The 66,374-nt window shown below is 37.3% G+C and overlaps 2 protein-coding genes across 7 annotated transcripts in view; one reads left to right on the plus strand and one right to left on the minus strand.

The window, feature by feature from the left end:
• LOC137630082 (dorsal-ventral patterning protein tolloid-like) overlaps positions 1 to 5,460 on the plus strand; it is a 21,059-nt gene extending 15,599 nt beyond the window's left edge. The window contains exon 7 of the mRNA XM_068361564.1: positions 4,157 to 5,460. Coding sequence (XP_068217665.1) covers positions 4,157 to 4,286 — 130 coding nt within the window. The 3' untranslated portion in view covers positions 4,287 to 5,460. The remainder of the gene's footprint in view (positions 1 to 4,156) is intronic.
• A 20,723-nt stretch (positions 5,461 to 26,183) lies between these two features.
• On the minus strand, positions 26,184 to 60,567 carry LOC137630414 (homeobox protein extradenticle-like). 6 transcript variants are annotated; one of them, XM_068361868.1, is made up of 6 exons: positions 60,360 to 60,547; positions 55,689 to 55,785; positions 54,365 to 54,463; positions 31,998 to 32,110; positions 30,462 to 30,555; positions 26,184 to 29,692 (listed from the first exon to the last, which is right to left on the minus strand). In XM_068361868.1, the coding sequence occupies exons 1-5, from the start codon at positions 60,507 to 60,509 to the stop codon at positions 30,514 to 30,516; spliced, it is 501 nt and encodes a 166-aa protein (XP_068217969.1). In that variant the 5' UTR covers positions 60,510 to 60,547; the 3' UTR covers positions 26,184 to 29,692; positions 30,462 to 30,513. The 6 variants fall into 6 exon arrangements, with proteins under 6 accessions (XP_068217969.1, XP_068217968.1, XP_068217967.1 ...); XM_068361867.1 differs by having other exon boundaries at positions 26,184 to 29,695; positions 31,998 to 32,125; positions 60,360 to 60,544; XM_068361866.1 differs by having other exon boundaries at positions 31,998 to 32,125; positions 60,360 to 60,538.
• Between the last annotated feature and the right edge of the window lie 5,807 nt (positions 60,568 to 66,374).

The following is a 66,374-nucleotide window of genomic DNA, read 5'->3' on the forward strand; positions in this document are numbered from 1 at the left end:
ATAAAAATGTTGAGCAGTCATGGAGGCCCAACATATATTCATCCCAGACCGCCTTTCATGCCAGACCAGTCGCATTCCAGCTAACACACTTCCCTTCCATTATAAAAAAAAAAACTTTTAATTGCCCTCAACAACCTATCCTCTATATACATTCTCAATCACTTCGCATTGCCCTCTCTGTTGACTCTATCATGAGTTTTTAAGTCCATCTATGCTACATAAAACAATTTTCTTCAACTTTAAAACTTCTCACATTCTGTTTCATACTTATCATTGATTTCCACACCATCATAATTGCCTAATCCCACAATGTTCTTCCCTTATCAGCTCTTTTGCCACCTACATGATTCTCTTAATCAAAACGTACCACACACATAACAATATATCAGGAAATGTTATACCTTCCATAACTCTTGCAGTTGCCTTTATCACGTTTTCTTTTATAAAATGGAACAATATTTCACTCACAGGGCCTTTCCCTACGCCAAACATACATTAAAGTCAATCACTCAATCACCTCATCTCCAGAAAACTGCATCTTACTTGTAATCCAGTCAAGTCTTGGTCTCGTTTTTTCATCATCTTAATTGCCTTTTACAACTTCAACGGTCACATCCAGACTTCCCCAGCCTTTCAATAACCTTTTCAGGTCTTGTTTCACTCAACATTCAACGAACCTGGAAAATACTCACACTACCGACTTAAGACAAACCTCTTAAGAAACAAGAAACTAGCATTGGCTAGAAATGTGCAAGATACTGACACTTACAAAGAAAGAAAGTCAAAGTCTGAAAGGATTGTTAGAGGAAGCTTTAATTCCAAAAGTAAATTCTAGTTCAAACATTTCAGTCACTGTTCAACATTAAGCAGTTATTATTGGGACATAAACCCAAACCAGTCACTTTTGGATCAGACAAAGACCATCCCTGTACTAATACATTGCAGGATATGGAACTAGAGAGATAGGAAATGGGTATAAGCTCTATTACAGAGGGTTGCGAGAGGGAAGAAATGGAGTGGGGGTCATAATAGAAAATAACTGGAAGGAAAAAGTAGTAGAAGTAAAGAGAATAAATTATTTTTTTAAACTTTCAAATTACAATAGGGGTTCAGATACTAAATATAATTACAGCATATGCCCCTCAGATGGGTTGCCAAGAAAAAAAAAATTGTCCAGACAAGAGTTTGAGGCAGCTATTAAAACAGTGAAAGAGGATGAGAAGCTAATCATAAGAGCAGACATGAAAGGCAGAGTAGGGAAGAGAAGGGAAGGATATGAGGAGGTACGTACATGGAGACCTTAGGTTTGGAATTAGAAATGGGGAGTATATATTATGATGACTGAGTTTTGAACTGACATGTATGAAGACCAGGTTTAGAAGTTGGATAAGTACCTGATAGCCTATGAAAGTGGAGGAGTGGAAAGACAAATAGATTACATCCTGGTTAGAGGAACTGACAAAAACAATGTGATGAACTTTAAAGTGAGTGTGATGAACTGGAAAGTGATTTTGCGGGAAGCATATGTTAAACAACATAGACTGTATTGATGGATTTTAAAATGAGAGGTAAAAAAACTTAGAAGAGAAAGAGGAAATCTAGAATTAAGGTTTGTGATCCTAAAGGAGAAAAGGATGCAATTTAGGAATATTGTGAGAGAGAGAGAGAGAGAGAGAGAGAGAGAGAGAGAGAGAGAGAGAGAGAGAGAGAGAGAGAGAGAGAGAGAGAGAGAGAGAGAGTTTAATGGGTTAAACAGAGAGTGAACAGGGTAACAATGGGAATATCTGGGTAGGTATCAAAGAAATATGTGTAGGGGAAACGTATGAATTAGTGGGATCAACCAGAGGACATGGTGTGTCAAAAGGAGGAAACTGGTGTTGGAACAGAGGTGCAAGAGTCAGTTAAAAGAAAATCAAAGACATTTAAGGACTGGAAATTAAGGCATTCAACATGGTGCGAGGAATGATACAGAGAAGAAGAAAAGGATTCTAGAAGGAAAGTAGGTAGAGCTATTGGAAGAGGAGTAGAGCAATTGAGCGAAAGGCTAAGAACAGGGGAAGGAGGAAAGGCTATCTATAAGATTTCAAACTTGAGGAAAAGGCAAAGACAGGATTTGGGGTAACTGGGAGTTATCAAGGATAGAGATGCAAATATAATGTACAGGAATAAAGACATCAAGAGGAGACGGAGACAATATTTTGAAACACTATTGAATACAAAAAAATGGGGAGGTGCAGCTGGGAGAAGCACAAAGGGTGGAGGAGCCAGTGATGGAGATATGGAATACAGAAGTGAGGCGGGCATAGAAAACAATGAAAAATAGTAAAGCAAAGTTTCAAATTGAAATAGTCATGATTCTCGCTACAGAGGGGAAGAATGTATGTTGAATTTATTAAGAGAAATATGGGAAGAGGATATAATGACAAACGACTTGCTTTCTTGCTTGCTTTAGATTGCCCGGAGCTTTTCTCCGGATAGTTTTTAATAGGGTACTAGATGAGAGATTGGGAGATACTGTAAAGATTACTTAACAGCCGTAGGGATTCATGAGGGAGAGAGGGACTGAGGATGCCATCTTTATAGTAAGGAAGCTATGGGAAAAGAGGCTAGAGGGAAACCAGAAGCTCTTCTGTGCCTTTGTAGGTCTAGAGAAGGTTAATGATAGAATGACAAGAGAAGTGATGACTTGGTACTTGATGAAAAGGAAAGTCCCGAAGAAGTTGGTTAAAATGGTATAGATGATGTACAAAAGAACAAGGACAAAAGTAATAACAGTTGTTGGGGAAACAGAAACCTTTGAAGTAAGTGTTAGATTACACCTGGGGTCAGCATTAAGCCGTTTTTATTTGGGGTAGTCATCTATGTGTTCAGTAAAGAGATCAGAAATGAAGATTCATCGGAATTGCTATATGGAGATGATTTGGTGATTACTGCGGAAAATGAGGAAGGCTACAGAGAAGGGTTGCACAGTGGCAAGAGACTTTGGAGAGGGGTGGCTTGAGAGTAAATGTGGATAAGACTGAAGCTATGCCGAACAGTAAGGAAGATCGGGACAGAATAGTCATATATAAACGTAGAGGCTCGGTATAAAACAGGTGGAACCATTTAGATACTTCGGATCTACTACAAGGCCGGAGGGAGGATGTGAATCTGAAGTTAAAAATATGATAAAAGTAGTCTAGAGGATGAGGAGGAAGGTAGCAGGTGTGGTATGTGATGAGAAAATGCTAATCAAACCAAAATTTAAGATCTATAGCATAGTAATGCAACCAGTGTTACTGTATGGATTGGAAATGTGGGCTATAAAACGAAAAGAAGAAGCAAAGCTTAAGAGAAAAGATATGAGAATGCTGAGGTGGATTATGGGAATATAATTGCTTAAAAGATTGGAAAATTATGAAATAAAAAAAATGATAGGCATAATAAAGTTTAGAGAAGTGATAAAGAATGTCACGACTGAGACATTGTGGAGGCATTTATTGAGGTGGGGAGAGAGTGAGAAGGGCTTGGAAGGAACCTATTAGGGGAAGAAGATCGAGAGGGATATTATAACAGAAAATAATTTTAAGTACAACTGCATGACTAAAAGGAAGAAGTTAGAATTCTAGAATAAAAAATACTCAATTAATTTTTCAGGAAAAATATGAATAAGACCATACATAAGTAAAATATTTTGTGGAAAGAAACAAATGCAGTTACAAAGTTTGATTACACAATGGGTTTTAACATACATTAAACCTTGTGCAGTGTACTGTAATTGTCAATAATGGTTCTTGAGAATATCCCATCAATATCCAAGCAGTTTTGCTTTCTGCTATTTACTTTCATTTTACTTTGGTCTCTTCCCATCTAGCTTTTTTTAACCATCTTGATTTAATTTTCCCTTTCAGGGATAAGACCTTTATGCAATATGTATGAGTTTAAAAACATAAATCATTGACCTACGTAAACCATTTTAAATCATACGGCACCTTTTGACTACCATAAATTGTCTATGCTAGAGTACTTGTGAACTAAACTTTTTTCTACCTCTAAATTAATTTTTTTTAATTGGCCCTGTGTTTTTAGTCTTTATGTATATTTACTGACAAAGATATTATTTTCATTTCCATGAATCATGAGAATGTCTTAGTATTCCCTTTTCTTTTTCTTGCAGGATTCCTAGCAACACCGCATTTTTAGACTTCAGAACAAATGACGTTGTGAACGTACACACTGGAATGAACTGCAGTATAAAGTTTGTACAAAAGACCAAAGATCTTCTCTTGGCAAAATTTTTCAAGTAGATAACCTACCAGACAACTTACTTCTAACTCCAATCTTTGTCTTCCTTTTTCTTTATTGCCCTTCTTCCAATAACCCCAGAGATCCAATTGGTATAAAAGCTATCATCATTAAATTCTGTAATACTAATGGGCTGAGAATTATATGAGATGCAGATTGAAATTTTCATCATAAAAAATATTTTCAAGTTTACAACTAAAATTGATCAAGAAATTTGTAGTGCATTCAGCAAACTATTAAATACTAATAAATGCTAATTCTGTATATTTCATTATGTTTCTGTACCTTGGAAATGATAAAATATTTTTATTGAGAAAATCAATTAAGGCACAACCACAATAAAATACAATTCTGTAGTCATAAGAGCCACAAGTAATATCTTTCAAAAGGAAATGCACTTAATACAAAAAATCTTATAATCTACAAATGTACTGGTGTGAAAATTATTTTGGGTATACTGAACAGTATATGTTCTTGGATAAAGATGTTATCTGACTAAAAGTTTAACACTTTTTGAAAAAAAGAGAGAATTTATCCTTTACAGTTTTTAATGCAAAAGTTAAAAACAGTAACTATGAGATCGATATGTTATACCCAATGAGTTACGCTTGTTAGTCAAAAAGCTTTAAAAAGAAAATAATCACAAAAAAGGTTGAATATTCAATGTCTTTACTGCCAAATTCTTATACCATTTTGTTAATCAAATACTACCCAGAGTTAATTTAAAATTGTTACCTTCCTACTGAATTAGCACAACTAAACGGCAGGGCATTTTCTAGACTGCCCTAGACTGGAAATACATGCAGGCTTCAAGTGATGTAATTACTTCATCAATGCAATTATGAACTTTGCTGACTAGTACTCCACAGAAAGTACAGATTATAGAGAGTATCCTTGTGTTCCAACACTGGACATACAAAATAATAATCTATTCTTTTACCTACGATGACTAATATTAAAAATGACAATCGAAGAACACCCGAGTTATATGACAGTAACTTAACTTGAAAGTATTAATATTATTATTTTTATCAAAAGGGAGGAGATTAACCAGACTAATGAAAAATATTAAGACATATCAATATTTTCACTCATGTCTAATAAACAGATAACTTGAAAAAATACTGTATGAATACTATACCACCCTACTGAACTTGGAAATATAAGTTGGCATCAGCTATAAGTCTCTAATTGAATCCTTAAAAAAGTAGGAATGCATAGAAAGAAAATCTCCAAGGTAAACACAATATAGCCTTTTTATCTCAAATAAGGAAATCTGATAGAAAAAATGAAAATGTGGGTCATCTGTTATTTTCATAATCAATTAGATTCCCTCTAAATGTCACAGAGATAAAAAATTTGCATAATAATCTGAGTGGGTTTTAGTAAAATGTATATATATATATATATATATATATATATATATATATATATATATATATACATATATATATATATATATATATATATATATATATATATATATATATATATAAAGTATATACATTATATATATATATATATATATATATATATATATATATATATACTGTATATATATATATATAATATATATATATATATATCTATATAAAGTATATACACACACACACACACACATATATATATATATATATATATATATATATATATATATATATATATATATATATATATATAAGTGTGTGTGTGTGTGTGTGTGTGTGTGTGTGGAAACGAGAGAGACTAGAGGGCACATGGAATTGGAGAGAGGGAAGACATTTACAATAGTAATGGGGCTGAGAAAAGACAGCAAAGAAATACAGTTAAAAGAAAATATTTTATAAAATATGAAAATTGATAAACTATCACTAAAAAGTAGATACTGGAATGATGGGGCCAGTATTTTGATAATTTTCTTGAACTAAGAGAAGAAACATGAACTGCAGGATTATAGCATAATAGAGAGAATTATATCATTGTATATTATTACTTGCTAAGCTACAACCCTAGTTGAAAAAGCAGGATGCTATAAGGAAATATTACAAGAGAAGTTCAAGAGCAATAATTTTCATATATAAACTATAAAAACTTGAAAACAACAAGAGGATAAAACTTCAAAATAACAAGAGGAAGAGAAACAAGATAGAATAGTGTGCCCGAGTGTAACTTCAAGCAAGAGATCTCTAACCCAAGACAGTGGAAGACTATGGTACAGAGGCTATGGCACTACCATAGACTAGAGAACAACGGTTTGATTTTGGAGTGGCCTTCTCCTAGAAGAGCTGCTTACTGTAGCTAAAGAGTTGCTTCTACCCTTACCAAGAGAAAAGTAGCCACTAAACAATTACAGTGCAGTAGTTAACCTCTTGAGAGAAGAAGAATTGCTAGATAATTTCAGTGTTGTCAAGTGTATGAAAAAAGAGGAGAATGTGTAAAGAATAGGCCAGACTATTTTGTGTATATGTCAGGAAAGATGAGACATGCTGTAACCAGAGAGAGGGATCCAATGAAGTACTGTCTGGGCAGTCAAAGGACCCAATAACTCTCTAGCGATAGTATCTCAGCTTAAAAAGTTGAAAGTGCCATAGGAAGGAGGAAAAATGAAACAAGACTTATTATACCACACTCAATAACAAATGATCTGATAAAAGCAACAGAAAAATCAGTCATTCACAAGTTTACAGGGTTATATGAAAAACTGATAAGGAAGAGATAGGACTAGAAGAGTGGGAAAAGAGCACTACACTAATGGTATGCAAAGGTTACAGGGATACACTGAAATGTGGAGATTTTGGAGAATACGATTACTTGCACACAATATGAAAATATCAGAAAAGGTTGAAAAATAGCCCAAATTAAAAATTTTCAGTTTGACATCATTACAATTATTATTACTAGTTAAGCTATAGCCATGTCTGAAAAGGGAAAGGCAGTCTGTTATGAGCCCTAGGGCATCTACAGGGAAAAATATTCCAGTAAGGAAAGGAAATGAATAACCTATATACAGTATGAAAAGTAAAGAATATAGAACATGAAATATCTTAAGATCAGTAACAACGTTAAAACATATGTGTCATGTATAAAATATGAAGACAGACTCAAATCAGCCTGTTCAACATAAAAAAAACACTTGCTACAAGTTTGAGCTTCTGAAGTTCCTGATTAGGATCATTTCACAATCTGGCAACACCTGGAATAAAATTTCTAGAATATTGTGTAGTACTGAGACTTATGATGGAGAAGGTAACACTGTTAGAACTAACTGCATACCTAATACTACTACATACAGGATGGTACAGTCTGAGAAGATCTGAATGCAAAGACAGAAATCAATAAAAGTACTGTAGCATGAAAAGTACTGTGCAAAGAGGAAGATATTATATAATTCTTTTGCTGATCTAGAAAAAACACTTGACAGTGCAGAGACAAATAATCAAATAGGCAAAGGGTACCAGAAAGTCTTATTAGGTTAGTAATTTTCTTTAATACAATATTGGATTTATAAGCAAAAGGGAGTGGCAGGATAAGAGAAAAGTTCAAGATACAAATGATGCTACATATCAAGGATCAGTGCTGAGCCATTTGTAGTAGTAGCTCAACATCAGAATCCGAGGAGAATATGGTGGAAACAATGTTATTTTCATTAGTAAAATAAATTTTTGAATATACTTACCCGGTGATCATGTAGCTGCAGCTCTGCTGCCCGACAGAAAAAACCTACGGGCGGAATACGCCAGCGATCGCTATACAGGTGGGGGTGTACATCAACAGCGCCATCTGTCGAGTAGGTACTCAAGTACTTCTTGTCAACACAGAACCAATTTTCTCCTCGGTCCACTGGGTCTCTATTGGGGAGGAAGGGTGGGTCCTTTAATTCATGATCACCGGGTAAGTATATTCAAAAATTTATTTTACTAATGAAAATAACATTTTTCAATATTAATCTTACCCGGTGATCATGTAGCTGATTCACACCCAGGGGGGTGGGTGGAGACCAGCATACATGTTAACATTAGAAGCTAAGTATTCCGTATTTCATTTTAGCAGTTATTCAAAATAACAAACATAAAATTAATAAGTACCTGGTAAGGAAGTCGACTTGAACAATTACTCTGCCTTTTTAAGTACGTCTTCCTTACTGAGCCTCGCGATCCTCTTAGGATGCTGAGCGACTCCTAGGTGCTGAAGTATGAAGGGCTGCAACCCATACTAAAGGACCTCATCACAACCTCTAATCTAGGCGCTTCTCAAGAAAAGAATTTGACCACCCGCCAAATCAACCAGGATGCGAAAGGCTTCTTAGCCTTCCGTACAACCCAAAAACAACAATAAAAACATTTCAAGAGAAAGATTAAAAAAGGTTATGGGATTATGGGAATGTAGTGGTTGAGCCCTCACCTACTACTGCACTCGCTGCTACGAATGGTCCCAGGGTGTAGCAGTTCTCGTAAAGAGACTGGACATCTTTAAGGTAAAATGATGCGAACACTGACTTGCTTCTCCAATAGGTTGCATCCATTACACTCTGCAGAGATCTGTTTTGTTTGAAGGCCACTGAAGTTGTGACAGCTCTAACTTCATGTGTCCTTACCTTCAGCAAAGCATGGTCTTCCTCATTCAGATGAGAATGAGCTTCTCTAATCAAAAGTCTGATGTAATAAGAAACTGCGTTCTTCGACATCGGTAAAGCAGGTTTCTTAATAGAGCACCATAAAGCTTCTGATTGTCCTCGTAATGGCTTCGTACGTCTTAAATAGTACTTAAGAGCTCTTACTGGGCATAGTACTCTCTCTTGTTCGTTTCCAACCAAACTGGACAGACTTGGAATCTCGAACGATTTGGGCCAAGGACGAGAAGGGAGTTCGTTTTTAGCTAAAAAACCAAGCTGTAAGGAACATGTAGCCGTTTCAGATGTAAATCCTATGTTCCTGCTGAAGGCGTGTATCTCACTGACTCTTTTAGCTGTTGCTAAGCAGACGAGGAAAAGAGTCTTCAAAGTGAGATCTTTAAAAGAGGCTGATTGAAGCGGTTCGAACCTTGCTGACATCAGAAACCTTAAAACCACGTCTAAGTTCCAACCTGGTGTGGCCAACCGACGCTCCTTCGAGGTCTCAAAAGACTTAAGGAGGTCCTGTAGATCTTTGTTGTTGGAAAGATCTAAGCCTCTGTGGCGGAAGACTGCTGCCAACATGCTTCTGTAACCTTTGATCGTAGGAGCTGAAAGGGATCTTACCTTCCTTAGGTGTAAAAGGAAGTCAGCTATCTGAGTTACAGAAGTACTGGTTGAGGATACTGAATTCGCCTTGCACCAGCTTCGGAAGACTTCCCATTTTGACTGGTAGACCTTGAGAGTGGATGTCCTCCTTGCTCTGGCAATCGCTCTGGCTGCCTCCTTCGAAAAGCCTCTAGCTCTTGAGAGTCTTTCGATAGTCTGAAGGCAGTCAGACGAAGAGCGTGGAGGCTTGGGTGTACCTTCTTTACATGCGGCTGACGCAGAAGGTCCACTCTTAGAGGAAGAGTCCTGGGAACGTCTACTAGCCATTGCAGTACCTCGGTGAACCATTCTCTCGCGGGCCAGAGGGGAGCAACCAACGTCAACCTTGTCCCTTCGTGAGAGGCGAACTTCTGCAGTACCTTGTTGACAATCTTGAACGGGGGGAACGCATAAAGGTCTAGATGGGACCAATCCAGAAGAAAGGCATCTATGTGAACTGCTGCTGGGTCCGGAATCGGTGAGCAATAATTTGGGAGCCTCTTGGTCATCGAGGTAGCGAACAGATCTATGGTGGGCTGACCCCACAAGGCCCATAGTCTGTTGCAAACATTCTTGTGAAGGGTCCATTCTGTTGGGATGATCTGACCCTTCCGGCTGAGGCGGTCTGCCATGACATTCATGTCGCCTTGAATGAACCTCATTACTAGAGATATGTTGCGATCTCTTGACCAGGTGAGGAGGTCCCTTGCGATCTCGAACAACGTCATCGAATGAGTCCCTCCTTGCTTGGAGATGTACTCCAAGGCTGTGGTGTTGTCGGAGTTCACTTCCACCACCTTGCCTAGAAGGAGGGACTTGAAGCTTCTCAAGGCCAGATGAACTGCCAGTAGCTCCTTGCAGTTGATGTGCAGTGCTCTTTGATCCGAATTCCACGTGCCCGAGCATTCCCGACCGTCCAGCGTCGCACCCCAGCCCGTGTCCGATGCGTCCGAGAAGAGAAGGTGGTCGGGGGTCTGAACAGCCAGTGGTAGACCTTCCCTGAGCAGAATGTTGTTCTTCCACCAAGTCAGTGCAGACTTCATCTTCTCGGAGATAGGAACTGAGACCGCTTCTAGCGTCATGTCCTTTCTCCAGTGAGCAGCTAGGTGATACTGAAGGGGTCGGAGGTGGAGTCTCCCTAACGCGATGAACTGGTCCAGCGATGAAAGTGTCCCTATAAGACTCATCCACTGTCTGACTGAACATCGGTTCTTCTTCAGCATGCTCTGGATGCATTCTTGGGCTTGACTGATTCTGGGGGCCGACGGAAAAGCCCGAAAAGCTTGACTCTGAATCTCCATACCTAGATATACTATAGTTTGGGATGGGACGAGTTGGGACTTTTCCATATTGACCAGGAGACCCAATTCCTTGGTCAGATCCAGAGTCCATTTTAGATTCTCCAGACAGCGACGACTTGACGCAGCTCTTAAAAGCCAGTCGTCCAAATAGAGGGAGGCTCTGATGTCTGCTAAATGCAGGAATTTGGCAATATTCCTCATCAGTTTGGTAAACACTAGAGGTGCCGTGCTTAGGCCAAAGCACAGGGCTTGGAACTGGTATACCACCTTCCCAAAAACGAACCTTAGAAAAGGTTGGGAATCTGGGTGGATGGGGACGTGAAAGTACGCGTCCTTTAGGTCTAACGAGACCATCCAGTCTTCCTTCCTGACCGATGCTAGAACCGACTTCGTCGTCTCCATGGTGAACGTCTGCTTGGTGACAAAGACATTTAGAGCACTGACGTCTAGCACCGGTCTCCACCCTGTCTTCTTCGCCACTAAGAAGAGACGGTTGTAGAAGCCCGGGGATTGATGGTCCCGGACTATGACTACCGCTCCCTTTTGTAGCAAGAGAGACACCTCTTGCTGTAAAGCTAGCCTCTTGTCCTCCTCTCTGTACCTGGGAGAGAGGTCGATGGGAGTTGTTGCTAGAGGGGGCTTGCGCAAGAATGGAATCCTGTACCCCTCTCTGAGTAACTTCACAGACTGTGCGTCTGCACCCCTGTTCTCCCAGGCCTGCCAGTAGTTCTTGAGCCTGGCTCCCACTGCTGTCTGAAGAAGGTGGCAGTCAGACTCTGCCTTTTGAGGACTTGGAACCCTTCTTCTTGTTGCCACGTTGACTAACGGCACGAGTACCTCCTCTGCTGGAGGTTCTGCCACGAAAGGGCGGAATGAACCTAGACGCTGGTGTGTCCATCCTAGGTCTAGGCACGGAAGGTAAAGCTGTGACTTTACGTGCGGATGACGCCACCAGGTCATGAGTGTCTTTCTGGATCAACGAGGTGGCAATCCCCTTGATCAACTCTTCAGGAAAGAGACACTTCGATAGCGGAGCAAACATCAGTTCTGACTTCTGACATGGGGTGACTCCCGCCGACAAGAAGGAGCAAAGGTGATCCCGCTTCTTGATAACTCCAGACACGAAAGAAGCCGCAAGCTCGCCAGACCCATCCCGTATGGCTTTGTCCATGCAGGACATGATGAGCATGGCAGATTCCTTATCCGAAGGGGAGGTCTTCCTGCTCAACGCTCCCAAACACCAGTCCAGGAAGTTAAAGATCTCGAACGCTCGGAAAACTCCCTTCAAAAGATGGTCCATGTCCGAAGAAGTCCAGAAAATCTTGGAGCGTCTCATAGCCAGTCTGCGGGGAGAGTCTACCAGACTTGAGAAGTCGCCCTGGGCAGAGGCAGGAACTCCCAAGCCGAGAACCTCTCCCGTGGCATACCAGACGCTAGATCTGGAAGCAAGCTTGGCCGGGGGAAACATGAAGGATGTCTTCCCAAGTTGCTTCTTGGCCTGCAGCCACTCTCCCAGTACCCTTAAAGCTCTCTTGGACGAGCGAGCGAGTACGAGCTTCGTAAAGGCAGGAGCTGCTGACTGCATGCCTAGAGCGAACTCAGAGGGAGGTGAGCGTGGAGCTGCAGACACAAACTGGTCCGGATACAACTCCTTAAACAGGGCAAGGACTTTCCTAAAGTCTAAGGAGGGAGGCGTAGTCTTGGGTTCATCTATGTCGGAGTGTTGGTCGTCCAAATGCGCAGCTTCGTCGTCATCAGAGATTCCTTCATCCGAATGCTGAGGAGGAAGCGGCAAAGGAGGAGATAAAAGCTGAACGGCTGAATCCGGCAGCACGGGTGCATGCGTAGCTGCACTGGATCCAACATCATGCCGCTGTTGGTCAGTCTGAGAGCTGGCAACAACCAAAGCGGAGTGGTGGTGCGTGGTGGGGACCACCGTGGGTTGCGGAGACTGACGCACCGCGTCAAAACACGGCAGCTTGACTCCACTTTCCTGCTGATGCGGTAGCTCACGCACGTCAACGGAGGGTGCCGCACGTCGGCTAACGTCAACATGCGTCTGGCAGGGTCGACTGCGCATAGGTGGTGGAGCTCTCACAGCCGGAGTGTGGGAGCAGGCAGCCGCAGTGTCAGCTGGGCGCACAACCGTGGCAGGTTGTAAGCTAACCGGTGCAGCGTCAACCTTCTCAGCACGATACTCCTGCATGAAGGAAGCTAGCTGAGTCTGCATAGACTGCAGCAAAGACCACTTAGGGTCTACAGCGGCTGGTGCGGCAACAGACGGAGTGATTGCCTGCTGCGGAACCACTCTACCTCTCTTGGGAGGTGTGCAGTCTTCGGAGGACTGCGGCGAGTCCGAACTGACCCAGTGGCTACACCTGGGCCGTTGGACTCGCTCGGAAGGGACCTTGCGCTTGAGAGGTCGTGAGACCTTGGTCCAGCGTCTCTGTCGAGAAACTTCTTCCGCAGACGAGGAATGAATGGGCTCACTCGTCTGTTTGTGGGTGGGACGATCTCGGCAAGATACGTCCTCAACCACGGAGGGAACGTCTGTCCGCTGATCAAGGCCTGTCGAACCCTTTGGTCGTACGACATTGCTTCTCCCCTGGGCTTGGGAGCTTGCAAGAGGTCCCGGACTGGGAGGACGACAGGCACGAACAGACGCACCCTCATGCGTAACACTGACACTTTTCACTGCACTGACACTCACTTCACTTCCCACTGCACTTTTACCTTTCAACTCCCTGACGTCAGCCATGAGTTGATTGCGGTCATTCGCCAATGACTCAACTCTCTCACCAAGAGCCTGAATGGCACGCATCATATCCGCCATCGAAGGTTGATGAGAGCTAGTAGGAGGGTCGGGTGTAACCACTACAGGGGAAGGAATAGGTTGTGGGGCATGGGGAGAGGAAAAATCAATAGAGCGAGACGAACTCCTCCTGATCGTATCCTTCTCTAGCCTACGTGCATACTTAAGGAATTCTTGAAAATCGAATTCCGAAAGCCCAGCGCATTCCTCACATCGATCTTCCAATTGACAGGCTTTACCCCTACAATTGGAACAAACGGTGTGCGGATCGATAGAGGCCTTCGGAAGACGCCTAGAACAGTCCCTAGCGCTACACTTCCTGTACTTAGGGACTTGAGTAGGGTCAGACATCTTGAATTAGTCAAAGGGGGGAAATCCAAAATCTATCCAAGTCGTTAACAAATAATCCAAAATCTAATCAATGAAAGTGAGAAAGTATTGAGGATAACTTCTGCACAGCGAAAGCTAATAACTAGAGAGAATACTTCACCAAATAACGTGAAAATCAACTCCAGAAAACAACAGCGTATCAAGTAGGTCTTGCCGGTGGCACGACAGAGAGAAAATTGGTTCTGTGTTGACAAGAAGTACTTGAGTACCTACTCGACAGATGGCGCTGTTGATGTACACCCCCACCTGTATAGCGATCGCTGGTGTATTCCGCCCGTAGGTTTTTTCTGTCGGGCAGCAGAGCTGCAGCTACATGATCACCGGGTAAGATTAATATTGAAAATTTAAAAATACGAGGAATCGAATGGAGAGAGGAAAACAAAGGATCAAAATAAGAAAATAATAGCTGGAAAGGAAGTACAGGAACAAGTGCAATAAGGGATATGGCTATGTGAGTGTTGTGGAAAAGATGTGAAGGAGAACTCAGTAATCCATACCAAATTTAATAGATGTGTTACAAGATGTGCTCTGAATTAAAGAAAATCTTCTATGCCTGTGATATATAGTAAGAGCAAATGGGGAAGAACGGGGAATTAATATTGAAACTGTGAAGCAGGAATTGAGAAGTCATTGAGGGGGCCAGCTGGAACTCCAATATATGGGGATATAGGAAGAAAACCACAAAATTTTGAAAATAATCACTGAGCTTTGTATTGCAATGGAGAATGAGTATACAAAATATTTTGTCCACATTCCTCTTACTTTCAAAGTTACTGGGTAATTGTCCTACCACAAACGGGAGAGAGAGTACATGAATGAGTTTGACCTTGGACATTCACTAATTTTTACGTTTTTTTTTTTCTCGTTTTCGGCAGGAATTTTATCATTTTAAAAAGGAAAAGATAACTTCAACATTTTGCTAACATAAGGAAGAAGAAAATTTGCTCTATTAAGAGTTCAAAAGAGAGAGAGAGAGAGAGAGAGAGAGAGAGAGAGAGAGAGAGAGAGAGAGAGAGAGAGAGAGAGAGAGAGAGAGTTGCGTGAATAGAGAAGCGACAGCCTTGCCTAATACGAGCAAAGGAAACAAGACATAGACCAAAGGATCTTCGTTTATGAGTTGATAAATAACTTCGTTTTAGTTTATCAATATTCAAAAAGGAACATAAAATTCATAATAATCAGGATTTATTAATATTGTCTTTGTAAAAGTACAAAGAAAAACTTTGAACGTCTTCTGACATTCAATCATTTCTACGTTTGTTTTTCTCGTTTTCGGCAAGAATATTATCATTTCAAAGAGGAAAAGACAATTTCAGCATCTTGCTAACATAAGGAATAAGAAAATTCGCTCTATTAAGAGTTCAGAAGAGGGTAATATTGGTAGGAGAGAGAGAGAGAGAGAGAGAGAGAGAGAGAGAGAGAGAGAGAGAGAGAGAGAGAGAGAGAGAGAGTTAGTTGCGTGAATGGAGAAGAAACAGCATTGCCTAATACGAGCATGAGAAACAAGACATTGACCAAAGGATCTTCGTTTATGAGTAAATTTTGATAAATAACTTTTAGTTTATCAATATCCAAAAAGGAACATAAAATTCATAATAATCAGGATTTATTAATATTGTCTTTGTAAAAATACAAAGAAAAACTTTGAACGCCTTCTGACATTCAATAATTTTAAAGTTTGTTTTTCTTGTTTTCGGCAAGAATATTATCATTTCAAAGAGGAAAAGACAATTTCAACATCTTGCTAACATAAGGAAGAAAATTCGCTCTATTAAGAGTTTAGAAGAGGGTAATATTGGTAGTGCTGAGAGAGAGAGAGAGAGTGTTGTGTGTAGAGGAGTGGCCGCCTTGCCTCACAGGAGCCAAAAGAAGCAAGATATTGAGCGAAAGGATCTTCTTTTATGATTAAATGATGATAAATAACTTTGTTTTCTTTTATTAATACCCCAAAAAGAACATAAAATTCATAATAATCATGATTTATTAATACTGTCTTTGTAAAAATACAAAGAAAAACTTTGAACGCCCATATCTCAAAACTATACTTATTGACCTTCAAATTCAATAGTCTCCCTTAGTTTTAAAGATATAGCATTGAAATTTGGTACAGTATATAACTTAGAAATACATTGTAAAACAATGAAATGAAGCCCTTTTTTCCAATTTTTGTTTCATAAATTTTTCTTAATTTTTTTCCTGTGGTTTTTAAGTATTCTCTTAACCATAATGAAAGAATTCATATATGGCAAAAAAATTACTTTTAGAAAAAACTCTTCACATTATTGGAAGTCTATATCAGGTCTATATAGGGCAGTAATCCCAGATCTTAGTAATAATTATCAAGGGATGAAATAGAATTTGAAAAACACTAATTTTCAAGATAAATTGCCCTGGCATCGCAAAACTGAAGGTCAGAGGCTAAAATCCTAAGCAGTTTGGAGATGTCCTAAGTCACCTTCTTAAGTGGTATGAATGTCAAAGTCCTGTCATTAAAAATTGGCATTAGGCAGCTGGCCCCCTTAAGAGAGACCAGCTGCTACATGAATAAAAGATCCTAAAACAGAAGGAAGCCATCAAGGCAGCAACACCTTTTAAGGGCATGATTGTTTACTCCAGTAGAGAAGATATGTCCACGATGAGATGAATACACTGCTGCTTGTTTGGATTAAGGACAAGGAAATCGCTAGAGATATGATCACTAAGATTATAATCTTCCAGAAGGCCAGCGGAATTTCCAGTGATCTCAGTGATCTCGTGCGTGCTCAGGCCAAAGACGACACAGAGGAAAGGACATCGAAGCAGGCACCCCAAAAGTTCAGATTTATTGGAGGTGGTTTAAAAAATTTAAGAGACTGTCTGGCAATCATTCAGTGGTTCGTCATGGGGAGGCTGCAAGCTTGGACACAAAAGCGTCCAAAGCCTTGTTAAGACGTTCGACGGGTTGACTGTCCACGAAGGCTACAGTCCCCAGTAAGTCTTCAACTGTGATAAAACTGAGCTTTTCTGGAAGATATCTCGTTGGGCGTTCATCCCGGCAGAAAAGAAGAAGCTACCTGGGCATAAGTGCCAGTGGGGATTGTAAGGTGAAGTCTCTGCTGGTGTACCACTCAGAGACTCCTCAAGCCTTCAAAGCCCACAAAGTGATTAAGGAGAAACTTCTGTTGATGTGGAGGTCTAGTGCCAAAGCCTGAGTAACAAGAGCCTTGTTCGCTGGGTGGGTAAACCTTTGTTTCGGCCCGACTGTGAAGAAATATTTGGAAGAGAAGCTACAGTACCTAATAATTTTCTCCTAATGTTAGTTCTGATGCCGCTTTATTCTTAAAGTATTCAGAGACAGATGTCTCTAAGACTAGAATACTTTACTTGTATATACAGTACCTCTTAATTTCCCCTTTTTATTGAGGATAAGTCATTGAAGTGTTATCACTATTACAAAGAATTGCTGCTAATTTTAGTTTTGTTTAGTCTCTTAGTCTTTGATGCCTAAAGGTGATTTGACTTGTATCAGACTTGTCTGTTACCTAACATTGATATAGGTTTCATCAGGATGCCTTCCTTTGAATCCATCAATATGACTAATAAATGAAAAATTTTATATTCATTGTATACAAGATGTGATATTCATTGCTGTTTGGGGGTAATCATCTCAAATTGTTATTGAAATATTTTCAATTGCAGTTAACGTACTGTTTTAGAAGGCATTACTCTAGCAGAGGAGACTAACCTTGTTGATTATAGAGGGAATGATGACACTACTACCATTCCAGGCTTTGTTTTTATTACAGCCTAGATAGTAAGTTGGGGTTATATTAAGAACTTAAGGCCAATAACTCCTTTTGTGTTCGCTCAGAAATCCATTTAATTCTTGTTTCAAGAATAATATCTCAGGCCTACCCTACCCTGTTCCAAACCCTAACATAACACCTCAAGTAGTAACTAGTGGTTTTAATGCACTATTCTGTAAAGTAAAGTGGTACACAGTATGTTCCAGATCCAATTCTTCTCGCAGAGCCTCAAAATCTGTGCAGTATTTAGACACTTTCAACAGCAAAAACATTTCTCTCTCATGTTTCTAGTCGATATTTTAAACACCTAGGATTTACAGGGCTTAAACCCAAGATGGTAGTTTGGATCCTTATATGTCTCCTCTCGATAATCGAGGTATCTCCAAACGCCTGCTTATCCATTATATGCAAAGACGTTAACCAAGATATATTCTATCCAATCTTTTTTCTTCCTCTTGATTTTTGAAATGGTGTGTTGGGCAGGCTTAATATAAAGGCAATGGATGCCTGGTAATTTATAAAGAGGTTGTCTTTCCTTATCTATTTCATTTGCTTTTCAAAACCATCCTTACTGTCCTCCCTTCAGTTGAAGTGGCTATCCTGGAGGGTATTTAGCCTTGCATGGCGTATCGACTACTCCATGCTGACCAGTTTTTCTGACTTTTTATCTATAGTCTATGGGTTTGATCAATCACTTTATTTATATTTCTGTACATATTGTTTTTGTTATTTTAGTTTTTAAGTATGATGTATCTTTTTTATCACCATTAATTCTCATGCTGTCTGGAGACATTGAGTGAAATCAGGGACCAGTACGTCCTAGATTTCGTCAATATCATCTACAGTATTGCATTATTCATGGTCCTCATGCAAATATTCAAGAACTTATAGCTGTGCCAAGACAGTATGATATTCTTTTGTGCTCAGAAACTTTGGTTTCTAATATGAGGCACTTATCTGAGCTCCTTGTAACTGGTTTTAAGAAGCCAACAATATTGAAATGCGATTCCATCCCTAGAGCCAGGGGAATGGCAGTGTATATTAGGACTGAATACCTTAATTCTCCTAAGTCCTGCTATGAATATGGATGTAATGAGATTCAGGGAATAAAAGTTTGTGGTAGGCATGGCAACTTCTATTTGTGTTCGATCTAGCAGAATCCAGACATGAATGATTCTGTCTTCGATTACGTTCTTACCATTATGGCTACGATACAAGAAGATGATAGAAAAGCCTCTTTTGTCTTTATTGGTGATTTCAATGCCCTTCTTAGGGAGTGGTTAAATTCTGTTTCTCCTACCGATTGCCATGGCTTAAGATCTTTAGACTTTGTCTCTGAATCAGGCTGTGAGCAAATTATAAGTGAAGCTACTCACAGGTCTGGTAACTGCTTGGACCTCATATACACCAACTCCCCTGGCATTATAACAACTAAGGTTGGTTCTCCAGTTGGGGCATCTGATCATGCCTTGATTTCATTAGTAGTGAAGACTGAGCAGCTTGTCCTTGATGTATCATACTCATGTAAGATTTATATGAAATCTCAGGCAGACTGGGATGGGATTTTGCATGATCTTTTGGGCTTGAATTGGTCATAATTGTATAGCAGCGTTGATTCTGTTGTCCCTTTGCATGAGAATCTAGTCAACATAATTGATAGCTGTATACCTTCCCGTGTGCTAAGGTACTGAGTGAAGGACAAACCACAGTTAAATGATGATTGTAGATGTGCTTATTTGGAGAAGCAGGAGGCCTATCATCTTTGGAAGGGTAACAGATCAGATTTGACCTGGAATAATTATACTTAGCTTAGAGCTTTTGTTCAAAGAGTTCATGCTTCCACTGAAAAGGAATACAATTTAGCCATAAAAGAAACCCTTTCTGGTATAAACCAGGAGCATAAATGGTGGACTACCATTAAATCAGCACTCTTTGGTGTAGATACAACAGTTCTTCCTTTACTTAAACCAGATGTCTCTGTCACTCACTGTCCAAAGGCAAAGGCAACCCTCTTGGCTGATGTGTTTGACAGTAAACAGAGTAATGAGAAACTTGAAATTCCTCATTCCTGTTTTCCTGAGGCTAAACTGAATAGTTAAGCTTTTTGATCTTGTGAAATTGAAGCTCTCTTGATGGACCTAGATGCTTGAGGTGTAGACCCAAATGGTATTTTTCCTTTTGTTTTTTTATAAAGACTGCAGATTTCTTAGCTCCAAAGTTATCTGTTATTTTGCGCGTTAGCAAGAAGAGCTTTTAGCACTTGTTGGAGAATTGATAATGTTACTCTACTAAGTAAATGTGTTTGTGGTAGCTCAAGTCCAACTGAATTACCGCCCAATTTCCATAACTCCCATATAACCTAAAGTTTTTGAACATCTCAATAGGTTTCCTGAAGGTAATCATCTGTTTCCTAGTTTGCAATTTGGTTTTCGTAAAGGCCTTGGAGCATGTGATGCCCTTCTTACAATCTCCAATGCTATAAAGAAATCCCTTGATTGTGGTCAGGAAGTTCGTACGATTGGCCTTGATCTTAGTACTCCCTTTGACCATGTTAATCATGAGGCTCTTATTTTCAAACACAAACGGTTGGGAGTGGGTGGGTCATTTCTTAGCATCTTTATTGAATTTTTAAGTAATATATCGCAAAGAGTTGTTGTTTATGGGCACAATAGTGAGTATTGGAATGTGATATCTGGTGTTCCACAGGGTAGTGTTCTTGGCCCATTACTTTTCATACTACAGTATATACTGTACACATGACATGTGCTTTGGCCTAGGAAACAAGCCTGTTGCACATGCAGATGATGCTACTCTCTTTGCATTAATTCCATCTCCTGAATGTAGATCTGGGGTTGTTGAATCCCTTCATAGAGATCTAGCTCAAATTAGTGTATGTTGCAAATTATGGGTATGAAGTAGAATCCTAAAAAACTCAGGTATGATGCAAGTAGGTCAAGGACAGTGGCTCCTCAACATCCGGATCTCACCATTGATATTGGTTCTTTAACTTTGAATAACTCTTTTAGAGTCTTAAGAGTGATTCTCAACAGAAAATTTACGTTTGAGAAACACATTAGGTCTGTGTCTTCTTCAACTGCACAAATTAGCTTACTGAGAAAATCTTAAAATTTTTTGTGATCAATCTTTCTGAAAAAGTGTTTTAATTCTTTCATTCTACCTTGTTTTGAGTATTGTTCTCCTGTCTGGTCTTTAGCTGCTGATTCTCATCTTACGTTCTATTAAAATTTCTTATTCCTGATCTAGATATTAATCTCTGGCACCATCGTTCAATTAGCTCGTTATGCATATTGCATAGAATTTTTTATAATTCTGACCATCCTTTACATTCAGATCTTCCCGGACAGTTCCATCCTGTTCGTAATACTAGGCATGCAGTTAATTCTTATAGTCAAGTCTTGTCCATCATAAGGCTCAATATTAAACAGTACTCTAGAGCTTTTATTCCAGCTGTTATCAAGTTGTGGAATGATCACCCTTATCGGGTAGTTGAATCAGTAGACTTCAAAAGTACAAACTTGCAGCAAATATTTTAATGTTGAACAGGCTGACATAAGTCTTTTTATAGTTTATATATGAAATATCTGTATCAACGGGGTTAATGTTTTTAAAATATTTTAATTTAATTGTTCATTACTTCTAATATTGTTTATTCATATCCTTCCATCACTGGGCTATTTCCCTGTTGGAGCACTTGGGCTTATGGCATCTTGCTTTTCCAACTAGGGTGGTAACTTAGCTAGTAATACTAATAATAATTACTCCTCTTAGGAAATGAGTGCTCTTTACTTCTTCTTATCATTATTACTAGCTAAGTTACCACCCTAGTTGGAAAAGCAAGATGCTATAAGCCCAAGGGCTCCAACAGGGAAAAATAACTCAGCGAGGAAAGGAAATAAGGAAGTAAATAAACGATACGATTAATAATGGATTAAAATAAAATATTTTAGAAACAGTAACATCAAAACAGATATTTCATATATAATATAAAAAAAAACTTATGTCAGCCTGTTCAACAGAAAAACATTTGCGGCAAGTTTTAACTTTTGAAGACTACCGATTCAACTATCCAATTAGGATCTTTCCACAACTTGGTCACAGCTAGAATAAAACTTCTAGAATACTGTGTGGCATTGAGCGTCATGATGTAGAAAGCCTAACTATTAGAATTAACTACAAGCCTAGTATTCCCACGGTTTGTCATGCTTTGGCAGGTGTTAAACAAATTCAAGATCACTACAAACAGTACGATGACGATAATAGCTCCTTTTTGTCCCCAGAGATAGTCCATAGATTTCTTGCCCCTGTTGCTGAAGTGTCCAAGAAGATTGCTATACAAAGCTAATCTGATAAAATAACCTATTTCTAAGGTAATTCATCCAACCCAACCAAGCTAAATCAAACTGCATGGATTATCCAATGTATCCTCAGAAACTAAGGGTTTTCAAACCCCTCTAGACTTTCTATTATAGGTTCTAAAACATTCTACCAATAATCTATATCAAAGACAATAGAATGTTTATTTCGATTGTTGTCAAGCTAAGTCTGTCAATGACTAACACTAGCTTGGATATTGTTTAATCTTTACATTTCCTTTCTTATGACAAGAAAATTTCAACTTCAGCCAATAAGGGATATGGATACACGCTTGATTCCGTGCTCGAGCATCTGGGATTGGATTAGTCCATTTCAGGTATTATAATGGATGTTATCTAGTTTGTTAATTACTGAAAGGCCTCCAGTAGTAAGGTAAATTTTCTGTAATTTAGATGTGGTATTTAAATGTTCAAATTTTGAACTGTTGGAAAATCTTTCGCTTGAAGATCTCAAGGCTTAAATACATTTCCGGTTGCCATTAGCTTCAGGTAAATGCATAAGTGGACTACAAGCAATGTCTGTCAGGGTATTATCATTATTGCTTGCTGAGCTACAACCCTAGCTGGAAAAGCAGGATGCTAAAAGCCAAAGGGCTAAAACAGGGAAAATAGCCTAGTGAGGAAAGGAAATAAAGAAATAAATAAACTACACGAGAAGTAATGAACAACTAAAATAAAATATTTAGAGAACAGTGGCAACAATCAACATTAACATGAACCTCTAATATATAAACTATAAAAACTTTAAAACAAGAGTCTGAGAAATAAGCTAAAATAGTGCCCAAGTGTACCCTAAGGCAAGAGATTTGGGATCACAAAATAACTTCATCCCTTTTGTATTCCTTCTGTGGAAAAATTATGTTAAGGACAAGAATGTCTAAATTTTTCCCTTCTCTAAAAAAGGATGAAAGTATTTCATCAGAAAACAGATTTTTTTCAATACAGCGAAAAAAATCTTGCTTTGCTGATGAAGATTGTCAAGCTCTAAGCTCCATAGTGGCTGCAGGACCGTGGTCTAATTAATTTCTATTTCAGTTACTTTATAACACATATCTAATGAGTATATTGTGTTTTAATTCATAACTCTTCAAGAAGACTAAAATTAGTACCAGATCTTTGCTCAGACAGCATCTATAACGTTAAAAACGCTTCCAGAACCATTTAAATCCAGAACTAGCATTTAGAAACAATCAACAGTCTGGTATTTGAAATACATTTAGCAAAAAAATGGAGTCCCATATTTTAAACTGTATTTCGAGATGATCTGTAGGCACAGTAGTAACAGAGATAAGGTTCCTATATCTTAACCGTGTTATATTGCTTTTTTTGTAAAATTATCATATCTCTTTCTTTCACTGCTGGTTCCATCTCCAGCATTGTGGGAGATAGCAATATGAACATCAGGGGAGTTTACTAGAACTAAATGGAAGTTTGAAGATAAAATTTTTCATTTCTATATTCACCTGATTTTCATATACATACCCACCCTCCTACCCAACAACTCATAGTCAAGAAGCAATATGAGCATCAGTTAAGTAAACAAATATGAAATAATAAAATTCTGGTATTTAGTAGTTTCTTTCAAGATTGGAGATTGAGAAAACTCATCTTCAATTACATTTTTAGCAAAATTTAAACTTCTACTGATATGTTTGTCTACTTAGTGTTAGATGTTTCATATTTTTTGGGTGGCAACATTTATTCTTCTGAAATTTATGTATTACCATCTAAATGCAGTAACCAGAATCATTGGATAACACCAGAGAAATCTGTAACTGTCAAATTTACTTAAATTGTCTTCGAAAATAAATATGCAAAACACCCCTTCCATTATTTAAGTGTAGTGACAAAATTCAAAGAAAATAGCCTGAATCAACAATAGGATAAATGTTTTTAAATACTGCACGAAGTAGAGTACAGAATAACAAATTACAGTGTGTAAAGTACTTGTAAAAGTAGTTTTCATTATAATCAATGTTAGTTATTATAGGGCTGCTAATTATTTTATGGCAAATTATCCCAAACTGAGGTTGGACACTTCCTAATTTTTCAAATTGACATGGTATTTACTCTAGCATTTATATTCCAGCTTTTAAAGAGAATATATATCTTCACTCTATAAGAAAGAGCAAGTGTCTGGTTATACATAAAAATATACATTTCTTTCCCGTCACACTGAACGGCAACCACTCAGAAACGACAATCTCCCACAAATTGCCCGAACTGCTATGCGGTAGTTAGGAAAGGGTGAGGGGGTGGGAAGGGTTGAATCTGTGTCTGTGGATCTACAAATATCAATCTAAAAATTCAGCTGTCATTTTTGAAGAGTCACATACACTAATACACTGTATAATAATTATGGCTGATGAGTTTGTTTTTAAAACAAATACAGTATAAGAAAATAGGTTATGTTGCTAATCAATCAAAAAATTCAAAAGTTCAATAATTTCAAGATTTATAAAAACAATATAACTGGAAATGCTAATGAAAATTCTACACCCATAAAATAAATTTTGTAAAGTTTTCAGTCTTAAGAAACCTAAAAAAAAATTTAAACTTTCTAAAAACTGGGCGCAAATACTTGCCTTATCAAACTCCCCGAATGCCTTACAGGATACACATATACTAGATCATATACTTCCTTTATAGTTTTTAACTGTCAGAACTGGACCCTATATTTTCTTCCCTTCCATGGATGCTTTTTATTCTAACATTTAAAGTCGTAATTCTGGAAAATAAAATGCTATTCAGAAATGTACAGTAAAATATTTTTTTCTTTTTACAAACTTGTAAAATATAATACATGTACATTCTTTATAACCAAGTACTGTAGCTTCCTACAATATTTTCAGCAATATGAATCTCTCGTAATGACTGCACATCCATCCTATATATTCTACAGTAAAATACTAATCACCCCAAAAATCAACCCTTACATTATACTACAGCTAATATAAATCTACTACCGTATTACTTCTACAAAAACTGGAGGATGGTAGTCAACATCTATTACATGAAATAAAAAAAAAGCTAGTCTAGTCATCTCAACTTGCTGATTTAATAGTACTACTTCCACTCCTTCACTACAATGCTAACACCCGTAATGGCACTAACTAATCTCCAAATTGTTATAAAACTCAAAATGAAATATGCTAGTAATACATCATCTACTGTTTAGTGTTTGGTAAAAGAAATTAAGAATACATACTTTAGAGGGATACTTAACCTTCCACTTGAATAAATCATCAAACTGATCCTGTATAATTGTAAAATAATCCAAAGCTGATAAACACATTGTACAGTATATACAAATTACACTAATATCGATTGTCCTTAATAAAAGCAAAAAAATGGTGACACATCAATCCAGAAACTCTAAAGAAATTATCTGCTTTATAAAATAATCCTGTTAACTATCGACAAGGAAAAGGTATACCTTACTTTTCAGGATAAAAATCAATGTATATTATCCAAGAATTCCAGTTTTTGTTAGTGTATTGTCCAGAAAAATTTCATTAGTGCAATAAGGTATGAAAATTCAATGGAAAATATGATCCTTTATACAGTACTTAAATAAAGAATTAATTTCATTGCTGTAACAAGCAACGAGCAACGATTTTGATTTCAAGCCATTTGTGAACTGCTTCTTTATAACCAATTATTATGTATTAAACTTCATAAGGCAAGCAAATACAGTCAAATCATTCTAGCAGACTTGGCTCTTTTATGGTAAAACTAATACCATAATCCCATTCCAGTGTACTCTTGCAGTTTATCTAATTGTGTAAACTCAATACATAAAAATAATATTCTGAGCAATATTGTTACTAAGGTAGAGATGTTTAAAATCCACTATGGTACATCACATCAAAGTACATATACTCTATAGTAATTAGGCAAACAACTGTTTTCATTTCTAGTACAAAAAAAGACTTCATCGAAAACCATAAAACAATACCATGTGGAGACAAAAACTACGTAGCCTTTGAAATCATTTATTTGATAACATTCATACCTAATAGTAAAAGTTTGTATGTTACAGTACATATAAACAGTGCTTCTTCGTCTCTGGCACAGTGGCCCTACCTCCCAGCCTTTGGCTGTAAGAGAGGTGAGTAGTGTATGCTTCTTGATTGCCTTGCTGCCACAGAACATGACACTGTACATCAAGAAATTCCATGTTGTTTACTGTTGAAGCATCAAGAACATACACTACTCCTGAACCACTGGCCGGCTGGTATACTGTTGGCCCAAGATGGGCAACCGTGAGACTGAGCCATCCTTAGCTTAGGTACTACATCAGTCCTCTGTATAGATGGGTCAGTGACACGGATAGCGGCTACAGCATTTTAGTAAATGTAACCAAGAATATCCTGTACTAGACACTAAAATAATCTAGTTTGAGCTTTGTTAAACCTTAACACAAACAGGTCTGCAGCTTCCTGCAGATTCTAACAAAACATCATGGTATTTAATATCATCGTGATAACTGGCTTTCCTTGTAGCCAAAAATACTTACAATGCAACTTATGCATGACAATACAAAAGACAACTGTAATATACATATACTTCACACTCACATAGCAAAGAGGTTAGAATGGTTAGAATGTAAAATGAGTGGATGAAATGCTTCCATAAATGAGACAAACTGGGCAACAGTATAGTACATATATAAAACGGTCCTCATAGAAAACTGGATGCCGAGAGAAAGAGAGCAGGGTGCCGGTAACAGGTCACCATGTGAAGTTTGGGTTGTGGGGATTCCCTCACCTTGCACTCAAAATAAGTTTTATTTGCCCAGTTTGCCAAGTATGGAAGCATAAGTAGCACTTATCTTTCATTTCCAAAATGGATTCTACTTTACAAGCACATAACTCTTGCTCAAAAATGAAAAGGGGAAAATACAAAGGAGGTGGGTAACCCCTAAAAAATGACCCATCCTACATAAATAAGAAGGCTAAACAATGAAAACAATAAAATGTCTATATGAAAAATATGCTTACAATGTTTAATAAGAATGCACCAATTTTGTAGCTATCCTATACCGTCCTTAAAGGGAAGAAAAGTAGTAAGATTGTACTACATATACTATTACAAAACTGGAACAAATTCACAGCAAAAATACACAGTATCTCTACAAGAATTGTGAGAAAATTACGTATTTTGGTACAGGACGGTATTGGAGAGGACAGATAGGAAACATTTAAGTTATTCATAAGTATTCAATACAGGAGAGTTATTCTTGCATCATTCACTACAGCGAACAGCGAAAAGAGACAGAAGAGAGCTGTAAGTTACATGGAGAGACAACTACGGTACACCTCAGCGGCTCAGAAAAATCAGGAAACGAGATGACGGCCCTTTAGCTGGCTACAGGAGTCAAAATAATGCTAACAGTTCATGAAAAGAGGGCAGGCTACTGCTTATTCTTTTAGTTATATTTTGTCAATGAAGAACATTGTTTTTCGTATACTGCAGTATTATCACTGTATACTTGTGGTCTAGCTACCTTGCACTACTCCTGCACTACCCTTACAAACATGCGCGCTGGCAGCCTCAGGTCCGTTGGGCCGCTAACAGCGCACCACTTGAGACCCGACACTGCCCTTACACTACCGTACAAACCGTATGGAAAAGGACTTAAAAGTTACCAAATGTTAAACGGATTGCAAAGAGTATTAATTTCCTATCCATACTAATAATATACAGTTACACAAGACCACCTAACTTTTTCATTTCGTTTTCAGTCTTATCTACTGTATCCATCATATAAAAATAGACCTACTTCAAGGTTCCAGGTCCTTAGTGTTCATACCACTGTATCACAAGATCATCTGTGTGGTCTCATCTTCTCCTAGGTAATACCCTGCATCAACCAGGCGGTGTCACTTAGGCACCGCCCCACCGACCGTGCCTTTCTGCGGATGGGCTGGGAGGAACCACTCCGTTATTTCTCTCTATGGCTGCATCTACACTACATCCATCAGAAGAACAAACAAATGCAGTGTAAATGTAACCACCTGCCTCCCAGCTGGGTGTGGCCTAATCAGGCCCTTCAAGGTTCACCATGGACAAGATGGGCCACACCCTCCAACTTCCACAAATCAAGAACACAGTAACTTAGGCCAGTCAAGGACCAGCGCACACACACACACACACACACATTACACAACCCATTAGAACACAATGGAACACAAACAGAAATAACAAACACCCAATTAATGTGCGTTGAAACAACAAACAGACATCTTGAGAGCCAGTTCAGTCTGACCATTACTTATTTTTTCCATTCTTGGTGCTGCTGCTGCCGTCCAGAGTACGTATACTTGCTTGGATGGGGCCCCACTGGGCATAACAGCCCTACGGCCGTGCCAAAATATGGAGGGCCACCCAGTGGAACGTGTGCAGGGCCGGGGGGGCAGCCAGGCCTCCATGGCCACACACTCCTATGCTACATGGATACAGAGGCTTGTACGGGTCACTGCGATCCTCCTACACTGAACCACAACAACCATAGGGGTTGCGTGGCGGGGCGGGAGAGCCGCGAGTCACGCTGCAGCCCACTTCGCCGAGGGTGACACAAAGTACATCTGGCTCACTTGCCAATGAGGAACGTGTATTTTTAAAAAGAATTCAAACAGCAGAAACTTTATTAAAAGCCTACACATATAAGCAACACGAGTGTGACTATCACATACCAACCGTATACATGGTTCTGAAATTCCCTGGCAGAGGGAAAAGGTCCATCATCACTAGGCTAACCTTCATCTCCCATGGCATCATCACCTGTTTCAAACACCAATCATGACTAATTTGTCGATCCTATTGAGGAATTTATTCAAGTACTATATCTCAAAAAGACAAGGTTAGCAATTTAGGGAGAATTCAGTATATAAATCAGTGCATCAAAGTAAAGTTAGAAAAAACCGCGGCCATGGGTGGATGAGGCAAGGCAACTTTGTGGATGAGTGGATGTTAAGATGGCATAGCGCTATGGGTCATGACAGCGTCACCCATGGACGAAACGTGGGCACAGGCAGCGGTAGTGTGGTGTGAGGAGCAGCCATGGGAGGCTTCCCACCCCGGACTCTCGTATACTATGGGCTGGGCGGGCCGCGCTGGTCCCGCTCAGCTGCAGGGCGCACGGCGGCGGCCCGCTGCCTGCACACTGGGCTGACAGCTCTGATCACTGTTGCCTGAGGTGGGCCACATGCAACTCATGTGGCACAACAAGCCAGAGTGTGGCTGGGCCAATATGCGCCACATGCAGCCCCATTGTGGTTGGTGAGCCGGAGTTACACGGCCTGCACTTTGTCTGAAGGATGGGTGGGCCGCGGGAGGTAGTGTGGGGGCGAGGGAGAGCAGCCTGGCTTAGAGAAATTGGCTGCAACCACACCAGGAGGAGCAGCACTGCTGGATCAGTGAGCCAGGCCACCCTCGCCATGCTGGCCCGGACTCCACAACCCGCAAACCGCCCACGCGTCTTATTGCTGCTGAAACAAACAAATACTAATAAATAATCTAATACCTCAGTATGTTATCAAATTAAAATATTAGGTAAATGTACTTTTACATGCAATGATTGGAATTGCACCACTAAAAATTGCTGTTCAAGATCCCTTTGCACTCTAAATATCTCTACTGTGACATTTATTTTAATTTCAAATATTTCAACTGAACCTACATGCTAACTTTTGTTAGCTAGTTAAAAAAAATGTTTTCACATAATTAGTTTTATCTAACTTACACATTTATAATAAATTCAAATATCATGCATGTTTGTGAACTACAGAACAATGAAAATAGTGTCACACTCTGACAACCTTAACAATCCTAAAAAATTCCAAAACAAAACAACTAAATACAGTAAAACTACCAGTATAAAAAGACAAGATCCTACTGGCCATGCGATAATTCTACCTCTACAAAAGGATACTTTTAGATTCTAAACTACTGTACCTCAAGAACCCCTAATCCTAAAGTACTACTGTAGCAAGAACCTAAGATTTACTTGTATTGCACTATTTTAGTCTATTTAATCTTCACAGTTTTCAGTATAGAATAACAATCTAGAATCAGTTGTGCTCTATGATTTACACTGATGGCAAATGAAGTTATGCATGCTGTGATAAGTGAGACTCAAATTATACAAAATGATAGGCATTGCAATGATAAACGGCATGCCAACAATAGCAGACGCCACTGTCATTGAACATAAATGCACAGGCAGTAAAAATCCCAGAAAATTCATGAACTAACTTTGGGTGTGGGTGGAGGGCGGGCTGGGCGTGGGCGGATGTGTGGATGTCGCCTACACGTCAGGCGACTCCGGGTGGAGGTCGTAGCCCATGCCCTGGCAAGTAATACCCATAAATCAATATGCATATAGGGAATGGGATGGCCCTAAGTAATTTGATCAAAACCTCAGTACAGTACTTTAGTCATCTAAACAAATGACCGTAAACAAATATGTTTATCAATTTCCTATACAGTTACTTCTCTGGGACTAATGATACCCTAAAACTTTATATATAAATACTTTCTAGCTAATGTAACCGCCCTCATATACTTCCTCCTTTTTATTGAAGCACCAGTTGTACACTGAGCTTCAATTATTATACTGTACAGTGACTATCAAGGACAGTAAATTGATCATCACAGAAATTATGACTTCAAACTCAATTGTTGCTACTACTGGTTATAAAAATTATTCGTTGAAAAGAAGTGTTAAGAATTCTTTATAAAAAAAACTGATTTCTCAGTACAAGAGAAATTTTTATTGATTTCAATTTCATTCATAACTAAAGAATTTTTCAAAAAAGTGACTGAGAAAAAAAAAATCTGAAAAAATAGTTCCAAAATGAAAGAAAAAAAATCTAGCACTGTACAATTATATGCTGTATTCAATTTACTATTTTCTATTGTTTAAATTAAGGCAGCACACACAATACATTATTTTTACCAATTTACTATTTTTCTCAATATATGTGAATGTCACATAAAAACCTTTTTTACTACCTACAGTATATGGTATATATACTCTCAAAGAGACTGCCAAAATAACTTCCCAATCCTTAGGAATTGAAAAATAATATATAATTCCCTATTGATGACATCTATTTAGCATTTACAATGTGATTTTGTTCACATAGTGAAATAAACTTTTCTGAGTACAATATTCTTTAAATATCTTCTGTACACAGTAGTATATATACTGTATACATAAATACCTATTAATTCTACAAATATGTAACTGCCACTCTGTATCATTACCTAACAAAGATCCTAAATGTTTATTTATGTGGCTGACCTTTATATATGAGGGTAAACAAATCCAAACTTTAGAAGTGTGCAAAAATAGATATCTAGAAACTCTTAGGAAAGTCTAAGTAGTCGTTCAACATAGCGGTGCTGTAACATTACAAAAACCCCGTGGAAATTTTCAAGTATCCAGATCATAACCAGGTATAAAAGGGTTTGAAAGCGGTAGCCAAACAATTTCTATCAGAATTCACTGAATAAGAAGTTTGCAAAAGTAAGATCTCGTAATTTTCCAGAAAATTATTTTACATTAATTAGTTAAGGAAATAGTCAAGTTGCAGAGCATATAACTGAAATTTCCAGTTAATTAGCACTTTTTTTATTATATTATGACTTTATAGGAACCTCATGTTGTGTCCAGGAGTCAAAATACTTTCAAATTCCTTTTCTAGAATTCAGGAGAACAGCTGTTGGATGAACTCGCAGTAGAGAGGGTTACATAAACATTATTGACTACCTATCATGAAAACTTACCCCTGAGTATCCAGACCCATTTAGTCCTGGCATTCCATAACCCATTGAATCTTCTCCTGGAGGTGGAGACATCATAGGTCCCGGAGTCCCACTCATGCTGTACGGCGACGCTCCTGCTAACGTATAATCTACAATGAGCCAAATAAAAACTTCTATAAAACAAACACTTGGTTTTCAGTTTAAAACTACATATAAATTTCTACTGCTAACATACACATCAAAATTCAAAAGCTGTCTTCAAAACTATTTTTAGGTTTCTAATACTACATACATGTATGGGGTAATTCGGACAAAACATTATTTTTTGATAATTTAGAATTAAGACACAATACCGTCTTTAAATAAAAATATTTTACTAGTCTTCTAATTAGGAATACAACAATTACACTGCAATGATATAGAAATTTCCTACAAAATTAAAATGTTTGAACATACCAATAAATGCAAACACTAACTTGTTTAGAGGGGGAGAGAAGACAATAATTTTATATAAACATGATAAATAACAAAAACATCCATTTGGTTTCCAGTCATAATATATGTGAAATAAATGTTCTATTGCACCGATACAAAAAACGTGTACACATCCTCTAACAACCGAATATAAGCTGGAACACAGCATCTTTAATAAATTATTGATAATAAATTTACATCTTCAGATTAAGTACTATAATTTAGGTCATTTGAAAGTAAATGCATGATATATGAACATAATACTATTTGCATAAATGAATACATATCTCTGTAATGGTAAAATCTACCTTGCTATCATGATAATACTGAATCATGAACCAGAAATAAAAATCTACTCAAAAAGGAAAATATGAAATTAGAACACACATGTACAAATAAAAATAAAATAAAATACTAAGAAATATTGCAAAAATAGATATAATTCATGAATAAAATTAAAATTAAAGATTGTAAGAAGAGACATTTTTAACATGAATTGGTAAATCACTGCACACGAAAAATAAATGAAAAATTATGTAAAATAAAAAAAAAATATACAGAAATCTGTAAATTACCACATTGAAAAAGAATAATGAAAAGTCCGAGATGAAAAAATATTTTGATTTTCTTTACTAATTTTTCACTGAACAGGAAAAGTGTTTGACATTAATTGGTAAGTTATTGTATTAAAATAAAATAATAAACAATGAAAATGACAGTTGGAAGCAATTTGGATTTTTCCTAACTATACAAACCTAAGAAGGATGGATAACAGTGAAGTTGGAATACAGCATTTAAAAACTATAATGAGGTTTCAACAACAGACTGGTAGCTACCAACCAGTAGCTGGGGAGCACTGGGTCATTGACAAATCACTTTGATAGCAGCTGGGACTTTCTAGGGGGTTGCTGATGGCAGGAAAGTATGAGTAAAGGACTCAGGTTTGTATAGTTAGGAAAAATACAAATTATTGTACTTCAAAACCCCCATCCTTTACATAGCTGAGGAAGCCCCTGTTCCAACTAGCTGGAAACTTATCTTGGAATACTCGAAATTCACGCATTGAGATGCAGAAAGAGATAAGGATTTTCAAATTATGTGCACCAGTGGCTTGGCAATACCAGCGGTCTACGGTCCTAGCACAAAGGGTTGTTCTGAGCTGAATATCAGTCGAAACCTGGTACATATATATATATATATATATATATATATATATATATATATATATATATATATATATATATATATATATATATATATGTTTTCCTGGTTATGTCACATGTGTCCTCGTAAGGAGTATGGGGGAAAACTCTCCTATACATGTGTAAAGAATAGCTGCATGCTAGGTGGGGTATATCTGCATCAAAATCAAGAACAGCTGTTAAGGATTTTTTAATGCTGTACCCAAAGACAGGGAAAGACTAAAAGGAAAATAAAATGCCAGTCAATCTTTCCTTTTGTCCCAGACTCACACGTAACTCTTACCCTTGATCCAAAGTTAATGGTTCTGTGAGAGGAGCCAAGGTAGCTATACCACCCAATGCGTAACTAAAACAGACCCTTAGACATATGTCTAAGAGACCTTTGGGTCACAGCCTGTAGGTAAAAGGCACTAAACGTTGCCAGACGTTTCTTCACCTCTGCTAATGATATTGTACTTCAGTCACAGAGAAATTCTTATAGAAAGCTACGATTGCGTTTATACTTCTGATTTTGTGTGTCTTGACTCGAGTTCTTTCCAAAGAAAAAGGAGAGGGTGGTGGAAAAGTTCAGTCAATGACCTCCCTCAGCCCAGAAGTGAAATGTTCTTTGTTCCTCTTTTGTCACCTTCTCAGTGCTGATGAGAGGTGTTGCACATGTGGTCACAAAGCACAAGAATAACCAAATCAGATGATTGGTTACTTTTCCCAGTTTGCGGTCAGGAAGGAGAAACCAGGATTCTGGTTTCTGAACAGCAATACCGGGTATGAAGGAGGAAAAGACTTTCCTTCTTCTACCAAATTAGGGAACGTAAAAAGGAGAGATTGAACTCCAATATACTTAATTCAGTTGATACTTGTGTAAGGAAGGAGACCGTTCTAAGGGTGAGACTTTTGTCCACAGTCAACTCCAACAATCCTTACAGGGTTCTCGGGGGAACTGAGACTCTTGGTCACATACCTGGGAGGTAGGCTTCTTCTGAAGAAAACAGTCCTGCCGAAGCTACACATGAGTGAGGTTATCTAAAACCTGGTTTATGGCCAAGTGATAGATCTCCATAGCAGCCTCTGAGCAGGAGAAACTATTCCACATATGGCCCTTTCATAGCTGGCTCTGAGCTGTGTCTTCCCCCTAGAGAGAAGGCACCAGATAGTTCAAAACCAAATGGATACGAGACAATGTCTCACTTCTATGATGTCAAAGACTAAAGACCCCTTAGCTTGGTAAACAGAGGTGGTAAATACATGCAGAATTCAGACATCCGATTCACAAAATATGTTGTTTCCCTTTGAGATGAGATGTCTTGGAATTTACCACCCAAGAAGCCGAAGGGTTTCTAGCGATTTTTGGAATATCTGGCAATACGGCAGGCCCAATCGGATAGGTAGAGAAGCAGATCTCTAAGCCTTTATCGGAACAGTAGAAGGTGCAGGTATTTTCTAATTGATGCCATTTCATGGCTGAGTGTCCTGCAATGGTCACGTGTGATTCAAGCTTTGTCAAATGCTCCTCTAGGAGGCAGTACTGTGACAACCTGAATACAATACGGTCATTCCAGATATGTTGGATGGCATCCCTGAAAACCACCTTCAGCTCCGGTATAGGCGAGGGAGAATGCACGACAGCGGACTATCAACTTTCTGCATAGTCCTCTTAGTTGGCCACCCCGTGTGTACCTTCTGCTTGGAACGTAGTAGCTGAAAAGCTGATCGTTATGAACTATACTGAATCCAAGAATTCACTGGCAGCTGTGCAAATAGAACCTAAGCCTTACGGTGTCATGAGATATTCAATGCTCAGCCCTCCATACTGATTGAAATGTCACTACAGGGCAAGTACTGAGGAGATAGCTCTATCCTTCAATGTATCCGTGAAGAAGATAGTTCAGAAGATTATGAGTTTCCAGAAGGCTGGCTTCACTCAGCCTTACCCTCCGGCTTTTTTTGGCTCCTCCCTTTTCAGGTCTGAAAGTCCATTGGGGTCTCTGCCCAGAAGCCAGAGATGTTGTAGTTATCACTGGATGAAACATGCCTGAATCTCCTATTTGGAATGAGATGGTCCTGAATGCCAGGACTAGCAACATTTTGTTATAGAAAGGCTGCTGAGTGAAGGAAGAGAAGCACCACCTCCCGTGGACATGGTAGATGATCCCTCTCAGATCTGTGAGAATTTCTCTGGGTGAAGAACTGACCTCTCTCGATTTGTCCTAACATTAGATCTTGACAGGGTGAGAGAGATCCGTCATGGTTAAGGAGGAAAGAGCTTCTCCAATTCCATTAATATTAGCCAATTGGCTCATTGTCTCAAAACTAAAATCTGTTGACAAATACATAAGTTGATAACAGAAAGAGGGTTATGGTTCAGACTTGAGGAGCAGTCCAGACTGAGGCAAGGACCATTATCCACAACACCCTGCTTGCCCTGACAAATAGGAAGTATTCTCTGAAGGCAGGGTGCACTAGTAGCTCGCCTCCCAAGGTACAGTAAATTGTCCTCGTGAAGTCCCAAGGCCTGGCAACCTGTTTGCTTAGGGATGCGGTATCCAGATTGGAATGAGTCTGCCTCGAATAAACTGCCTGCACCAGCCACTCACTCAGAAAACCTGTTTAAGTCCTTAAAAAGGCTGCATCGCACATGTCAATCTGAAATAAAAACTTCCCTCTGGAGAAAGACGCGTTTTCCAAGGAGATACAGGAGGGAATCCCTAACTCGAGGCTTGTTAAGTTTAAAGGGCACGGCCCCTCTCCCGAACGGCCTCTGGAGGGGCCAACAGGAGGGAGAAGAATGGGAAGTATTGGGGTCAAGGTCTCCTACTAAAGACTGCTCTTCCTTGAACGACGACCATAAAACTTGAAAGAGTCTCAAAGTCTAGTCCCGTAGATCACCAGGCAGGGACGGACCCCAAAGACTACCACAACACACTCTCATCTTAAGAAGCCCTTAAAGACGGTGTAGAACCTCCAAGGAAAACCAAATAAAAAATATAATTCATGAATACACTTGGAAATAGAAAAAAAAAAAAATTAAGTTTGTCATAACTCCAGTCAGTAGGAAAGTCTGTCTCACTGACAGTCCGATATTGAAATTGTTTGTCAGTGAGCCATTAGGATAGCCAGCCCATCTTCCACGCTATCTGCCAGTTGTCGAAACCTTGTAATAATTTTTAATTGTCGTTTTCAAACTTCACTGTTATCCATTCTCCTATGTAAAGGACAAGCGTTTGTATCTCTGTAGGAATTAACATATCTAATTCCAAGGACTGAGAGCTAAGTCAATTACACATCTTCGAAAAGAATAGTGGGTAATCCCGTATTTCCAGCTCTGATTTATAAAAAAATACTTCATGTATGAATTTGGCCAAGGACATTTAGTTACCCGTTATACTTTTATCAACATAGCTTAAACAGACTACTTATTAATGCAAGTCTAATTCCCCTAAGACTGAGGTTAATTCTTAAAAAATTTTTAGTGTATTTCTGTAGCAAAAACTGCATTTTACTCAAAGTTTAGAATTATTGGAAAAGAATGGACAGAATTTTTTTTTGAAGTTTTAAAGTAAATTAACTTAGGACTTTTAATTTAAACATATTTCAAAATTGTTGCACATAATGTATAAATATGAAAGCAAACAAAACAACAAACAATTTGATAATTCACTTTAAAAACAATAAAAAAATTAGCAAAATAAATACACCAGAACACAAAAATTAAATAATCTTTTTATTGGGAAATGTACAAAATGTTTATATACAACAAACTCACATGAAATCTTAAGCAAAAAACCATTATTGAAACATTTTACTTCATCAAAAACAACAAGACTTCATATAGTACTGTATATACAGATTTCAAACTTGTAAATAAATCACTATTAGGGCCTCATTTTCTTTAATGTTTCGAGATCACATTTGATTACTTTTAGAATGTGGTGTGGAAAAAAATTTGCTTAAACATTTCTATCTCTCCCTTTATAATAAAATGAGGATAAAGATAAAAATTCATCGTTGAATTGTATGGAAAATTAATTTGGCAATGAATATAGCGTTTACAATAGCTTGCTTTATTTTTCATCAACTTTCTTCTCCATCTTTTCAGCAAATCAAGTGCTTTATTTCTGAATTTAAATTCATAATTAACAGGCAACACTCACTAACAATGAATACTTTACCTAAATTCTAAGCATGATATCGCATATAAAGTTTGAAAAATAATTCTCTGCAACTAAAGTAATCTTCTTTATGCTTTACCCTTTTTCAGCTCGCTTCTAAATTACATCACTAATCCTAATTACTGTTCTGATGCATAGCTTTCTTTTACTTTCGATCTCATTCACCTTCTGATTGAATTCCGGTCTGGTTCAGGAGTTCTTTTATGCGTTTTCTCCATGATTTTCAGTGCCTGTTCAATGGTTTTCATCTTTACCACTTTCGAATTCAATATTTCTTCAATAACCAAAATGCTTCTCTATTTTTCTCATCATATCCAACCCACCCACCTCGCAAAAAAAAAAAAAAAAAAAACTCAATCATTGAGATTATTATCATTATTATTATTATTTCTTGCTAAGCTACAACCACCCTAGTTGGAAAAGCATGATGCTATAAGCCCAGGGACCCCAACAGGGAAAATAGCTCAGTGAGGAAAGGAAAAAAGGAAAAATATTTTAAGAATAGCAACAACATTAAAATAAATATTTCTTATATAAACTATAAAGATTACTGTATAACAAAACAAGAAAGAGAGAAATTAGATAGAATAGCGTGCCCGAGTGTACCCTCAAGCAAGAGAACTCTAACCCAAGACAGTGGAAGACCATAGTACAGAGGCTATGACACTACCCAAGACTAGAGAACACTGGTTTGATTTTGGAGTGTCCTTCTCCAATTATATTTTCCTATCTTACAGCAATACAATTCTTAAGGCATTTTCTGACACTCCAGTAAGAAATCTAAGTAGAGAATGATTAATTTTTCTCATGTATTTACCTTAAAATTAGCTTCACCCTCCAATATCACTAAGTAAACACTGTTACATGGTCATAATTTCTAACATATACTGTTCATATGAATCAAAAATACTTTTCCTCCCTAACCCTCTGTGCATTTGCATTATTCTTCATTTGTTCTAAATAACAACAAAATGGGCCATTTTAAATCATCTTCCCATTTCCAATAATTCATTTCACAATTTGAAGATGAAAAGGTTTTATAAACCAAGTTTTATGCAGTCAGTAAATGTGTTGGTTAATAGAACCAAATTCTCTCCCACTCATCTCATATAAGTATGTTGAATCAAAAATAGTAGGAAGAAGCATTGCTAACATTTGTTTTGATTAAAAATATACAAGAAAAAAGTAAGCACATCCATTTTTTTTTCTTTTTCATATATGGCAGTTTCGTTTTTTAGGTTAAAAATAATTTTAGTTTAAAATTGTTTATCATCATTATAATTGTGACAGTTTGATCAAATTTCCCCGTTTATTAAGAAAATTAACATGAAAATAAATTAAAATGTCACGTCTTAATTTGGGGTATTTTTTTTTTTACATAGTATCCTAATTTCTAACTCATAAGTAAAACCTATTCTGCATAATGTGGCGTGTATTTCTTCATCTAAGTATTGTTACCATGTAAAACCAGCTACAAAACTATTTTCTGCTGGGATTTAAAAACTATAAAAACTTACACGGTATCTTGAAATAATGCCACTTTGTCATTTACTCACAATGGATAATTTATTGCTGGAATAAAACCTTCCTAAAATTAAGTTATAATTGAACTTTTAAAATACCTAATAACAAAAACACACTATATAGGTTTGTGTTTTCGTCTGATCAGGTCTCATTAATTCAATTTGTCCTCTTTTATGCTGAAAACCCATCACTTGTATTGCATAGCCATTCGAGATTAATTAAATGATTTCTCTTTCACTATAGCGAAATAATAATTAAAAATAAATATAAATCATATAAGTATAATTATTTCCCGATGGAGCTCTGTTTTTGCAACTTGGGTTATGGCTTAGCTAATAATAATAATAATAATAATAATAATAATAATAATAATAATAATAATAATAATAATAATAATAATAATAATAATAACTGCTTGACTTGTCTCTCCAACAAACACAATCATAGCAATTAAAAACAGATATGTATCATATAACTTTCAAAACTTCCTCGTATCATTTTCAAATGTAAAACAAAATGCTAATGCACCATAGTTATCCGTTGGAGAAACATCTGTTCTTCCACTTTTTATAGCAACAAGTCGTTATCGTTACAACCATTTTGTGGTCTTTCTTGCATGTAAGTCACAGGAAGAATCTGCCATTTGTGGTATTGGTTGTACGTTCAGCAAGGGATCAGGCTGCCTTTCTTTAACCGGTAGTGGTCGGTGCTAAAAAAGTTATATACACGAGTCGTGCAGACAACGCGTAACCCCCAAGATGTTGAAAGGTATAGGATATTGTTAAGTTGCATAATCACAGGTGACGTAATTAAGGTAAACTTCAAACGACTCCTGCCTGTACAGTTAAGACTATTAATGGGGATGATTTCTAACGCTTCCTCAAGAGACATGCGTATATTGTTAATGATTTAGGATATTCCTCAAAAGACTTGCGTATAATGTTGATGACTTAGGATATTCCTCAAAAGACTTGCGTATAATGTTAATGATTTAGGATATTCCTCAAGAGACTTGCGTATAGTGTTGATGATTTAGGATATTCCTCAAAAGACTTGCGTATAATGTTAATGATTTAGGATATTCCTCAAAAGACTTGCGTATAATGTTGATGACTTAGGATATTCCTCAAAAGATTTGCGTATAATGTTAATGATTTAGGATATTCCTCAAAAGACTTGCGTATAATGTTAATGATTTAGGATATTCCTCAAAAGACTTGCGTATACTGTAATGTTAATGATTTAGGATATTCCAGGGACATTGATGATTCCTGGTTAACCAGAAACATTGATGATTCCTGGTTAACCAGAAATATTGATGATTCCTGGTTAACCAGGAACTAACATAGATGATTCTTGGTTAACTAGAAATACTGATGATTCCTGCTTAATCAGAAATACTGATGATTCCTGGTTAATCAGAAATACTGATGATTCCTGGTTAACCAGAAACTAACCCAGATAATTCCTGGTTAACTAGAAATACTGATGATTCCTGGTTAACTAGAAATACTGATGATTCCTGGTTAACTAGAAATACTGATGATTCCTGGTTAATCAGAAATACTGATGATTCCTGATTAATCAGAAATACTGATGATTCCTGGTTAACCAGAAACTAACCCAGATAATTCCTGGTTAACTAGAAATACTGATGATTCCTGGTTAACTAGAAATACTGATGATTCCTGGTTAACTAGAAATACTGATGATTCCTGGTTAATTAGAAATACTGATGATTCCTGATTAATCAGAAATACTGATGATTCCTGGTTAATCAGAAATACTGATGATTCCAGGTTAATTAGAAATACTCATGATTCCTGGTTAATCAGAAATACTCATGATACCTGTTAATCAGAAATACTGATGATTTCTGATTAATCAGAAATACTGATGATTCCTGGTTAATCAGAAACACTCATAATTCCTGGTTAGCAAGGAACATTGACGATTCATGATTAAGCAGGTACACTGAACAAACTGTACACTGTTCAGACCAAATAACTGTCGGAAATCATAAAAGACATTTTCCCCATTTTCTCTTATTACCCAGAGGTTATTATACTCATGTAAATTCTTGGGGCAATGAGCTAAACTAGCAGGGTAATCTAAACCCATCTTACCTCCAAAATATACGAAAGTAAAACCATATATATGTAACCAAATGAACCTTCGCGTGAAATAGAACAGATCAGCCAAGACTTCTCTCATCAGAGAAGTCTAAATAATTCTAGCTATAAAAATTCTATAACTGTCTTGTCAAATTTACTTCAATTTGAGTTTAAAAGAATTTGACTTATACTTTTGGAATTATAGTAAAATATGATTTTCTTTGCTTAACTTGTGTTTTGTTAAATTTGTTGTAAAAATTTAAATGTCAACGATCCTTGATAAAGGAAATTCCTTGGAAGGATTAGATCACTCTCTTTATACAAAGTCTTAATTAACACGAACAGAAAAGACAGTACTGCCATTATTAAGGGAGAAAATAAACCCCAAAACTGAAATATCTTTCTAATTTTGCTCTATATTACAGACGTAATTAAGTCACTCATTATTTACACTGGCATTACAAACCATTTTTCACTTAATATAATACGTGGAATATCTCTATCAAATATGACATCAAAAGAGAGAGAGAGAGAGAGAGAGAGAGAGAGAGAGAGAGAGAGAGAGAGAGAGAGAGAGAGAGAGAGAGAGAGAGATTTATACAAAGCTATGGCTTGACTTATTACGCACACACTGTAAGCCAGCAATGGAAGGATTTAATGATAAAAAAAGTATACGTCTATAATGCCAATGTTCAAGAGGAGGGAGAATGTTGAAACTTCCAATATTTTAGCATCATTTACATATCTTTTGAAGGATGGTTGAAAGCCATTAAATCGCAAGAAGACTAACCTACGTGTCAAAAAAAAAACTACTTAAACCTTTAGGATATTTCACTTCTCAGGGAATATGATCAACTATTGAAGTCATACATAAAGAATGGGATAAGAAAAAGGAGAGATTGGCGAACTTCGTAAAGCAGAAAATGGATCATCTTCTCTTAACATCAACATTGTACAAATTATGAAAATCAGAGATGGAGAATTTTATAGTTCATAGATCTATTATCTTATTTAGTGAGTTATGTGGAATAGAAACTGCTATACTGTTGTTGTTGCTGTAATGTACAAGTAAAATACAAAGAAGCTCCGCAAGAACCTTGCAAATTTATCTTTAATAAAAAATGACTTAGTTACGGGTATTTTTTATTTCACAAGAAATGTCATTAACGAATTATTATTACAAGTTCCATGTCTCCGAGCGTAACAGATGCCGTGGCAAATGAGAGAACTGTAAACTGCATTACTTTAAAAAATGAGTAGAATGCACTGCATTACTTTAAAAAATGAGTAGAATGCACTGCATTACTTTAAAAAATGAGTAGAATGCACTGCATTACTTTAAAAAATGAGTAGAATGCACTGCATTACTTTAAAAAAAATTAGTAGAATAAGTAGAAATGGAGAATCACGACTTTTTTTTTAACTTTAAAATGTACTTAATATACGAGTACGTTTCGTAAACCCTTAATTAATTCAAACCTACAAAAAGACTTCACGAGGTCATTATTCCAACTACCCAGGCTTTCAGAAGATTGACTACTTCAGCGAATTCGATTTGAATCATCTTTATAAAGTACTCGAAAACAAGGTTTTACAGACCATCGAGGACTGCGTTCACACTTCAGTATTCAAATAAACGAGCAACCTTTATTCAGAATGGAGGCACTTGGTAGCTGATGAATTAGACCCTAAACTCCTTTCACACTTATATTCATGTGGACCTTTTTCATGAACGAAAACAAGTGGCTCTCGTAGGGAGGAATGAGAAAATTGAAAATAAAGAGGACAAATTAGAAAAACAAATTTATAGAACCAGAAGAAAACTGAACATTAAATATAACAAATATAAACGAAAAAAAAAATTAAATGAAATCCCAAAATCAGAGGTGAATTATCACGTAGGTGATGGCAAAGGGAAGAGAGGAAAGGAGGCATAGACGTTATTGAAGGAGGGGTAAGGGGGTGATTGAGGGAGGGAGGTAGGGTGTGGAGAAAGGCCGTGGGTCTGTGGTCACGTGGGGCGGTGCAGTCCGTCATAAAATTAATAAGCGCGCGTTGAACAAGAGTCGCAACACGGCCCTCTACACGCAATGAACATCTACCGAGACTACTAAACACGCCGTTGTTTACCGAGTTTGATATGATCATCACGAGAGAGAGAGAGAGAGAGAGAGAGAGAGATTTACACCTATTAGGGAATAAGGTATCTAAAACCTTGGTAATAAATTTATGGGGACGTATTATTTTCGTTTTCCTCATTTATGAAACTTTAACTAAAGATCAAGATCAAGAGAGAGAGAGAGAGAGAGAGAGAGAGAGAGAGAGAGAGAGAGATTAGGGAATAAGGTATCTAAAACATTGGAAATAAATTTATGGGGACAAATTATTTTCGTTTTCTCATTTATGACACTTTAAGTTAAAGATCAAAAGAGAGAGAGAGAGAGAGAGAGAGAGAGGGAGAGAGAGAGAGAGAGAGATTTAGACATTAGGGAATAAGGTATCTAAAACCTTGGTAATAATTTTAATGGGACAAATTATTTTCGTTTTCTCATATAAGACACTTTAACTAAAGATCAAGATCAAGATCAAGAGAGAGAGAGAGAGAGAGAGAGAGAGAGAGAGAGAGAGAGATTAGGGAATAAGGTATCTAAAACCTTGGTAATAAAATTATGGGGACCAATTATTTTAGTGTTCTCATTTATGACACTTTAATTAAAGATCAATGTAGTCGGCCAAATTCAATATACATTACTAAAAATTAACTCAAAATGGAGGAAAACTACTGGATTTAAGAGCATGAAAAAAATTCCTTAAAAACTATAGCTACTAAGACTTTCGAAGAATACGTAACATCTAATATATAATATTGAATACACCTAAACAGCATGAAACTCAAGAGGGAGATTACGGAGTCTCCATTTCCGAAAATATGGTGATCGGTCTTACCTGTTAAAAGGGTTAGTGACCGACAAATATTAATTTTCATTTCCTTCGTTTCGAAAAAAAAACAAACAAAAAAAAAACCAGCTGCCATTTTACGCAATGGTTGGAAATGATAAATTCCTATAAAAATATTCGGCATCTTCTGTAGGTATAATAAAATTCTCTCTCTCTCTCTCTCTCTCCTCTCTCTCTCTCTCTCTCGTGTATTTTGAGTAGTAAACCGTCAATAATGAATTGTGCAAAAACGAGCTGCCATTATACGCAATGGTTGGAAATGATAAATTCCTATAAAAAAATATTCGGCATCTCCTGTATATAATCAAATTCTCTCTCTCTCTCTCTCTCTCTCCTCTCTCTCTCTCTCTCTCTCTCTCGTGTATTTTAGTAGTAAACCGTCAATAATGAATTATGCAAAAAAAAAAACGAGCTGCCATTATACGCAATGGTTGGAAATGATAAATTCCTATAAAAAATATTCGGCATCTACTGTAGGTATAATAATTTCTCTCTCTCTCTCTCTCTCTCTCTCTCTCTCTCTCTCTCTCTCTCGAATTTTAGTTGTAAACCATCAATATATCGTTAATAACAGGGTTAACAGGAAACATAGAGAAGCCTTAGAATTCTCAGTATTACTTTCATATAACATATACATAAAACTCACAATAAAACAAAAGAAGATCGAATGAAACATTGTAAACAAACGAACAGGAATAGGAAGGAATTAAACATTTGGATAGAATGAGCTAAATGGGGAGATAAATATATACTGTTTCCTATTTAAGTTCCACCTAACTTTGCGGATTAAATAACGAATAACAAAATAATGGAAAAAAAATAAATAAATTACGATTTAACTAATAGTGTTCAAAGCAATGCTATGGTACGAGGATAAATGAAAAAAAATGTGTAAAAACTTGACTACTTGGAGTGGTATGATAAGCCTCCCAAAGCAGATACTTTGCACATAATAAACAGGATTGGTTAATATATATAGGACAATTAATACGTGTGTTTTAATCTTTCCAAATATTCTAACATAATTCTACTGATAATAACTTCAAACTGAGAGTCGATTTTGCTTAACATAAAAAATTTCTCTCGTCAGGAGGGTAACAATATTGATCAAGACGGATCGTTGACAAAAAATATCATCTGTAATTATAGACACCAAATTTTTACCAAGCAAATAAATCATGCCTTTTTAACTAGTAGTAAAACCCAGTGATCGAGATATTAAAAGTCAAATAAATCTTAAAATGGAATAAAATGGAACAGGAAAAAAAAGAAAAAGGGATAAAGACGTCGGAACCCAACAGGGTTTATTGAAACTCCAGAGGGGACAACACATTGCATCGCGACGTGGAATAGAAAAGAAATAAAATCAGGAACGCAACCAACGTCAGAATATGAAGACCGTATCTTCCTCCAAGGTATGGGTGGGGGGGGGGGGGGGGGGGGGGGGGGGGGTGGGGGGGGGGGGGTGTTTGGCGTCGCTTTAAAGATAATGATCCAGCCGCCCTTTCTCGCATCAATTACGTCGAACATAATATAACGTTCACACTGCACCTCCCCTCCCCCACACTAGTACTTTTTTTTCCTTCAAAAATTTTGACTTCTCTCTCCGGGAAGCCAATTCCAATCAATAGGAGGAATTTTCCAGTCGAGAGGAAAAAAAAAATCTCAATTAAGTTTTAATTACAGGAAATTGCCATCCGCGAAACGTAGGGGGCATTTCCGAGCGATTAGCTTCACTAAAACATTTACTGTAGGTGTGATAACGTCCGAAGGATGTAATATCAATTGTAGGTGTTCGTTTAATTACCCAAATGGGAAATTAAAGCTTTCATTTCTTTATGAAGAGTATCTCCGGAGTAAAAACTAAGCAAAATCTAATTATTAAAATTGTATGCAAGCAGTTAAATATATGAAAAAAGCGAAAGTAATTATATTAATATTGCACATAACACCTGAGTTTCAAATTTACTTAAACCTTGGAAAATAAAAGAAACTAATTATAAAATTGTATGGAAGTAGTTAAAGATATGAACAAATACGAAAATAAGTAATTAAAGATATGAACAAATACGAAAATAAGTAGTTAAAGATATGAACAAAATACGAAAATAAGTAGTTAAAGATATGAACAAATACGAAAATAAGTAGTTAAAGATATGAACAAATACGAAAATAAGTAGTTAAAGATATGAACAAATACGAAAATAATCAGATCAATATTGCACATATCGAAAAGAACATCATCAAAATAAGTACATAATGAATTATGCAAACACAGTAACGCCTGGATAAATAAGAGATTTTGAAGTCACGCTGATGATAGTAAAACAGAGAAGATGGCAGAAATACATTACCAGCCATCCCAGCGTTTTTATAAAATCGATGGAGTGTCCATTACCAGATGAAAATCATAAGCTCCCTTCAAAATGTCAAGAGAAACGCCCCTCGCATTAAACCATTAGCAGAGAAAATCGATTATACAGGACAAGAGGAAATGCACTATTCACTGTCCCACCCTATTTAAATTGAAAACAAACTCTTGATAGAAGTAACAAAAGATAAACTATCCAATAATAATAATATAATGAAGAAAACACACTCTTGATAGTAGTAACAAAAGATAAACTATCCAATAATAATAATATAATGAATCTAATTAAAAAAAACTATGAATAACTGAAATCGCACCCTTTGACGCAAGTTCATATTACGAGAAAACAAAAAATTCAGTACTAACCAACTCTCCGTCGTAAAATAAAATCAAATTATTCAACAGTTTTAGATACAAGATCCATCTTTCGTATTCAAGAAAGTGTAACGCCTACTCCAAAAGAAACTGGATCTTGGTTCTTAGAAAGTTGCATGGTATAAAGAGTATCTATTGGAAAGTGGATATTTCTTCGGTCAGCACATTCATCAATGGAATGGAATGCAGATCGCGGCCTCTCAAATGGGGAGGGAGAGAGAGAGAGAGAGAGAGAGAGAGAGAGAGAGAGAGAGAGATATATATATATATATATATATATATTTTCAAGACGATTAAATCTAGGCTATAATGCAACTGCCTTTCGTAATTTTAACATAATATCGTCTAACTTGGGATTTGTGAAATGTGACAAGACAATTGAATATATATATATATATATATATATATTTATATTTATATATATATAATATATATAGATATATATAATATATATATATATACGTGTGTTACCTTATATCTGACGCCACCTTATTAAGGGAAATAAAAGATTGGTGTTGATAAAATACATGTATGTGGTAGAGAGAGAGAGAGAGAGAGAGAGAGGTGAGAGAGGAGAGAGAGAGAGAGAGATGAACACTCCGATGAGTGGCAGAACCTACTGCTGGTCCTCGTGGGTGGGGTATAAAGGCCTAAGGGGGAGGCCAGCTGGTGAGGCAATAGTATCCCTTTCCCCTCCGCTCGACCTGTCAATCATCTTATGGCCACTTTAATATTTCACCACATGGTAGTCGAACAGCTTTCTCTCTCTCTCTCTCTCTCTCTCTCTCTCTCTCTCTCTCTCTCTATCTCTCTCTCTCTCTCTCTCTCGTCCCCCCACAATATTTTGATAGACAGCGGGAAATAAATATTTGATTCTAGGGACAAAACAGTAACTTTGATATGGATATATTTTCTTCAGTTTTGAATAACTATTGACTTGTTCTATTCATATCTGTTGCGTGATTGATTTCAAAGATTCTTAATCTAACCACTTGTGACTTTCTCTGTCCTTCTGTGGCCAGCTTCACTACAATCAAATTTGACAACTGAAACACACACCTCACAAGTTATCTATATATGAATAACAGGCATAAAACATTCATGATCTGTTCTTTTGATATGAGAGAAAAGAAAATTTTAGCTTGTTACTGACTGACGTCTATGCAGTGAAGAAAATATAAACTATAAAAGAAGCATGAAATGAAGGAATAATTCTCTAATCTGGCAGCTATAACAATTTTTAAAAAATGGTTTCCAGTACCAAGTATGATCAACAAAAGTTAGGGGCTGCTCCCAAAAGAACCAGAGCGAGTAATAAAGAAATATATATATATATGTATATATATATATATATATATATATATCTACTGTCTCGGCTATTTTTTCTCACATCTCAATAATAATCATAGATTGGCTTCTCTAACACCAGAGATAACTAACGATACCTATTTACAATTTCACCTTTGAATTGCGACACAAGAGTATCAAAAAATAAGTATTATGCTCGGCTATTACTCCTTGACACGATTACCCGTAGTAACTAGTATTACTGTTCTTGCTACTAAATAAAAAATCCCAGAATATCAATCTGCTATCTGGTAAGTAAGTAATGATACATATTACTTATAATGAATCACTGTGATAGGTAAAAGACGCCTCTACCTAAATCGAATCTCCTTAAAAAATCAAGGTGTTCAAATAAAAGACAAATCCTGGTAGTAACTAAACCCGATTTAACCTAACAGGAATCATTCTACAAATAACATAAGCCATTTAACACAACCCTCTTGAATGCCAAGGCTTTCGTCCCTAACACAAAAGTTACGTGACTCAAAAAACTATATTAAAGCGTCAGTAACTTCGTGACACGATCGCCACCAACCACCACCACCACCACCAAAAAAAAAAAAAAAAAAAAAAAAAAAAAAAAAAAACCCAAGATAGTAAAATTAATTAAAAAAAAGGTAATGAAATATTGATACAATACAAAATGCGAAGAAAATTTCTTTGCTGTTTACTATCCTTCATGAATTACTAAGATATATGCTGCATTGATATAGACAAAATTTCAGTCGGATTAACGCGTAAAAATCATCAAAAATATATTAGTAACAGAATCCCGAAATGTGTTAAAAAAGTCGGCGTGAAAACTATAAAATCATAAGATACATTCACAAAGATATTGTTTTTCGGTTTTACTTTTTTTTTGACGCGAATTGGAGGGTAGACATCAGTACAATGGTTGGCGTGTAACCTACCTATAGTCCATTTCTTTTAGCGAGGCATATTTGCACGGACTCGCAACGGTGCCCTTTTAACTCGGAAAAGTTTCCTGATCGCTGATTGGTGGGAAAAGATAATTCTAACCCATCAGCGATCAGGAAACTTTTCCCAGCTAAAAGGGCACCGTTGCGAGTCGGTGCAACGGTATGCCCTTTTAGCTCGGAAAAAGTTTCCTGATCGCTGATTGGTTGGACAAGATAATTCTAACCAATCAGCGATCAGGAAACTTTTCCGAGCTAAAAGGGCACCATTGCGAGTCGGTGCAAATATGCCTCGCTAAAAGAAATGGACTATAGTATACAATTCATTGCAAATACCGAAGGCTACTGCTAACAAACACCGATCGAGTGTTCAAAACTACAACATAGAATATTTACATCATGTAAATTATTTACAATTGCACTGGACGAGTAAAAGAAAGATTAATACTATTCACCAAATTATTCTTACTACAAAATGAAAACTATTTTAAATATATATATATATATATATATATATACATACTGTATATATATACATATATATACACACAGTATATATATATATATATATATATATATCTACAGATGGCCATGCCAAAGCAACGTTGCGTAGATTGAATTTAATATAACTGTATTATGACGCTAAAACAACTCAAAACACAATTCTTTCTCTCAACTTCCTTACGGAACAAATAAACCAATGAGGATTTTACGTCAAATTTTCATTAACTGGTACAACCCACAATCTCTACGGTTCTCATTATCAACACCTTGTGCTCCGTGACCTGAGAAGCAATGGGTTTCCGTGCTTTCCGTAAAATAAAAATAAAAAGTTACTTTCGACGAACCATTATTTTTATGACGATACCATACTTTTTTTTATTCCTAATATAGACACTTAGGCATCCTAGCAGTACCAGCTGAACTCGGTTGAGTCCCTTGTTAGGCTGGAGGAACGTAGAGAGTAGAGGTCCCCTTTTTGTTTTGTTTCTTTGTTGATGTCGTCTACCCCCCAAAATTGGGGGAAGTGCCTTGGTATATGTAATGTATGTGTATAGACACTTATGGGACAGCCAATCGAAGACTTTCATTTGAATAAACCTAATTTTTTTAGGGATAAATGCCCTGGTTTCGCATGGCCCTATTCGCGAGCCTTGGTGTTTCTTTTTATCTAAGACGAATACACTGATATCGCAAAGGCTTTATATTTTACATTCAAGGAACTAATAACATAGCTAATATATTACAGACTAATGCCCATAGTTAGCAACGCAATGATGTTTATAAGACCAAAAGACTTACCGAAATATAACTAATTTCCTATGAAAAATATTCTAGTTAGTAAAGACATTTTCCAGGGAACTATACCGTTAATTAGCATAGCTCAGATATTAATTTAAACGACCATTACATTTACCTAAAATAGTTTTGACTTTTTTATGCAATACTACTCTTGATTAACATCACCTTGATTTTTTCTTCTAATTAAAGACTGGTATAATGATTTTACACATCCTTTCTTTTAATATTACTTTCCTCATTATTACTAGTTTAGCAACAACCCTAGTTTACAAAAGCAAAATATTACAAGCCCTAGGGCTTCAACAGGGAAAGTAGCCTAGTGAAGAAAAGGAATAAATTAACTACATAAGAGAACAAATAAAAATATAATATATCTTAAAGATCAGTAACAACTTTGAAATAGATGTCATGTATAAATTACGAAGAGAGGCTTAAGTCCGCCTGTTCAACAGGCTTCAAGTTCTAACTTCTTAAGTTCCACCAATTCAACTGCCTGATTAGGAAGATCAGTCCATAATCTGGCCACAGCTGGAATAAAACTTCAAGAATACTGTCTAGTGCTGATCATTATGAAGAAGAAGGGAAAACTGCTAGAATTAACTGCATACCTATAATACTACGTACAGGGGTGGTACAGTCTGGGAAGATCTGAATGAGGATGGTCAATCATGAAAAATCTTATGAAATATGCATAAAGAACTAACTGAATGACGGTGCCAGAGATTAATATCCAGATTTTGAATAATAAATTCAATAGACCGCAAGTTTTTATCAAACAAATGAAACAATTGAAGCATTTCTTCAGGATAGTTTGATGGCACAAAATCTTAAAAGATTTTCTCAATAAGATATTTTCTTTTGTGCAACTATATAAGAAAGAATTCCAATGTTTCTCAAAAGTAAATTTGCAATAAAGAGTTATCACACAAAATTTTAATGAAGACGAATATTTTAATTAGCATAACCCTAATTTTCTTTCTTTTTATTTAAAAAATCAGACTTCTTCCGATTAGCATCGAACAACGCGAAGGAAAACGGAAGATGTAAACATCCAAAGAAGAGATAAAGACGCCTCTTGACAAAAGGATATGAGATTCAGGGATAACCCTACTTTTCGAGATACAGTATACTGCCAAGAGCAATGGAGATTCTAAGAGAAGGGAAGAAATAGTGTTATTAAAAAGGATTTACCATAAGGGTAAGGAAAAGTTGTGGCACAACTGTTACTAACGAGTGTTATAACCATCAGTAGGTCTTCAGTGGATTCATAACATGTGAAATATAAAATTATCAAGTTATGATCTTTACATAGATGTTATAGTATCATTACTTATTACTATTACTAGCTAAACTACAACCCTAGTTGGAAAAGAAGGATGATATGAGCCCATGGGCTCCAAAATGGAAAAAATAGCCCAGTGAGGAAAGGAAACTAGGAAACATAAAAAAAAACACGAGAAGTGATAAACAAATAAAATAAGACATTTTAAGAACAGTAACATTAACATAGGTCTTTCATATATATACCATAAAAATCTAAAAAACAAGAGGAAGACATATAAAATAGAGTAATGTGGGGAGTGGTACCCTCAAGCTAAAGACTCTACGCAAAATGAAGAGCTGTAACGTAAACCATGAAAAAAACTTAGTTGAAACTTGCTAAGAAGGATAACAAGACGAGAATCGTCTTCATTATACAATACTTCCCACTTAGGAGAGAGAGAGAGAGAGAGAGAGAGAGAGAGAGAGAGAGAGACTAATTAATACGAGCAGAAGGACAATATATCGTGTCATTAATATCAGAGATAAAATCTGCTTCATTATCAATAGCCTAGGAAATTATCATTACTGAAATAAGAGAAGGGTTAAGGAACTTTCAAAATCTTTATAAAATGAGACACTTATAATTGGAATATGGAATATAAAAATTCATAAGATAGAAAGATATATTCTTTTATGTTTGGTACTACTCATCTCAACTTATGAGAGAGAGAGAGAGAGAGAGAGAGAGAGAGAGAGAGAGAGAGGAGAGGAATAACGAGAAATCTTCCAGAGGAGCTTCTCGGTAACGACATAGTCATCCGAAGTTGTCGAAGAGATAGAGGCTATTCCTCAAACGGGAATTCAAGAAAATTCGTCCTTAATGATGCCCCGCAGAAGATGGCGTACGACTGCAACGTGGGACTTAATTTCTCCCGTCCGAGTTACTGCAGTATAATAATTGAAGTAGGGAGGGCACCAAAAGGGCATGGATTCCGGGGAAAGAAGTGGCAATCGCCGCCCTTACGTCACCGGGCTAAAAGGTTGATAACTGCCTGAGTTGGAAGAGGGACATGGGGACGGTGTGGACCGCTTCCCAAACCATTGAATGCACTTGTCGCCTGGCCCCCCAACTCATAAGGCGCACACTAAGGAACGAGGGCGCGGGCTGCTTCCTTCTGAGATCCCCCTGCCCCTACTACCAAGACCGTCCAAAGACCCTTCCCCTTTTTTGAACCCCCTCTAACTCCTTCTCTACCCCTCCCCACATCTCTCCTTTCTTACTCCTGAACCTGATCATATTTTTCGCTTCTACCCTAGACCTTCGTTTTCTGTTTCATCATTTTATCATTTCTCTTTGACCAATCTTTTATTATTCACCAAGAGAGATTTGTGAAGATATACATACTGTAGATACATAGGAGCACATACACAAGAATGTATTATATTCGTTTACTCTATCTTAAATTTGAAGGCTTCGGTAATCAAAAGTATTTCTTCATCAAATACACAATTCTTAGTTTTGGATGTCATATAGGCCATTTGCTTAATTATTTCAAATTACAGGGCATTATTTAATTTTTCTGATTAAAATATTTTTAAAGTCATAAAAAAAATGTTTCCTTTAAGTTTCTGACAATGTTTTTAACTGTAATATTCAACAGCTTCCTTTTAAATATCTACATTACAATTTCATCAATTCGTATACCTATCCATTTTAACTGTCCTTTTCAATGAAAACATTACTCTTTTTGTTATAATATAACTTCACATATTTTCATTTTCCTTGCCATTACGAGAGCATAAATCTATCTTTCTGCTGATACAGATAAACCATCTGTATTACGATAACACTAAACTGTAAATGCGCGTACTTTTCACTAATTTAAAAAAAAAACTCACACAGAGAAGATATTCAAAACTTGAACAGCTACGAAATACATCTTGAACACACTTGACTTTCAAGTCTTGTAACATTTTACCTAGATGAGAATCAACTACTTCCTCACATATAATTCTCAAGCTGAGATTTGCTGTTCAACAATAAATTGTTTGCCTTTCACTCACTTTCAACCAAACAGCTAAACCCATTTAATAAAAAAAAAAAATAAAAAAAAAAAAGACCATACAATAAACTGGTCACGGGAATTTCTGGTACTTTCAACCAGTCGACGCTTTTAGGCTAACAAATCCACGTGACTCTTGATATGATTTCCATCTACATTATATAAATCACACCAATGACTAAATTCGGGAACCAAAGGTTTAATGTTATCTATTCATTTCTTTAATAGCATGATTGGATGCTCTCCATCTCCTACCAGGAATACATGGAAACTATAATGAACGGTTTTGGACAAAACTTAGTGATGTTTTACCTTTGTCTACGGAACAATGCATTGGATTTTGCAGTGTATCCAAGTCTGGATCTGGATCCAGGAATTTTTTAGAACTTCGTTTTTTGCCACTGATGTGTCCTTGAAGAAAAAGAAAGTTTCCTGACATTTGCGAAAGACATTGTAAATGAAGTACAGTATTTAAGTAACTATGCTTATCACAATGGCTGAGGTTTTTTTATCATAGATTGTCCCTTATTGATATACCACAGCCTATGCAAAGATTTTTTTTTTTTTGGAGGGTAGGCATCATATTGAAAGATGTACAAAATGAAAAATAAAATTAAACAACAAATCGTCTACATATCAATTCTTCAGACTGGAAACCAATGGATGTACGTTATTGTTCTATACTTGAAACGCCTAAAAATGTCTAAAACAATTTTTAGTGATTTCCACCAAACAAAGAACTGATTGGTAAAATCCTTTTCCTCCATCTTCTGGTCCAAGAAGGGAGGAAGAAGGGTCAGGTTAAACAATTTTGAATCAGCGACGATTGCAATTTTCACGCTAAATCGTGAGTAAAAAAAAAAAAGGAAACTAGAATGAGAGGGTAATTTCATATAAACATGTAAACATACACAGAATACTTACATTAAAACACTATAAATATTAATGTGTATATGGTACGTGTGTAATTTCATATAAACATGTAAACATACACAGAATACTTACATTAAAATACTAAATATTAATGTGTATATGGTACGTATGTGTGAGATTGTGCATGTGCAAATTGTTTAAATGAAAGCGCTTGATACGTAGTCTTTCATATTGTTTTTTAACCATTTTGTTCTTGTGTAACGTGCATTTTGTGATTTTTTTTAACAATAGTGTCATTGTGTGTGTTCACAGCGTGTATATGCACACGCAAAAAAAAAAAAAAAAGGAAATAGGTCCAGAACCATTAACTAGATATCAACGTAAAACCAGCTCGACTCTTGGGATTAGGTGCTAAATCAATTAGGAGTAAAAACATAGAAGTAAACATAGAAATGTTTTAAATCAATGCTAATGACTATCATGAATTTTCAAATAACAAGAGTCGAACTGGGAGCAGGGTTTAAACTTGGAGCATGTGGCCATTACCTTAGATGCTGCTGCTTTTTGACAGATTACCTTAAAACTTTTCAAATTTCCTTAATTTGAAGCTAGTAAAACCGAAATTACCTTAAAAATATCATAAGCTTTAAAAAATTACTTCAAATTACCTCAAACTAAGGTAAATACCTCAAAAGTTTAAACCCTGACTGGGAGCAACACGACGTTCAGAAGCACAAAACATAAAAATCTAGGTATATTTTACCGGCTGCTTTCTTGGCGGCGTATAAGTTGGCTTCCTCCTGGGCCTTCCCTATATTCTTCTTATACCTGATGCGTTTGTTGCCGAACCAATTGGATACCTGAGGGTAAACGGTCAGTTACATCCACTACCCAACAAGCCTTCATTGGGCAGAGCAAAAATACATATGTATAGTACAGTAACACGTCTGCATTATTAACTTATATATTCTATAGAAGACGTGACAATATCGTGGTAACAAATTTAATTATGTGAACAATACTTTACTTATTGGAGAATAAATTAGATATCAAGAATACATTTCGGTAATCTTCGTTGAGATTTTAACATTATTTCACAATGAAAAAAAATATATATATAAAAAGCAAAGTTAAAGTCAGGTCTAATACAGTGAACGAAAATGTTTTTTTAAGGGATGTCTACAGATCCTAATACAACCAATAATAATAACAATAGCAATAATAATGAAATGGAGAGAAAAATACTTAAGGGAACTTATACTTAGGCAAGGATTTGAGGTTTGGCAACACAGAATAAAGAAGGAAATACTGACAGAAGAAAACAAAATAACGGTATGCAATAAAGCACGCTACATGGCTAAATATGTAAATAAAAAATAAAATACATCAGAATCTATAACATGCAAGCTTGGTCAATAAACGTGCAAAAGCAAAACACTAAAAGAAAACAACTGAGGCTTTCCAGAAAAGATGCAAGCAATGGAGGCACAAACAAGCTGGGAAACTACGTGGCTGGTTTTCTCCAACCTACAGAGATTTTTTTTAACATTTCAACAAACTTCATTTTGTCTCGTCTCAGGCTGAGAAGGCTGGTGTGCCACGGCTCTTGGCCACCACACCTATACCAAAAGTTGGTGTCTATGTTTGTAATCATGAATACTTATTTCATTACATTTGCAGGTGGTTAATTTGTCTGAGGGACACAGGTGAGGAGGAGGAGGTTGATGGTGAAGATCATAAAATATATGAGGATGCAAAGGATTTCGCACGTCTTTTTTCAACATTTAACTGTTTCCTTTATACTAAAGAGGCTAAAAAACTTGGGCCGAAAAGCAGCTCTAACAGAAAGCGATATATATATAAATATTTTTCGTTCTTCCTCTCTCAACCATAATCATGAGAACAAAATATGGCAGAAGCGATCACAGGATATTGACACTGGAGTGACAACAGCATCAAGAGTTCATCCTGACCCGTGATGCAGGAGGCACTCGTTCATCGCAGGTCAGTGCCAACGAGCGAGGACGTCTCTTCTTTTTTGAAGCCTTGAAGCAAAATAGGAAAAGTTGCTTGCAGAGGCGTTTCAAGCGTGAGGAGGGCCCATCTCTCACAGGCTCTGTGTTGCAGAACGAAGAATGCCTACCACCCACCAGTCGGATGTACATCTCCATGAGTGCCCCAGGAAAAGAGACAGTGACAGCACACTACGGCTGGGGGAGGGGTTCTTTTGGAGGGGAACGCTGAAGGAAGTCACACGAGCAGCCAGCAAACGGGGCACAGCGTTCCACACGCAAAAAATTAGGTTTCCCACATCTCCAAAAATATGTCAAGGCCCTCAAAAATTTATTAAAAAACCTCGTGTATTCAAACGAGTGAAATCAAAAATAAATGCTTAGAAAACAAAATAACAAAATGATCTCCCCTGATACTTGTCGTACACAAAACAAAAAGTCTTAAGTATGAGTTATTATGAATTATGAAAACAAGGTAATTGTGGTCAAGTAATCCATAAATGGAAAGGGCTTGAACAGAGATGTGGGAAAGAGTAATAATAAAAAAAAAATATGGGAGACGCGGCACTCCGCAAGCGGCTAGCAGCGAGTGGGAGGGGTTGGAGGGAGGGCGGCGTGCCGCATGTTAGTGGATTAGTGAAGAAAAGATGAGATGAAAAACATTATACAAATAAAATTTGGGGAGATGGGCACGACACGCCCTCACCATAGCGTGGCATCACGACACAGCAGGGGGAAGTATGACTACTTCAGCTGTGACCAAAATTATATATGAATACAATTTCGGACAAGTTCTTTTTTTTTATCAAGAGGCGAGTGGCACCATACTCCCAGGAACTCCTCTCCTTTTGGCATCTATGTTTTTCTCCTTTTTCATTTTTTTTTTTCCTTCTGCGGTTGTGGCGCTGTCAGATGGATCACACACTCCCAGGCCAGCACCCAAACGGCAGGAGGGGGTGGGGGGTCACGCATACTGTACTATTTATTGATATATGGATTATTACTTTTTTTTTTTTGTCAATGAACACTTTTACATGGGCGTGCATCACGTAGGCAAACAATCAAACAAATGAAAAATCAATGAAAAAAGTCATTCCAATTATGTGAAGGTAGGTAAAGCCCTGACATGGTACAAAGGCTCCGAGCATGAGAAAGTGCCTAGTCAAAGTGACAGTGATGTAAGGAAACAGATATCCTTTAAAAGTGTTGTTGCTGTTGTTGTTGTTGTTGGCCGGGAGCTGGCCTGGGAAGGTCCACCTCCAACACCCGTGGGTGGTCCGCCATTATCACGTCATCACTGGTATTCTAAGCAGTAATAATAGCAGTGGGTTCAGCATCACTATAGTAGCAGTTGTTGCATAAGGTTGTAAAAGTAATAGCAATATTGTTGCAATAGTATTGGCTGTGACATTAACTGTTGAAAAACTATTACCATAATAAGCGGATAAGTGCCATGTTTGTTTCAAGGCACTTCTCTACAGGACTGTATGGTGACCTTTTATTTTCATACAAAACACGGCCATTGGTGCTAGGTAGGCCGATTTATGTTTTCATTTAGGGGGGGCCAGGGGAAAAGGGGCTTGGCACCGCCGCCCACGGGTGTCGGAGGGGTCCTGGGTAGCATTTGGTGTCCTTAGAGGCGCCATACCTGCTGTACCGTGATGTCGCACGCTCGGGCCAGTTCCTCCTTGGCTTCTTCGCTCGGGTAAGGATTGGATAAGTGGGAATAGAAGTAATCGTTCAGGATCTCAATAGCTTGTTTACTAAAGTTTCGTCTTCGTTTCCTGCAAAGAAGTTAACGAGAGAGACCGTTACACGTTTCTTTACCTGAGCCACTGTTATATTTGACTTCCGGGCCAATTCCTCCTTGGCCTCTTCACTAGGGTAGGGGTTACTTAGGTGCGAGTAAAAGTACTCGTTCAAAATCTCTGTAGCTTGTTTGGAAAAGTTGCGTCTTTTGCGCCTGAAAGAGAACAGCCATAAAAAACACCTTTGACCAAATAAAAAAAAAGCTATGGGGAATGGAGGATGGAGTAGGGCAATGGAAGAAGAAGAGGATAATAAAATGAGAAGGACGAAGGAGGACTAGGAGGTTGTTTTAATCTTTCTCTTGATCTGTATTTAAAAGGGTAAAGGAGGGGGATAAAAGGGACAACGAAACTACCAAAAAAAGCGCCACAACACCGTCCACCAAGCGTTATACTCTCTCTAGCTCTCTCTTACCGTACCTGCTGTCACCTGAGCAATTGAACACGCATCGTAATCGTCTGCTCAACTCTTGCGAATTGTTAAAACAAAAAAACTTAATTGTAAGTTGTTACAAACATAAAATATAAATTGGTTAAAATAATGCAAGAGCTCCTTGATACACAGGACGCGAGGATGATGACGATGAGTAATTCTTTTAATAATAATGAAATGCCCAGGTGGTAGCAGTGGCAGGACAGGGAGAGGACAGCTTCAAGCTCTCTACACCCTGCGAGCGATGTATGTGTGTCCTGTGTCAACAAATGTTGCAGGTCTCCGTCACGCCAGCCAGTTGCAGTTGGTTGTATTGCATGCCGTAGACGACTGCTCAAAAAAATACCACTGCCCCCCCTTTCCACATCTTCCTTTTTTTTGTAGGGAGACCTCCAAAAGCACTTTCTATCCCAAATGCACCTTCAGACATAGCTCGCCCACACCCAACACAAAATCAATTATACGACAAGGTTGCTAACAATAAAGGCTTACAGGGTGGAGCGTGAATGTGCGAGGGTGAGGAGGGACAACTAATGCATTGGAGGGGAAGAACAGATTAAAAAAAATAGAATAAATGAGACTAAGGAAATTGAAATCAAAAGAAGGGTAAGCAAAGCACTAATACTGGGCACTACATCACCACTACAATGGCCCAGAGGGATAATTATTTGATAAACAAAAACGAAAATAATTCATAAGGAACACCTAGTGGGATTAGTGCCCATTCATGTGTCACTGCCGTGCCCTACAACCCAATCACTACTTGGAATAACACAACAATAGTCATAATCAAAATAAAAAGTTGGCAATAAAGGTAACTGTCTGCTGATTCGTCACAACAGTTTAGTCACTGAACGGATGCAGTTGGATGAGTGATGGGAAGGAGGGAAACAGCGACTTACTAACAGAGTATAAAATAAATAAGGAAACAGAAAGGAACAGAAACTAAGGAGAGAGAAAATCTGAAGAGAAGAAGGGGATGGGGGTGGCAGTGAGAGAGCAGTGTGGCTACTTTGGCTGCAAGGTAAAAAAAAAAAAATAATAATCTTTTTCCCTGGATGTGGGGGGAAAAAGATGTAGGTAGTCGGTTTGGTGGGTGGGTGGGTCGGATAAAAAAAAAATATATATATATCTCTTTTGTGATGATGGGGGGTGGGGGGGATGATGGAAGACAGTTGTACCTGGTTCACGGTTATGCCACAGCGACGTGCCAGAGCCTCTTTTTCCTCCTCAGAGGGATACGGGTTTGACAGGTTGGAGTAGAAATATTCATTCAGAATTTCAGAAGCCTGCTTGCTGAAATTTCGTCGGCGTCTCCTGGAAATAACCATTGGCCACAACGTGAGGATCGGCGAGGAGAGAAATTGCTCACCTCATATTATCTACAATTTTTATTTTTGCATGATGGCTGCTGTATCCAGCCCACCAGGAAAGGGGTTATATTAATATATTCAATAACAACAATAGATAAGTCATATAAAAAAGAGGAAAGGTATTATTAAACATATTTAATGATAAGTTAATCTAGTGACAAATATAAACTATTAAAAAAGAATGCATAAAAGAACACTCCTTTTTCTAACCAACTCTGGTGGGCTGAACATTATAAATCTTTGGTGGAAGAAAAAAACATTAGTACAAATAATGACATTGCTCAAAGGATGCCAAGAAAGAAAACGGCTTTAAAAAGCCAATCGTGAGGAATCACAAACGTAAAAACTATATCTTTTTATCATTTGAGCAATGTCTAAACATTAAAATCATAAAAATACAATCAATAAGAAATACACCGCCTTTGGGTATTTTCAACAAGCGTATATCGTCCTTCCAATTCACAGAGCAACATTAACATCTATAAAAGTCCCTACTCAAATTTCACTCTTCAAAAGTACTCAAAGAAATCTCCAATACAAGACACATGACAAATGAAGGTTAGCAAGGCAAGGGTGTCCTAATTATTCATTATTTTTCGCGTATTGATGTTTGGATTAAATTTTCACGTCTAAAGGTTTAAGGCTGCCCATGAATGGCAGAGGCGAGGGCAGTGACATTGCCCTAGAGACTGGCCGTATATATATGTGTACAGTGCCCAAACACCCACTCCACCCAAGCAGGAACCAGGGAGGACCAGGCAATGACTGCTGATGACTCATCAGGTAGACCTATAGGCTCCTCCAAACCCCCACCCTTAGCTCATAAGGATGGTGAGATTACAGACACTACAAAAATCTATTAAGCTTGAGCAGGACTCGAACGCCAGTCCGGCAAATCACCAGGCAAGGCCGCTTCCAGTAGGCCACCACAACCCTTTGTAAAACTGCAGAAACACAAAAAATTAAGAAACAATATCTACAGAGATATAACACTTTCTCCTGTAAAATAAAACTATTAGGAAGTAACTCACGCATATGAGAGAGAGAGAGAGAGAGAGAGAGAGAGAGAGAGAGAGAGAGATAAAATACTTGATGGGTCGTAACAACTCTAGCCAATCACTTGTCTGTGGCAGAGACTCGTAAATGACCAATCATCGGTCTCTCCAGCTACGTTCAAGTTGCGCCTCCAGGAGGGCAAAGTCAAAAAGAGCCCCAATGACGCCTGTGGGGGAGCCCTAACTGGCCACAACGCGTCGTTCTCGCTTTCAGAAGCACCCTAAATGGGCCAGGGATCGCCAAGAGGGCTGATTACCTTCGACAAGAGGAAGGAGACCTCGGTGCATCGGCCCCCGGGCCCCACCCCCCGGTCCTCTACAAGAGGAAGAGGAAACGTCCGAAATGAATCAGCATCAGGACGATGTCGATGACACAGTGTGAATTGTAGGGTGTCCGAGACCAAGCCGTTCTACTGAAGATTGTGGGTTTTATAAGGTGGTGTAGGAGGCCGTGAAGCTCAGTTATGGGGCCGTAACCATCGGACTCACTCGTAAAAGGCACCACAATGCCTCTACCCTCCCAAGGTACCACCCATGTAGTTCGACACCCGTCCCCCCCACCAATATCCTTTTACCCTTCCGTATTACCATAGTAGCATTGCGATGTTGTCAACGATGCTTTGCTTCCTATTTCTTATTCACTTTCATGGGAGCTATAAACATTGTGGATACAGAAAGAAATCCTGAGGAAATAACGGAAGAGACTATTGCGCGCTTGGCTGGGGGAGATGGGGTAAGTCCATAAATACTTTGCAAATTAATGACCAGAACATGACTTCCTCCATGGTAAAAAAATATGCTTTTCTAAATTTGATTTTCCAAAATATATAAAATCGAATTATTTTCAATGCAGATTTCCACGAATAAAAAAGAAATTCTAATATCGCCAGCTATTACATATATCGTGCAGATAAATTAGTCGTAAATTCATTGTAAAGCTTACACTTCATCAGTTAAAATTATCTCATGTCTTTCAGTTAATGCTATTCCAAGAAATAATTTCGTTTCTTTTTATTCGTTTTAATCACATCAACGCCATTTCATTCCTGATTAGCCTTAAAATCAAACTTGACACAGACCATTCTGCATTTTGTTAATAAATCAGAAAGATTATAGGAGAATAAAGAAAGCTAATTACATAATACAAGAGTCATTTATCCATAGATAAATATTTCATCAGTTCTACTTACAGGAATGAACAGTTTACAAGAGGAGTCACATTTATTACCATTGAAAGGAAAACGATAAGTGAAGATCTATCCCCGTACCTTATATACCATTATGGAGAATAGGCGCCTTAACTTGAATTTAGTATTTATCGTTCATATTGAGAAATTTTTGTTTTATAAAAAATCTTTCTTTAGCTGTTTACTTAATCTTGAGAGAGAGAGAGAGAGAGAGAGAGAGAGAGAGAGAATTCTTGTTTTCCTAAAAGTCCTCCAATATATGAGAGAGAGAGAGAGAGAGAGAGAGAGAGAGAGAGATTGTTGAAATTGAGAATTCCTGTTTTCCTAAAACTCCTCCAATATTTGAAAGAGAGAGAGAGAGAGAGAGAGAGAGAGAGAGAGAGAGATTGTTGAAATTGAGAATTCTTGTTTTCCTAAAACTCCTCCAATATTTGAGAGAGAGAGAGAGAGAGAGAGAGAGAGAGAGAGATTGTTGAAATTGAGAATTCTTGTTTTCCTAAAACTCCTCAATATTTGAGAGAGAGAGAGAGAGAGAGAGAGAGAGAGAGAGAGAGAGATTGTTGAAATTGAGAATTCTTGTTTTCCTAAAACTCCTCCAATATTTGAGAGAGAGAGAGAGAGAGAGAGAGAGAGTGAGAGAGAGAGAGAGAGAGAGAGAGAGAGAGAAATTGTTGAAATTGAGAATTCCTGTTTTCCTAAAACTCCTCCAATATTTGAGAGAGAGAGAGAGAGAGAGAGAGAGAGAGAGATTGTTGAAATTAAGAATTCCTGTTTTCCTAAAACTCCTCCAATATTTGAGAGAGAGAGAGAGAGAGAGAGAGAGAGAGAGAGAGAGAGATTGTTGAAATTGAGAATTCCTGTTTTCCTAAAACTCCTCCAATATTTGAGAGAGAGAGAGAGAGAGAGAGAGAGAGAGAGAGAGACAGAGAGAGAGAGAGAGAGAGAGAGAGAGAGATTGTTGAAATTGAGAATTCCTGTTTTCCTAAAACTCCTCCAATATTTGAGAGAGAGAGAGAGAGAGAGAGAGAGAGAGAGAGATTGTTGAAATTAAGAATTCCTGTTTTCCTAAAACTCCTCCAATATTTGAGAGAGAGAGAGAGAGAGAGAGAGAGAGAGAGAGAGAGAGAGAGGACCAACGTACAACACGACCATTTAAGGAGGCACTTGCCATGCAGGGGGAGTGGCAGAGCAAATTACAAATGTTAGGCTCAGTGCTGGTACTGAGTTACGCCAATATTAAAGTCCTCTATATTCCCCTCTCGTAGGGCCTTAAGAGCCCTGGCTCTCTCTCTCTCTCTCTCTCTCTCTCTCTCTCTCTCTCTCTCTAAAAATGAGCAAAAGAAAACTCCGAAAAATTACTTATGGTGTATTCCATACTTCAAAACAATAACATTTACTGTTCACGGCTTTTGAAAAGTACCCCCCCCCCCCTCTCTCTCTCTCTCTCTCTCTCTCTCTCTCTCTCTCTCTCTCTAAAAATAAGCAAAAGAAAACTCCGAAAAATTACTCATGTTGTATTCCATACTTCAAAACTATAACATTTACTGTTTCACGGCTTTTGAAAAGTACCACACTATCATATATTTGACATGGCGATTTCATACTGCAATTGCGATATACTTGCAACAAAAACCAAGCATTCTAAAAGCCAATATGATTTATCCATATTAAAATCAAGTATAATAATGCGTAAAAGAATACAGCCCTTAAAACCTCCGAATTTTTATAAATCATGGCTATGAAAATCTTTTAAAAATATGAAAATATTTTTTTTTCTCTTCCCTCGCTTAAAGACAGGGAATAAGAGGTGAGAGGAAAATCAAGTGGGATAAAAACCATGGCAATGAAAATCTTTTAAAAATATGAAAATATTTTTTTTTTCTCTTCCCTCGCTTAAAAGACAGGGAATAAGAGGTAAGGGAAAGAGGGGAAAATCAAGTGGGATAAAAACCATGGCAATGAAAATCTTTTAAAAATATGAAAATATTTTTTTTCTCTTCCCTCGTTTAAAGACAGGGAATAAGAGGTAAGGGAAATAGGGGAAAATCAAGTGGGATAAAAACCATGGCAATGAAAATCTTTTAAAAATATGAAAATCTTTTTTTTTCTCTTCCCTCGCTTAAAGACGGAATAAGAGGTAGGGGAAAAAGGGGAAAATCAAGTGGGATAAAAACCATGGCTATGAAAATCTTTTAAAAATATGAAAATATTTTTTTTCTCTTTCCTCGCTTAAAAGACAGGGGAAAGAGGGGAAAATCAAGTAGGGATAAAAACTATTCTCATGAGAAACTTGGTGTTGGAGTGAGGGTAAAAGGCATAGCAAATAAGTATGGGTAATTGGACTTGAAAAGACTGACTTAAGTCAGTTCATGGGGCCACTCATCCGGTTCTTAATCCAGCCAACGCCATATGAAATGGGTCGTAAACCCAAGGGGTGGTAGAGAGTAAGTTTTCTCTCTCTCTCTCTCTCTCTCTCTCTCTCTCTCTCTCATCGTCATTCTTTCGTCTCGACATAGCATTCCCTCCAACTCTGCGAAAAGCAGTATTATATATGCCAGTCGGATCGACGAAGGAATGACAAGGTGAAAAGGGGTCATTTCTAACTCAAATGACAGCCTCTTTCTCTCTTTTAATCATTAATAGCGGCGCTATCATAGCATGCTTGGCAAGAGGTCAACTCCATGCCAAATAATAACAGGGACGTAACATATTGCCAAAGAAAAACAAATGAAAAATAAAAATCGTCCGACAATATATAAAAGGAAATGGAAAAATCTAACCGACATGAGAAGTGACACTGTCCAACCAATACAGGGGCTGTGAGAGAGAGAGAGAGAGAGAGAGAGAGAGAGGTCGGGGAGTGAGGGGCACGGGGGTCATGTCCCGAGGGCCACTACTGACCTGTCATGTCAGCTAATGCCCACCAGGTTCCTATTTTGTTACTGTGGAATCCGGGAGGTGTCAGGACACCGGGTGTGAATCCTTCACTGCACGTCACACAACTGCCACAAATGCTTTCCCGTTAGGACAACTACACGACACACACGCCATCCTGGTCATGGGGGACAGGGGGTGGGGGTGGAATAGATAGCTGACAGTGGGATGGGAGGAAGGGGGGGGGGTGGAATAGGCATCCGATTCACTCCCGTGTTCTCTATTTGACACCCCTTTCTGAGGGAGGAATTCGTGATGGTTTTACCTGGTACAAATTATTGAGCGATACGTGAAAGCAGTTTGGTTCTATTCAATTTCGATTCTGTTCTTGAATTTGAACCAAATCGGTGAACTAGTATCAAAGGGAAACACGCTGGGTGTCGTTGATGATGAAGACTTGCATAAGGCAAAGTAAAATATGATTTATAAAAAATATATTGTTTAATATTATCATTAGGGCATTATAAAATTCAAAACGTTAATAATAATAATAATAATAATAATAATAATAATAATAATAATAATAATAATAATAATAATAATAATAATAATTTAACCGTAAACTGTGTTCTGTATTAATTTATACAGTGTAACTCTACGGGTACTTATATCCATATTTCATTGCAGGGGACATGCATTGCTTGTAC

The sequence above is a fragment of the Palaemon carinicauda genome, chromosome 38, assembly GCF_036898095.1.
Source record: "Palaemon carinicauda isolate YSFRI2023 chromosome 38, ASM3689809v2, whole genome shotgun sequence".
NCBI classification, from domain to species: Eukaryota; Metazoa; Arthropoda; class Malacostraca; order Decapoda; family Palaemonidae; genus Palaemon; species Palaemon carinicauda.

Excerpts from the sequence above, each read along its gene's own strand:
- LOC137630414 (XM_068361867.1), bottom strand. The coding sequence starts at position 60,509 with ATGGTTATTTCCAGGAGACGCCGACGAAATTTCAGCAAGCAGGCTTCT. Across the intron at positions 55,786-60,359 it reads GTGGCATAACCGTGAACCAG|GTATCCAATTGGTTCGGCAA; the intron begins GTACAACTGTCT and ends GTTTACCCTCAG. Across the intron at positions 30,556-31,997 it reads ATGGGTCTGGATACTCAGGG|GGCATGGGCTACGACCTCCA; the intron begins GTAAGTTTTCAT and ends ATTACTTGCCAG.